Below are 69,954 nucleotides of genomic sequence, written 5' to 3' on the forward strand. Positions count from 1 at the left end.
AAGGAAAAAAGGTTAGTGAAAAAGGCAACATGGAAAACCATAAGATATCAATGCGTCATTGTTTTTGTTTTCATGTAGACTATTAAAAAATGTTAATAAGTTTAGAAATATTAATAGTTCCTTTTCGTTTTTTCTTAGGGTTATGCGTGTGGGCGCATATCGCTCTTATACAGCGTGGATACATGGATTCTTGGGGAAACACAATAGAATCCCCATACCAGCGTGTGTAATTAAATCAATACGGACAGCTTACCCAGATCCGCAAGGAAAATACACAGGTTTCCAATTCTACATGGACCTGACGGAAAGCAATTTGGATTTCCAGTTGAACTTGTAGGATGTTTTAATTTGTGCAATTTTGTTTTAAGGCTTTACAGATTTTTAAATGTTAATAAATTTTTTTGTGAAATATAGTGTGGTTTTTTTATTTGGAACGTCTCTACTATAATCACTAATCGTTCTATCATTATGTATATACATGACTACATATGCATATGTTAGTGTGTATAATATATACACACACAAACTGTGGGTTGTGTGTGTAGGCATTTTGACACACATATATATCTGTATGCCTGTGTATCTGTCTGCCTGTATCTATCTATCTATCTATCTATCTATCTGTCTGCCTATCTATCTATCTGTCTGCCTATCTATCTATCTATCTATCTATCTGTCTGCCTATCTATCTATCTGTCTGCCTATCTATCTATCTATCTGTCTGCCTATCACTCTATCTATCTGTCTGCCTATCTCTCTATCTATCTGTCTGCCTGTCTCTCTATCTATCTGTCTGCCTCTCTCTATCTATCTGTCTGCCTGTCTCTATCTCTCTTTATCTATCTATCTCTCTCTATCTATCTGTCTGCCTGTCTATCTATCTATCTGTCTGCCTGTCTATCTATCTATCTATCTATCTGCCTGTCTCTCTATCTATCTGTCTGCCTCTCTCTATCTATCTGTCTGCCTGTCTCTCTATCTATCTGTCTGCCTGTCTCTCTATCTATCTGTCTGCCTGTCTCTCTATCTATCTGTCTGCCTGTCTCTCTATCTATCTGTCTGCCTCTCTCTATCTATCTCTGCCTCTCTCTATCTATCTCTCTCTATCTATTTTTCTGTCTCTCTCTATCTGTCTGCCTGTCTCTCTATCTGTCTGCCTGTCTATCTATCTATCTGCCTGTCTCTCTATCTATCTGTCTGCCTGTCTATCTATCTATCTGCCTCTCTCTATCTATCTGCCTCTCTCTATCTATCTCTGCCTCTCTCTATCTCTCTCCATCTATCTATCTCTCTCTATCTATTTTTCTGTCTCTCTCTATCTGTCTGCCTGTCTATCTATCTGTCTGCCTGTCTATCTATCTATCTGCCTGTCTCTCTATCTATCTGTCTGCCTGTCTATCTATCTATCTGCCTCTCTCTATCTATCTGCCTCTCTCTATCTATCTGTCTGCCTCTCTCTATCTATCTGCCTGCCTCTCTCTATCTATCTGTCTGCCTCTCTCTATCTATCTGGCTGCCTCTCTCTATCTATCTGGCTGCCTCTCTCTATCTATCTATCTATCTCTATCTATTTTTCTGTCTCTCTCTATCTATCTGCCTGCCTCTCTCTATCTATCTGTCTGCCTCTCTCTATCTATCTGGCTGCCTCTCTCTATCTATCTCTCTCTATCTATCTGTCTGCCTCTCTCTATCTGTCTGCCTCTCTCTATCTATCTGTCTGCCTCTCTCTATCTCTCTGTCTGCCTCTCTCTATCTATCTGGCTGCCTCTCTCTATCTCTCTGTATATCTGTCTATCTGTTTTTCTGCCTGCCTGCCTGTGTATTCCTTTGCAGGTCTCTATAAGGGAGGAGGGAGCTGTCCAGTGCTGATCCTTTCCCCCTGCACAGCGAGGCAAGGCTTCGTTATAGCAGGGAGCTGTCCAGTGCTGAAGTCTCAGCAGAAAGTACTGTAATGGCTGCAATGCACTCCCAACATCGATGGTGTGATGGAACAAATAGTTTTTTTTCTCCAAAATATGTGTGTGTATATATGCGTGTACACACATATATATAGTATACGCGTGTGTGTCTGTGTGTATGTATGCATGTATGTAACATACCCACAGGTGTGTGTGTGTGTAATACACATACATATATGCATACGTCTGTGTGTGTGTGAGAGATTAAATATATAAATATATATATCTCCCAGACAGACGTATGCATGTACATACGTGTACGCTTGTATACGTGTACACGTGTACGCTTGTACACATCGTACACCCACACAGACGTATGTGTATATATACGTGTGTGTGCGTGTGCATTATATATGCGCGTATGCATACAGGTGCACGTGCGTATGTATTCGCAAACACAGGCACCTACTTTGTAAGTCATGTTAGTACAATAACTTACATCACAAAAAAAAATTTGCAATGAGGTATTGGTTAATAAAATGACCAAATTAAGAATTTTTGTGCAAAAACATTTTATAAATATTATTGCTATACTTTTAAATACGAGTGTCATTAATTTGGTCATTTTACCGTAAGCCCGCAATCCACGACAAGGATCCTCATTCTCTTGCGAGACTTATCTAAAAAAATTAAAAATTCCCTAACTAAAAATTCTACCGTAAAGGACCAAATTTTTTTTTTCCAAAATTTAAAAAAATTAAAAATGTAAAATTAGTTAGAAACACCCGTGGAAAAATGCATAGGATTTATGGGATAAGACCAGCAACATTTCACATTGTACCAGTTATACATTATCTACAAAAATTGGCATGTTACGCAGATGAATGCAAAGAGTAAAAAGGGATGTTAATGCGATTAACAAAAGGGACTAGAGCGCATAGGAAAAAAATAAAGGATAAGTGACCAAAAGGTTAAATAAATAAAACTATACACACATGGAAATAAGACTGCAACGCACATGTAAACTATACAAAAAACAACGTAAGTAATGAGAGACACAGATAAAAGAGACAGACGAACCGTTGAAAATAGTTTTCTTATTTACAATAGACAGACACATGAAACAATAGATGCACATGATGCAAAAATATTACTATATTTTTCTTTAAAGTTTGTTTGAATTTTTTTTTTTTAAACCCACCAAAAATTTTTCATGATTACTTTGGAAATCTACTTTGAAATTTGTGAACCAATTCCTCTTCACTGGGTTTCACAACAGATGCAATATTCGGAGGGAATTCTGAGGATTTTGAATGCCAGGAGATGGACATCTCCCCTTTAGCGAACATCACAATCTCACGAATGATGTCAAATACAAATTCAATGGACTTAGGCTCATAAAGAGCTTTCAAAATCCACTCCTTCCGTGCTTTTGAGTACTCCACTCGGTAACACTTCCGGTCCTCAATCCCGTCTTCTGATCGCGTTCTTCTGAGCTTTTGAATTCTACCTACATTGTAATTGTGGTCTAGAATAGCAAGTTGAGTTCTAGCCACCATTCCGTCATGAAAAAAATGAATTCGTTTTGGCCTGTATTTCAATACACTGGAGTGAAAAATCTCCAAATCGCCAGTGTGACAAAAATTGGAAAGATGGCGGATGTCTTTCAGTAAACTTGTTTTCAGAACCACGGTTTTGACTTTGGTGTGTGCTGTACTGTCAGGGGCTAACCAAGCGGTGGTTGGTTCAAGAAGGGCGTGACTGCAGCGGTGATATTGGGCATTGTTCTCCCACTCGTGAACGTTGATTATGTGATTTGTTGACGATTTCCATTTCTCTACCAGTAAATCGGGATTTTTTTTACTGGTATGCGAACACCACCACAGATGATTTTTGAGACTCGATATCCACGGGGAAATGGTTGCGCAGTGTGTGCTTTTGGATGCCACAAGCAACTGCTTGCCCACAGCTTTGGCCACATGCCAGACATCAAATTCGTGCATAATTTCTGGGAATTCCTGGCGCATTACCTTATGTATGGAGACATGCCGATCGGTTGCAACTATTTGAACGTCTAATCCATCGGCGATCAATTCAAGTAGTGTTTTGCAGTCGTTTCGAGCGAAACTGACGAAGCAGGTGGAACAAGTTGTTCCACCGTGAAGCCCACAATTTTTTTGCTCTGCAACTCCAAAAAAGTATAAACGGTGTACTTTGCAGAAAAACCTGGGCTATCGGATTGCCCATCGCCAGCTAAACACACGGGTGTTGATTTCATTTCTGCTATTAGATTTGCCCTCTGCTGCATCCAATGATTATCTATCACTGGGAATAATAATTGGTGTTGGTGGCGGTAGAAAGTGGTTTTTGAGATTCCTTGAAGTTTCAGAATCTGTAGCATATTACTAACTTTTGCAAAATGTGATCCGCTGAGAAGGACACTGGAAGCAAGTAAAATGTTCCCCGCCGGGCAATTGTGGATGAGGGGTTGGCTTCACCACAAGTTGCAGGTGTGGCCTCTTTGGCAGAAAGATTTCACAATTACCATTGATCCCTTTGGGAAAATCTTGACGTGAGTTAGTTTAAGAAAGCATTGATTTCGGTAAGGGCAAGGGATCATTAAAAATAAACCCATCAAGGAGCTTTTGAAAACTATGTACTTTTCTTCAGTGGATGGGTCCATCTCTGTTGGAGCTAAGGTTACAAATTCTGGTAAGGGGTAGTTCAAGGGGTTATCGGAATCAGAAGGGTTGGCAAAATCCTCACTACCGGAACTCTCCGATGCTTGCGATGCTCTGAATGTCGAGTCGTTTGGATCATCAGAAAAAACACTGGAAAGGCTTTCCTCAAAAGTAGAAGCAATATTGCAACTTGAGGGTTGCATATTGATTCTATCGGCCTCATTGGCTGTTTTGGATATTGGGCTCTCTTCTAGCATCTCTTGGAAGGCAGTATTACCCAAATTGGTTTTTAAAGGTGTAGAAGAGCACGGAGTGCCCTGTGGGATTTTAAATGAAATTGGATTCCGGTGTGGACTGGCTTCTACTTCATTGCATTGGATGCCAATGCTTCTTGACTGGAGTTGTGTCCAGTGTTGCGATTTATTTGCCGCTGCTTGACAGGCCTTGCATTTACCCCTCCCTACATTGCTTGCTTCGGTGTCGGTTTCTCTTTGCTCAAACTGTCTTTTGAAATTGACGATTACCTTTGCTTCTACTGTACAACCTTCACTGAATACTGTCATAGGAATTTCCAGCTGGGTTTCAATACCTTGTAAATACACGTCGACTGTCATTTCTTGAACCGCGCTAGGTGCAACCAGGGTAGATTCTTTGCGCGAAGTTTCTGTGGCTGAACTTTCAGGCTGCTGCGGCTCCCCAGTTCTTTGGCGTTTTCTTGAAGGTTCACCTTTCTTCGCTAACCGTTTCGCTCGTGTCTCAATTTCCGACGCAGTTGGGAATATACTTGGGACAGCATGGGGCTTCAATTTTTTACGGTCGCCGACTGTTATGTAGCAATCCTCCTTGAAATGTTTGCTGCACAACCGATAACTGTAAGAATCTTTTTTTTGTGAAATCTTAGTAAGCCACTCTTCAACGTCAACAAAAATGTGAGGAGCCTGCTGTAGCCAAAGTCTTGTTTTTTCGATATTCGTTGGAAAGACATGAAGACAAGCACTTTCAACTCCCTTCTTCCAGTATGTGGTGCAAGTTGGAACCACGCAGCTAGGCATTGTGATTTTGTGTTTTAAAGTGACTGTGATCTGCTGTGTGTGGGAAAGAAAATGTGGTGCAAATACTCACCCTCCTGCAGTGACTTCGGAAGAAGATCACGAGTGCAAACCCTGGAATCGCCAATGCCCACCGATGCGCTCCGACGTATACACTCTGCATTTTAACCCCTTAATGACACGGCCTATTTTGGCGTTGAGGACCAAGCGATTTTTTGGTATTTTTCCATCTCCATTTTTCAAAAGCCATAACTTTTTTATTTTTCCGTGGACGCGGCCGTATAAGGGCTTGTTTTTTGCGTGGCGATCTGTAGTTTTTATCGGTGCCACTTTTGGGTACATAGACAATATCGTAAAATTTTTTTTTTTTTTTTAATGATAACAGGGAGAGAAAACGCATCAATTCTGCAATAGATTTTTTTTTCTTTTTCTTACAGCGTTAATCATGCAGCATAAATGACACACTAAATTTTTTCTGCGGGTCGGTACGGCTACAACAATACCAAAATTGTTATTTTTTTTTAGGTTTTTACACTTTTTTGCAATAAAATTTTTTTTTTCTCTATAGCTGCATTCAAAGTCCTGTAACTTTTTTATTTTTCTATGTACGGAGCTCTTTAAGGGCTTTTTTTTTGCGAGACGAGCTGTAGTTTTTATTGGTACCATTTTGGGAAATGTACAGCTTTTTTGATCACTTTTATTGCATTTTTTGTGAGGCAAAATGCTAAAAATTAGCATTTTGCCTCTGTTTTTTAGCGGGTTTTTTTACGCTTTTTGTCGTACAAAATAAAAAGCGTGTTCAACTTTTTGTACACGTCGTTACGGACGCGTCAATATCCAATATGTGGGGTTTTAGTTTTTTTTCCCTTTTTTTATGCTAATATTAGAAAAAGCATAAAAAAGGGGTTTTTTACATTTTTTTTTTTTACATTTTTCTTTTTTTTACACTTTTCTTTTCTTTTTTTTATACTATTTGAGTCCCTCTGAGGGACTTACATCACTGTGCCTATGATCGCTGTCATAAGGCATGGCAGAGCTACTGCTCTGCCATGCCTTATCGCTTGTACAGCGATTATAGGCACAGGCAATACAGGACGCCAGTGTCTGGCGTCCTGTTGCCATGGTGACAGGCCGGGCTCTCGCGATAACATCGCGAGTTCCGGCCGGAGACACACAGGGATCGCGATCCCTCTGTGAACTCTTTCCCTGCCGCGATCTACTTAGATCGCGGCAGGGAAGGGGTTAACAGCGGGGGGCGCATCTCCGATGTCCCCCCGCTGTTGGAGCGGGACGCCGGCTGTGACTGACAGCCGGCTCCCGCTGCGGGATAGCGCGGGATCTTATGTGATCCCGTGCTATCTCCAGGACGTACCAGGTACGTCATGTTGCGGGAAGTACCAGGCTGCCATGACGTACCAGGTACGTCCAGGAGCGGGAAGGAGTTAAAGACAAGAAGGCGTAGATCAACAGAGATGCTAAGCTACAACAACCAACCTACGCACACAGACAGACCAACAGACACATCCATCCATCTGCACGCACGCACCCACCCACCCACGCACCCGCAACCACACAGACTTATACATGCATCATGACGTACAGACAAATCCGCCCTTGCGGCCTCATCCCTACGCCCATGCGGCCTACACACATCCGCCCATGCGGCCCCATCCATGCATCCACACAGACTTATACATGCATCATGACGTACAGACAAATCCGCCCTTGCGGCCTCATCCCTACGCCCATGCGGCCTACACACATCCGCCCATGCGGCCCCATCCATGCATCCACACAGACTTATACATGCATCATGACGTACAGACAAATCCGCCCTTGCGGCCTCATCCCTACGCCCATGCGGCCTACACACATCCGCCCATGCGGCCCCATCCATGCATCCACACAGACTTATACATGCATCATGACATACAGACAAATCCGCCCTTGTGGCCTCATCCCTACGCCCATGTGGCCTACACACATCCGCCCATGCGGCCCCATCCATGCATCCACACAGACTTATACATGCATCATGACGTACAGACAAATCCGCCCTTGCGGCCTCATCCCTACGCCCATGCGGCCTACACACATCCGCCCATGCGGCCCCATCCATGCATCCACACAGACTTATACATGCATCATGACGTACAGACAAATCCACCCTTGCGGCCTTATCCCTACGCCCATGCGGCCTACACACATCCGCCCATGCGGCCCCATCCATGCATCCACACAGACTTATACATGCATCATGACGTACAGACAAATCCGCCCTTGCGGCCTCATCCCTACGCCCATGCGGCCTACACACATCCGCCCATGCGGCCCCATCCATGCATCCACACAGACTTATACATGCATCATGACGTACAGACAAATCCACCCTTGCGGCCTCATCCCTATGCCCATGCGGCCTACACACATCCGCCCATGCGGCCCCATCCATGCATCCACACAGACTTATACATGCATCATGACGTACAGACAAATCCGCCCTTGCGGCCTCATCCCTACGCCCATGCGGCCTACACACATCCGCCCATGCGGCCCCATCCATGCATCCACACAGACTTATACATGCATCATGACGTACAGACAAATCCGCCCTTGCGGCCTCATCCCTACGCCCATGCGGCCTACACACATCCGCCCTTGCGGCCCCATCCATGCATCCACACAGACTTATACATGCATCATGACGTACAGACAAATCCGCCCTTGCGGCCTCATCCCTACGCCCATGCGGCCTACACACATCCGCCCATGCGGCCCCATCCATGCATCCACACAGACTTATACATGCATCATGACGTACAGACAAATCCGCCCTTGCGGCCTACACACATCCGCCCATGCGGCCTGCACACATCCATCCATTCATTCATTCCTGCAGCCTCATCCATCCATGCATCCGCACACACTTCTACACACATATCCAGCCATGCATTCATTCATGCAGCCTCATACATCTGTCCATCCATCAATCCATCCATCCAGCTGGCCGCAGAAAACTGGACCCTCGGCCCCACTGAACTGGCCCCAGGGACGCTGCGGAAGTGCACAGAAAACAAGGTGGTAGGCGAACCATAAATAGAGCAGGGGACCCAGATTCTGAGTCCCGGGCAAAGACAGTACCCCCCCCCTCCCCAGCGCCCACAGCACCCCAGAAACCTCACTTACCCACTTGCACGGCTTGGATTGTGTTCGTCACGGCTGGCGGCTGCTGGTCCCGTTAGGCTGGCGGCTGCTGGTCCCGTTAGGCTGGCGGCTGCTGGTGCCGTTAGGCTGGCGGCTGCTGGTGCCGTTAGGCTGGCGGCTGCTGGTCCCGGCTGCTGGTCCCGTATGGCTCCCGGAGGGCTGCTGGCTGATGGTCCCGGCTGGCTGCTGCTGTTTCGGGGTGAAAGCATTCACTGCTCCTTCACCTGTATTTAAAGGGAGGCAGGGAGCTGACTAGCCGCCCCTGCGTGCTCCCGTGCAGTGATAGCTCGTCCGCGCATGCGCAGACGAGCTGTATCGCGCGGGCACACTGGAGCCGCTCGTTCACAGCGGGAAGATTACAGACTGCGCAAGCGCGTCTAAAAAAGACTGCTGAGGAAGAAATTAGACGGCACCATGGCGACGGGGACGCAGAGACAGCGCGAGGACGGGGACAAGTGAGTGAATAACTTCTGTATGGCTCATATTTAATGCACGATGTACATTACAAAGTGCATTAATATGGCCATACGGAAGTGCTCAACCCCACTTGCTTTCGCGGGACAACCCCTTTAACCCCGAGCGCTCCTCACCCAAAATGGCTTCGGCCACGCTACACTCAGAGGGCAGGTCACCTACCAGCAGCCCTGAAAAGCAAAAGCAAAAGATGTCTGCAGACAGAGAGGGGGAGGAAGATATAAGCCACACAACTGATAATACATTGGAGGGAGGATTAAACAGTCTTGTAGCCACAAACAGACCAGTAACTGAACTGTATATTAAGGAGACAGTAATGGCTCTCAGAGAAACCATACAAGCTGATATCCTCACACTAACTTCCAAAGTTAACTCTTCAGTGCAAGACATAAACAACAAAATTGTAAAAAATGAAAAGAAAATGGAAGAGATAGTCACTTCGCATAATTCATTAATTGATGCGCACTATGAACTTGAGGAAAAAGTCGCCAAACTACAGCTTAAACTAACGGATCTGGAGGATAGGAATAGGCGCAATAATATTAAAATAAGGGGAATACCAGAAAAAATACCAAATGCTGAACTATCAAACTACATTATACGCTTCATGCAGACCCTCCTTCCTGATATACCAGACCAAGAGCTAAAAATAGACAGAGCGCACAGACTGCCGCGTCCAAAATTCCTTAAATTCATCTTGGCCCACAATTATTTTACATTCAACAAACAATTTTACATCCAAGAAAGGGGGACCGCCATGGGTACCAAATTCGCGCCGGCTTATGCCAATTTGTTTATGGGGGCCTTCGAGGAGCATATAGATAAACACAACATCATGTTTTATCATCGTTATATAGACGATATTATCCTGATATGGAAAGGGAAGGAACTGGAGCTAACACAATTTATTTCACAATTAAACAATAATGAAAGCGGTTTGCAGTTTACGGCCAACTTTAGTGAAATTTCCGCCACCTTCCTGGATATTGACATTTTCATTCACGATGATCAGATTGAGACTACCACACACTTCAAAAAAACTGACATGAATAGCTACCTGGACTATAAGAGCTGTCATGCCAAAACTTGGAAGAATAACATTCCCTTCGGTCAGTTCATAAGGGTGAAGAGAAATTGTACTAAAATAGAAGATTTTGAAAAGCAAGCAATAATTTTGAAGAACCGCTTCATAGAGAAAGGGTACCCAATGGGCCTGGTGAAAGCAGCGTACAAAAAAGCTAGTATATACAATGGAAAAGTAAAAAAGACCTTGGAAGGGAAAGGTGATGAGAAAGAGAGTAAAACGATTAGATTCATCACCAAATATAATAGTCAACATAGCTGTATACGGAAGATTCTATATAAACATTGGAATCTTCTGAAAGAAGATCCCTTTCTTCAGAAAATTCTTCCAACTAATCCCTGTATCACCTTCCGGAGAAACAGGACTGTAAAAAACATGGTAGCCCCGTCTTGTCCATTTAGAAAAAGGAAAACTAAGGTTGAAAAATCGAAATTTCTAAATATGAACATTCTGAAGGGCTCATATAAATGTGGCCATTCCAAATGTAAATGCTGTCATTCCATCACACATGCGAGAAGAGAAATTTCAATTGATTCAGATAAACCCTCATATAAGATCAATTCATTCTTGAATTGTAACAGTTCTTACATTATATATCTCCTCGAATGCCCTTGTGGTCTCAGGTACATAGGCCGTACTATTAATCCTCTACGTATCCGCTTGAATAAACATCGCAGTAACATCCTCAATGGCTTTTTGAAGCATAGCATCTCAAGACATTTCCTAGAAAAACATGACAAAGACCCCGCAGGGCTTAAAGTTACACCGCTAGAGAAGACTAAGAGAGGTTCAGCCATACACTTAAAAACCAGAGAAATGTATTGGATCTTCAAATTAAAAACATTAACACCAAACGGCCTTAATGAAGTTTTAGAGAAAATCTAACCAGTGGGTAGAGCCTCTCTTTTAGGGCACTCTTAATAGTTTTTATACATTTTTAGCTTTATTTGTATTTTTAGATTATGTGTTATTATGTTACATGTGATATATATTTATACATTAATTACTTATTCCCGGACAGAGTATTTATTTACCTACTACTGTATATACTGCCTGGCTAATTAACCGGTTTACTTTATTTATTAAAATTTTTTTTTTTTTTCCTGTATTATCATTATTTATATACATATATACCCATTCTTGTATAAATACATAGAAGTTGTCATTGTAATAGACTCTGCAACCATTTATGTGAGTGGCTATACAATAGCAGCCATTATGCCACATTGTCTCTTGACTTTGAATGTATGAGGGTAGCCTGAGGCAACCATAAGTTCCCCCACTAATTTAAAATACAGCATGGTATTATATGTTAGGGATGACGCAAAAATGACACATCATTATGTCAGGCCCCTGTACGCTGCAGCACCTAGCATCATTATGCATGATGCACCATTATGTCAAACACCTGTATTTTAAAACATCTAAAGTATTTAGCGCCCTCACTTTTTATTTTTAGAGAGAATTGATGACACACAATAGGTAGATTTATTTCTCATTTTTTACTTTACATTTTTCAGTTCTTATAATTTTCTTTTTTCATTTTTTTCATTTTGAGTGTAAGTAAATGTCCTAACATTATATCATTATTATTCATGGTATTATATCTGCCCCCCCTTTTCCTGGCTTTTTGGCACTGCCTTAATAACAGTACAGCTATGGTGGCTCCTCTTTTTGGGGTCACTTCCATTTTATGGCTGCTATGGCCCTTGTCGTAAAGCTCCCTCTCCCTCCCCTCTCTTCTTCCCCCCCCCCCCTCCTTTCCCCCTTCCACTGCCAGTAAGTTGTATTACATCACCGGCAGTCTAAGGGTTACACCATCCGACACCATGACGCGTTACGCGTCAGGAGACTTTCCCGTCACCACCCGGCATCCTCTCTATACCGGCGGCATCACATCATGTGACCCAATGACGCAGATTACGTCATCGGGCCCCTCCTCCACCGCCCGGCAACCGGACCATGCCAGCGGCAGTTTATTAATAACAGCGCACTGTTCAGGTTAGCAGGACGCGTCATTGGGCTTCTCCCCATCCTTCGGGATTTAAGCCGTGCCGGCGTGATTATATTAACAACAGCACGCAACTCTATGATGCAGAACGCATCATTAGGCTCCTCCCCCTCCGTCCGGCAACTAGATTATTGCACTTAAACATTACTAGAAACTTCACTTCACCCTCTGACATTAGCGTGATTTAGCTCAAATTAAGTCTCATCCTAGACACTTTATCACTACATATAAAGTACGGCCACCAAATCACATGGTGCCGCTGACGTCATCAGTGCACGCCCAGCCTGGGGAACGCTGGACACACAGCACAGATGAACATGGGAAGGGTATGTCTTTTCTTAATTGTGTATAAATATCTGCATTGTATATTGGTTTTATATGTTAATGGCTTGAGAAAGGTGCCTTATTCTGCACCGAAACGCGTTGCCGTATTAAAAGTTTTATTTGATTTCAACAACTGGAGAATCATCTTGCTACTTGGAGCTCAGCTCTATACCTTGTGGTGGACACTCTGAGGAGGGGGCATTTGTACATCATACCCCCCTCCTTCCAAGTAAGTGTTTCATTTCACCACTGTCTACACGTGAATTTGTCCTCAGTGCACTTTACCTGTGAGCGCGGATCTCTTTTTTCTGACGGTTTGTTTTTTCTCTCTTTCAAAATTCCTCAAGGAAGACAACCGTAGAGATACTATAGCTCGCATACATTTTTTCCATACAAAAGAAGCCCTTATGCAAGCGACAAGAAGAACACAACCATTTCCAAACCCATACTCTGACCTACGCCTCTTCACTGACTTATCTCAGGCTACCTTAGAGGCACGAAGAGGATATGCAGATACAACTATGGCTTTGAGAAAGGCAAACATACCCTACAAATGGGGTTTCCCAACAAAAATTATAGCTACTAAAGACGGCAAACATCACATCTTCTTAAACTCTGAAGCCGCTGCGGCAACCCTAAAAAATTGGGGAATAGCAAGTCAAGCATCATCACAACCGCAGCCAAACTCCAGTACAAAAAACCGCCAACAGATCGAAAAACAAGATTCCTGCTCCCTAAAATGAAGAAAGAAAAAAAAAGAGAATAAAAGAGATCCTTTGTGAATTACTAACAGCTACTAAAGTAGTGCCTGCCCACCGTAGCTGGACATTTCACCCCCATTGGCTATGCAAGCTCAGCCTTGCTCAAGTTTGTTTAAATGGTTCTTCATTTTGGTCCTCTACACACCATCTCTTGAGCGCAACTTATGGCTGCTCAGCAAAGTACCAAGAAGAGAGGACTTTGTTCGGTTTTCTTGTTTTGTTTTTACAGGCATCGTCTCGTATCAAGTTCTCCCATACCTAGGGCAACACCCACAAGAACCATCATCATGGCTGTGAAACTCCTATCAATCAACGCCAACGGACTGAATTCGCCCTTCAAACGAAGATCAGCATGGAAAGAAGCGCTACTCCAGAATGCGGACATAGTATGTATGCAAGAGACACACTTGATAGACTCAGACTGTAATATAATGTCTCACAAAAGATATCCACAAATTACATTTGCATGCGCAAAAAAGAAACATGCAGGTGTAATGATCGCATTTAAAGAGAACACACCGTTTACAATAGATCAACAAATTTGCGACCCCAGGGGTCGCTTCATAATTTTAACGGGATCCCTAAAGAACCAAAAAATTACTTTAGTCAACGCATATGTGCCTAATACTCGACAAATAAACTTCCTAAATAAATTGATGAAAAAAATAATTCGAGTAGCACAGGGACCAATATTATTATGTGGTGACTTCAACTTAGTTCCAGATAAAAATATTGATACTACCAACCACACAATTAAAAGGAATGCTACCCTGGGGGAGTGGTTACATAAAAGTGCATTATATGATGCCTTCCGATGTATCAACGCCTCTTCGAAGGAATATTCATACTATTCCCCAAGGCACAAGACATTCTCGCGCATAGATTTATGTTTAATGGAAAAATCGCTTCTGGCCACAGTCTCAAAGGCGGAAATCGGTACTGCCACGTGGTCAGACCATGCCCCAGTAATCACATCATTAAATATTGGAAGCCCTAGCGGACTCAATAAATCATGGAGAAACAATACATACTTAATGAGTCTTCCACAATACAAAGAAGAGATTCAGCAGGCTATGTCAGAATTTTTTTAATTCAATGATACCCCTCAGATAGACCCGGTAATTTTATGGAACTCACATAAAGCGTACATGAGAGGCATTCTCATAAAATTAGGATCAAGATACAAAAAGATAAAACAAAAAAAATAGAAGACATCCTCACCAATATACGCCTTAAAGAAAATGAACTACAACAAAACCCATCCCAAGAAACACATGATAATATGCATAAGTTAAGATTAGACCTATATAAGGTTCTCTTGGGTGACTTTGACAGAGAAGTAAACGCTCAGAGAGCAAACATCTACTCAGCAATTAATAGACCCTCAAAATGGATGGCCAATCTAATGAAAAAGAAATCTATAAAAGCCAACATTCCCTATGTGTGGGACCACAACAACAACAAAAAATAACAAAATAACGCACCCAAAACAAATAGCAAATGCTTTTTCTTCTTATTACAGTAACTTATATAACCTAAAAAACAATATGCAACAAGAACAACCAAACAGTGAGTCAATTCAAGATTTCCTCAAATTAGTTAATCTACCCTCCTTAGAACCATCACAAGCTGAGCTTATAGACGAACTGATCTCTACTTCCGAAATTATTAACACTATAATCTCATTAAAAAATCATAAAGCCCCTGGCCCTGATGGCTACTCCGCTGAATATTATAAAAAATTCTCAACAACACTATTAACTTACATGACGAATATGTACAACGTTACTATGCAAAGAGGTAGCTTTCCCAAAGAAATGTTACAAGCAACAATTATAGTAATACCTAAACCTGGTAAAGAACCAAATACCCCGGCAAATTTTAGACCTATATCGCTGCTTAACACCGATATTAAAATTTATGCCAAAACACTAGCCCAAAGAATTCTAAAATATCTTCCAAATATAATACATTCACATCAAATGGGTTTTGTGAAGGGGAGGCAAGCCTCGGACAGCACGCGAAAAATTTTGAACTTACTACATTTTGTAGAAAAATCCCGGTTACCAACAATAATGCTAACTTTAGATGCTGAAAAAGCATTTGATAGGGTCCACTGGGGCTATGTTTTTAAAACATTAGAAAAATTCGGATTTGGGGAGGGATTGACCCGTGCTGTGCAGGCCTTGTACTCCTCACCGACTGCCAGTGTGTTGGTGGACGGAACATTGTCTGAACCACTAACAATTACGAATGGTACAAGACAAGGGTGTCCACTGTCGCCAATATTATATGTCTTGGCTATAGAACCACTGGCGGAGCTTATTCGTTCTGTTCCTGATGTGAGGGGTGTTCCGGTGAACCACAGGCAGTATAAAATAGGATTATTTGCAGACGATGTGATTCTTACGTTGGCACATCCATTGGAGTCCTTGAGGTCTGCCTGTGCGATACTGGAGCACTTCAGTAAAGTTTCCATGTACAAATTGAATGTAGATAAATCGCTCATTCTTGGTATAAATATCTCAAAAAGTTTGGAAAACGCAATCCGATTGGAATTCCCATTTGAATGGAGAGTAAAAAGTGTACCATATCTGGGAATAGCTCTAACCCCGTTAATAAAAAACATAGAAAACGAAAATTACGCAAAACTACTAAACACAACACAAAGAGAGATAGACCACCTATCCAAATTAAACTTAACATGGTTTGGAAGAATAATGCCTTTTAAAATGAAAGTATTACCAATAATTCTCTACTACTTCAGAGTCCTACCACTATCAATCTCTAACTCCACCCTTAACAAACTACAAAAACAAATGAATTCCTACATATGGGGAGGGAAAAAAACGCGACTGGCACTGTCGATTCTTGCATTGCATCGCAGGACTGGAGGAGCTGATGTACCCAACCTGAGGGCATATCATAAAGCCATAATGTTAAACCAAACCAAGCAATTATTACCGAATGAGAATGCCCTGGGTTGGCCTACCATGGAAAAAAATTGCTTGAAAGACATCTCTGGTCAGGCACTGCTATACGCAATATCTATTGAGAGCCTACTATATCCAAAAATGATAACACCGCATTTACCAGACATGACCCCCACATTACGCGCTTCAGTAGATTCATGGAGCGAGTACTCAAAGAAAATAGGTTTATCAGGGGTAAAGAAAAAACCCTCATTGCCTATTGAATTACTAAACCTGATCCTACCGGATCTAGACCTTAGAATATGGAAAAATAAAGGGGTAAAATGGGTAAGCGATCTTATTGAATCAGAAGAAATCAAAAGATTTGAGGAACTACAACTAATTTACAACCTACCACCAAATGAAAAATTTAAATACTTAAGAATTAGCTCTCTACTAAAAGACATACCCTTACACAAAATAGAGCTCCCCTTGGTACTAATATATAAGATAGACCCCCCACCTCCCGGAAACAAATCTGAAACCAGATCCTTCTATGATACACTGACCAATAACACAAGTTTGACTAAAAAGGCATACATGTTAAGCTGGGAAAAAGAACTACAAGAAGAAATAACAGAAATCTCATGGTCCAGAGCATTTAGCATAGCATCAAAATCTACCAAAGGCCTGGGCATATTAGAGACCCAAACAAAACTAAATTTAAGATGGTACTACACCCCCACCTTAATGTTTCATAGATCAAACAAAGGAGATGGTCTGTGTTGGAGGGACTGTGGTCATAGAGGAACTCTATCTCACATTTTTTGGTCATGCCCTAAATTAGAGATGTATTGGGAGAACGTTTTAAATCTCTTACAAGCTACATTAAAATTCTACATACCCAGAGAAGCAAAAATGGTCTTGTTGCTGATAGGTATTGAAAAAATGCCGAAACAAATAAGACCCCTTTTGGCTCACTCCCTTATGACGGCAAAGACCATTATAGCAAAATATTGGAGAAAACTAGACCCCCCAGAGATAAATGAATTCAGAAATCGTATGGCGGATCAATATGCTTTCGAAAAGTGGTTAGCATTTCGCAGCAATTCTATTGAACAATTTGATGCGACCTGGGAATTGTGGAGAAAACTGACTAAATAACGTTATTCATCAGATACCTTATTGATGCCTTGTTATACCGTTAGAAGTTTATTCAATTTATGTTTGTAAAATAACAACGAAACTAATACAAGATATGCAGAAACAGAACAATTCAATGTGAAAATCGACTTTATAATGTTTATTATACCATAGACATAAGTCTGGGAAAATTGTTGTTAAGTCAACAAATGTGTAGCAAATTTAATCATATAGAACATATTAACTAATTGCACCACCAAATGATCTAAGGGAAAAGCATTGTACAATGATCGTTTGTGGTGTACTGTTGAATAATATGTAAATCTGCTATTTTGAATCAATAAAAATTTAATAAAGGAAAAAAAAACAAAACAGCCACGTAGCTACAAATATAAGAACCATGAAAACGGATGAATAAAACTGGACAAAAACAAGAGAAAAAAAAAAGAAAGTAGTTAGGTATCGAACAGGTAGACAGTCTGTACACTAAAACACACAGGGGAGTTAGAACAGCAATATATATATATGTACAAATACTCAAAGAAATGCACAGTATGATACATAAAACAATAGTTTACAATAGGCCTAGACAAAGCCACTGAGCCAGAGACAGGACTCCTAGAGAGTGGAAAGGGAAGAGATGACAGCACAAGGCTTAGAAGTAATCATTTTCGATTACTTTTTATTCTTTCCAGTCTCTTTTTCAAGTCGTCAATATTGGCTGTTGTGGACGAGGAAGAGGTGGATGTGGTGCTGGCATGAGTCTGGTTGGAGTCTAGGTCCAAGTGCTGGAACTGCTCACGTGATTCCCGGAGCTTAGAGAGCTTGCTGTGTAGCAGAGGATGGAGGAGCAGAGGTCTCCGAGAGCAGAGAGCTGAGCGGAGGCCTCTCTTCCTGCTAGAATAGGGCACAAAATAATGAATAAAGGCTTCCACCATTTATGACCTGGTCGTGAGGGCAAACCATAAACACAATGGGTGTGATCTAATAAAAGACATTCTGTACGCTGGTCTTAAAGGGGAGGTCTCGCGAAAGCAAGTGGGGGTATACACTTCTGTATGGCCATATTAATGCACTTTGTAATATACATCGTGCATTAAATATGAGCCATGCAGAAGTTATTCCACTTACCTGTTCCGTTGCTGGCGTCCTCGTCTCCATGGTTCCGTCTAAATTCGCTGGCAGCTTGCTTTTTTAGACGCGCTTGCGCAGTCCGGTCTTCTCCTTTCAGCATGAGCCGCTTCAGTGTGCTCCCCGCTACAGCTCTTCTGCACATGCGCAGACGAGCTGTCACTGCTCGGGAGTGCGCTGGAGCGGCCATTCTGTACCATCCTCTGTTAGAGGAAGGTGCAGAAACTGGAGCTGCCCAGCGGAGAAGCCCAGCCCAGCAGCCCAGCTGTCCCGAGAAGCCGCCCAGGTAAGTGATGGGTCGGGGGGTGATCTTCACTAACAGGTGAAGGTCCCGGGCCACAGCGGTAGGCCCCGGAGCCCAGCGCTAGGTTCCGGAGCCCAGCGCTGGGCTCCGGGGCCTAGCGCTGGGCTCCGGGGCCTAGCGCTGGGCTCCGGGGGGGCCTTCGTCTGTCAGGGTCTAGCGCTGGGGAGCCGGGGTGGTAGCGCTGGGGAGCCGGGGGGTAGCGCGGGGGAGCCGGGTCTAGCGTGGGGGGGCCGGGGGCTGCGCCAGTTACCTGCTGCCTGGCGGTGGGTGACTGGTCGGCCGTGTTCACTCCAGGGGTCCGGTCGGTGGCTGCGGGGCGTCGTGTTGTCATGGAGACACAGCTGGCAGCGTCTCGGGAGCGCGCACGTCGGGCTACAGCAAGCGACGGGAAAAAAGCCGGCGGCCATCTTGGGGAAACTTTTATAAGTTGCTGAAACGCTGGAACGGTAAGTACAAACCAGCTAGAAAAGTCATTTACAGGGGGGCTTAGTAATGTATGCTTAATAAGGGGGACTGGGCAAAAAAAAAAATTCACTGCTTCCTCGAGACATCTCCTTTAATGTACAGTTCAGATGACAGAAGTACAACCTAATCTATCAATAGGCACATGCTTAGCACTTTAGGCAAGACTGAAGAGCTGGCAGAACCTGTGCACACTACCAGCTGGGGCGTCTCGATGTCTTTTTTTATTTTTTAAAGACGACTGAAGGAAAAACTTTTGATAGGCCCTCCAGTGTCAGGACAGAACTGTACAAAATCTTACTAGTATTTGATCATCTCTTCGTGGCCCCTCTGTTTCACTGGTTTGGTGCTTCATTCTGAGATGGCAACTGATATTTTCTACTTATCCAAGAGACACTAAATTGCTCTTTAATTGGCCAGTGATGATCACATGGGCAGTGCTGTCAAGTGTAGAGCAGCCATAGTGTTAGGCCTACCAATGCACCATGTATGCTTTAGTCTAAACATGGCCACATCCATCTTGGCCACCTAAACACAGACTGAACAGGCAGATCGAAGGGCCAGGGAAGAAGATGAAGTACAGGTAGGTTCCCCTCCCATCCCAGAACAGAGCTTTAAAGCAACCCTTCAGTTTCAGACAATTTGGCCATCTATCCACCTGGATGGAAGATGGGATTATCCCTCTTCCCACCCTGATCTACAGCGGAGTGGATCGGATATCCCCACTAGCAGATAGTTCTATCTGATAAGTCTTAAGTAATGCAGATTGTTTCATGTTGCAGAATCTCCATACAGACTTACAGAATTTCCTCTATCCCCGTTAGTACAATAGGACCTAAACATGGTTAATATTTTGTGTTGCTCCAGTGTGATTTTACAGGTGTCACATGCTTACAATGGCACGTATATATGCCAGGGAGATGGGTGGAGTGAGGCGCTGGTGTGACTTAAAAGGGAACATGTCACCAGGTTCATATCCTGCCCAAACCACAGGCAGCATAAATCCTGGTCAAATATGTATACGGCGCCTATGTGTGATTCTGAAACACTGCAAGTTTCAGAGCCACTATCCTCTGGACTCAGAAAGGTGCCACCATGCCAGCCTCTCCCTGCTGAGTGACAGCTCTCCCACCTTTTCCTATAGAAAGAGTGGTCACTCCACATGATTGATGTGGGCGGTCGGCATAGGGCCCGCTCCCGTGACTCAGGAGTGCTCTTACAAGTCCAACTTCAAAGCAGGTTTGTTCTGAAACACCAATGCGGTGAACATACCTGTAGCGGGTTCATGCAGTGCAAAACCTGGTGACAAATTCCCTTTAAGATTAATTAAAAAAAAAAAAAAAGTGGGACCACAAAATATGCCAACTACAGTCTCAATATCCTAAATTGCAGTATGTATGTACACAACCATGTGTTTTCACACGTTTTAAGATCCCAACCACAGGCTGTAAAACCAACGACTGGGTAGGCCCAAAACTGCAATTTGTAGAGAGGTCATTAAAAGGTCTATTGATGGAAGAGTAAAAAATACCTTCGGCCAGAGTCACACTGGGTAGTTGCTACCTAGAAATCTGCACTATACTTATATGAAATTCATCCATTAAAATGTCAGAGGTAAAATTGATCAATTTTCTGCATTACACTGTAGTTTTCTACAGATCTTCATTACAGAAAGCGCACCTCATGTGAACAAGACCCAACTGCTTTGCTTAAAGACACCCTCACAATCTTTTCACAACCCTCTCAAGAGGAGCTCAAAGCAGCGAGTCAGTGTGTATAGTGATTATGTCTGCAGTAGTTTAAGAGAAACCTGCATTAGTAGCAGCCAGATGACTACAGAAACTAGTTCTCTATATTCATGAGCTGCAGGCTAGCCATGCCCACCCAACTCTTCCTATTGCTGTGCATTGACTGGAGGGTGGGGAAGGTGTTAGCAGCAGCTCATGAACAACAAGAGCAACTTTTTATAGTCCTCTGTCTGGCTGCTACTAATAAAACGCAAGATTCTCCTAAACTACTGCACAGATCTATACAGCAGACATACCCCTGTAATCAGTGTACCTGTCGCTACCTCATGCGGTTCTCAGAGGACTGCAAAAAAAAAAAAAAAAAAAAGATGACCGGTTCTTTTAACCCCTTTAGTGGCACACCCGGAAAAATCCCCAGGGCTTGCTGCACTGACCATTTCCCCGACTGTGCACTCACCTCCTTTGTGTTCTCTTTAGACCCAATCTTCTTGAAAATCTCAGCAAGGAAATCACTAACATTTGCTTTTGATACCTTTTCCTGCTCGACAAAACACAAAGCGCAACACTAAGTCCACAAGTCATTCGTCTACCTACATAGAGCACTTTAAAAAGTAGTAGAAGGCAAGGGAGCAAAACTAAAGCATACATTTGATCTTCTCCACAATAGTTAGTGAAAGTTTAACTTGTATTCCTCTCAGTGGCCGATACTTCTATTGAGCGCCCTCCTTTGCTGCCCATTGAGCCACTCCACAGCTCTGCCAGCTGCAGCATCCAACCAGGCAACCACTGCAGCAGCTCAATGGAGGGTGAGAGCACTTCAGAGTGAAGTCCTGCCCAGAGAGCACTTCCCAAAGCATGCAGGGGATTAACTGCTCATTTGCATCACAATGGTCATAGTAAAGACTGAACAGTTTCCCTTTATGAGACCTACAGGTGCATCATATAAAAGGTGACAATTGTGGGGGGCGTGGCCAGCGACCAAGATGGACAGTCGCATCTGAGTGAAGCTCCCAGGGGATCTCATAATCCTGCAAATATCCTGGCCGCTCTCCCTTAATTTATCTACCGGACCTGACACGAATGCTGCCCTAACCCAGCTGCGGTTGCTGGCTTGTGCTGAGGAGTCCACCTCCCTCCTGAACTCCCCTGCACGAGGCCGGGCGCTGGCGGGAACGGCCGGCGCGCCAACACCCTTTACCGCCGCCACTATCCTCAAACCCGCACCTGGCACCTGACAGGCACCTGCAACCCCCCTACCTCCGCTGACAGCAGGCAAGCACCTTGCTCCTCGACCGGGAGAAGGGCGCTGGAGCGACACCGGGGGAGACCGCGCGCCGACACCTCTTCACCGCCGGACCCGGACATACCCGACGTGGCGCTCCACTGCGGGACTCTGCTACCACCGGGTGAGTGCATTATCCTCCGCCCAACCCCTGGAGCGCCCTGCGCCGGACGAGCGCGGCGCCGGAGCGGCCCGGCGCTAACACTCGCAGCAGCGCCGCCGCTGCCCACGGCCCCGCGGCAGGCGCCGGAGAACCCCGCCGGACCTCCACAGCTCGCCTCCCTCCACCTCCGCTGACGAGCGGAGAACGGCCCGAGCCCCCGCTGGAAGACCTGCGCATAAGGGGAGCTGGGGAGGCAGAACTGCAGAACTGCATATCGGCACCCCTTCACTGCCAACTTCGAGCACGTTGGGTACAACGGGCTGCCCTCGGCCTCTACAGAAGCTAGTGTGCAAACAGCGCTAATCAGACCCTGCGGGTCGGTTACCACCTATGCCCCCCCCCCCTGGGGTTTTGCCCGCCGACCAGAAGATCTCCCGCTTCCCGCCATAACAGCCGCATCGCGGAGGAAGACCACACCACGCGCCACCACCCCTTTGGTACCGGCCCTGGGTGCATCATACGCGCCGCGTCGCACTTTGCCCCTGTCGGCACGGAAGGAAAGTCCTATCCCTCACTCAAATCCTGAACCGACAGATCAGAAAAACCGGAGGGGGACTGCAGCACCCGCACCGCATATTCGGCCGAGTGGAGCTCTCGGGCGCAGAAACCCACGGCCCAGAAACCACCAGGTGCACCATCTGGGAAACCTCCCCGCACTCACGGGACGAGGAGGACCGAGGCTGGATCCCAGCTCCGGGAGGAGCCATCAAAAAAAGTAAGCAGACGACGGGGGAAAGGGGAATAGCCTGGAAGATCTTGCCAACCACATAGTGTCATAGAGAACCCCCCCCCCCAGTAGACACCGCCAATCGGTAACTACAACCGAAAACACGGAGGACTATTATAGGCCGTTCATTAAAAAGTCAACGCAGTCTGCGATATCTCCAAATTAATTTGTTCAGTACCAGAAAAACAATATAGTTATACTCCTTACTTACCAGATACTAAACGGATAGACAAGCCCGACGTCACTAAAACTAAACGACCACCTGGGACTTTATTCCGAACGGGAGAGTAACCCCCTAAGACCCATAAAGGAGAAACGCGAACAGCCCCATTAAATTAAACAAGACAACGACACGGGGCTAACGAGTGTTTCACCGATTATACAGATTACATAACTACCCACCATGAGCACCCGCGTCAAAGGCGGCACCGCCGCAGAACGACTTAAAGAGTTCTCCCGCACTGAGGGAACTGAACAGACACCACGCTCGTCCCGGACCGTACAAACTAGAGATAATGAAACCGACTCGGGACAAAATTCAGAACCTACACTGCGTCAACTACTAGAAGCCATAAATACTTGCAAGTCCTCCCTTACTGGGAAGATAGACGAAGTTAAAACAGACGTTACCTTGTTGCGACAAGATCTACAAAACATGCGGGGCAGGATGCACGAAATGGGAAGACCGAATCTCGAAAGTAGAAGATACCCTACATCCGCTCCCAAAAGCAGTCCAAACAGCAGTGAGGCAAGCAGAATTCTGCCAATCCAAAGCGGACGATCTTGAAAACCGGCTTCGTCATAACAACGTACGTATAATAGGCCTCCCAGAGAGAGCCGAAGGTTCCCAACCAGAATCCTTTGCAGAAAACTGGCTCAAGACTATGCTGGGCGAGGACACCTTTTCAGCCTCCTTTACGGTAGAAAGAGCCCACCGAGTCCCGACCAAACCGCCAATACCGGGCGCCCCACCACGGCCATTTTTGGCAAGAATCCTGAACTGTAGAGACCGGGACACAATACTACGCCAGGCCAGACTGAAAGGTCCCCTTAAATATAACAACGCGGCAATCTCTATCTTCCCGGACTTTTCAGCGGACTTGCAGAAACAAAGAGCCTCTTTCATGGACATTAAAAAGAAACTCCGAGACAGAGGCATTCAATACTCTATGGCATACCCAGCCCGCCTACGGATTGTGGCGAACGACAAAGTGATCTTTCTGCAATCCCCAGCTGAAGCCACGGAGTGGCTCCATATGCATCCGGTGTCATCCGAGACGGAATAACCCGTGCAGCAATCTAAAGATAACGTAAATTTCTTTTCTTTAAAGTATACCCAGATTTATGATTCACTGGCTTACAGGTGATAGCATAAAGAAAAAGAACAAGTTAAGGAGCTGCGGACCTCCTCTAATTACAGATGGGCTCTGAGGTACCGGCCGACAGCCCAGCTACCGCCATAGCGGTAATAACCTATGTTCTGTAGTCCGGAATTAATCCCTTATAGGCCAGAAGAATATCCCCCACTCACAACAACAGCTACTCTCAACCAGATTGTAGCTTATTTTTTTTTTTCCCTAAATCTAGATATCCGCGACATATCCATGTCCAGCGGAATGTTAATTGTTAATTGTTCAAACTGTTATAAATGTGTACTAGTTGAGGTACAAGCAAGTCTGTGCTGGTATAATATTCCTTCCTTAATGCAAAAAGCAATATATCCTCACTACCCAAAATACCCGATTAAGCCATATATTACAACATTTTCTTATGTCACTGATATGTCTTAGCTGGAATGTGAGAGGCCTGGGCGCTGCTAGCAAACGTAAGGCGGTCTTTTCACACATCAAACAATTTAATCCCCACATCGTGGGCCTGCAGGAAACTCATCCTACTGCAGATAAAGCAGACTCCCTTAAAAAGCCCTGGGTACAGTGGACGAGCCACTCCTTCCACACCTCTCTCTCCAGAGGGGTTTCTATACTTATACATAAATCACTAAGATGGAACCCCATAAATATAAAAAGAGACCCTGACGGTAGATTTGTGTTTGTGTATGCCGAAATTGACTCCAAACCATACGTCATTATGTGCATTTACAACCCACCCCACGACAACCTCCACCTTTTACAAGCGGCAATAAGGTTCGCCCATCAGTTCCCCTCGGCGTATATTATCTGCATGGGAGACTTCAACCGGGTAATGAACCTAAATAAAGACAGACTCCACTTGTCTTGTAGACCACACACCCCAAATAACTCCCCAATGCAACAACTCGTTGAAAGTGTAGGATGGATAGACCTCTGGCGCTTAAAACACCCAGACACCCTTGAATTTACATGCCACTCCACAGGCCAAAACACACTGTCAAGAATAGACTACATACTATCTTCCCCGACACTGGCACTCTACGCAACAGATATAACACACTGCCCACGAGGCATATCGGACCACAGCCCAATACTATTAACCCTTAAATTCCCCAGCAGCAGACGCGCCCCCACCTGGAAAATACATCCTTTTTGGCTCAAACTCCTAAAAACTAACGACCAAACTCCAATACACATTTCAATGTTTCTAGAGGCCCATGAGAGTAACACCCACTACGCCCTGAAGTGGGACACCTTTAAGGCATACCTTAGGGGAAGCCTTAAATCAGCCATCTCCTATATTAAAAAACTAACATCTCAAACCGACAAAGAACTCGAGACCCAAACATTAGAAGCCGAAAAAACCTATGTCGCCAACCCCACAGACTTTAACAGAACAAATTGGCTCGGCCTAGCCCGCCTATACAAAATCCAAATACACGAAAAAAACAAACGTAAACTATTCTTCACAAAACAGCACTACTTTGAATTGGGCAACCAATCAAGCCATTTACTGGCGAATCTCATAAAACAAGAAAACCAAGCAAATACGATCCTAAAAATCCAAAACACGCAGGGCACAGAACTAACAGGTGCACAATCCATAACAGCCCGTTTCCAAGAATACTACGCAGACCTCTATAAGTCATTCTCAGACAAATCGCTCTCAGACACCCTTAATTATCTACAAGATCTAAAATTTCCAACACTCTCAACCGAACAAATAGAACAGCTGGAAGCCCCAATAACTATAGAGGAAATCCAACAAACAATTAAAGATATGGCACCCAATAAATCCCCCGGACCCGACGGCCTCCCAATAGAGATATATCGGAAATATAGTGACCAAATAATCCCACTCCTACATGAAACCCTTCATCAGGCCCAACTGGGAAAGTCTCTCCCCCCATCTCTATATGAAGCATCTATTATAGTCCTTCTAAAACCTGACAAGGACCCAACGGACTGCAACTCATACCGGCCCATCTCATTAGTAAATGTAGACTATAAAATCCTCACCAAAATCCTTGCTACCAGGCTGAACCAAGTAATATTATCCATTATACATCCTGACCAAACGGGTTTCATGCCAGGTAAATCCACTACAATTAATATCCGTAAAGTACAAACGGTGATCCAGTTGGGCAGGAAATACAACATGCCCTGGGCCCTGGTCTCACTAGACATGAAAAAAGCATTTGATTCCCTGGAGTGGAATTTTCTGGAAGCCTTCCTAACTCGCTTCGGGTTCGGCCCCAAGTTCAGACAATGGATCAATATCATATACAAATCCCCAAAGGCTAATGTAATAGTGAATGGGGTCCCCTCGGCAGAATTCCCACTCACAAAAGGCACCCGTCAGGGATGCCCATTATCCCTAGCTCTGTTCGCCATAGCCATAGAAGCCTTGGCAATCCGGTTGAGATTATCCGATAACGTGACGGGTATCAGATGGGGGGGAGTGGAGAGTAAGGTGAGCTTATACGCGGACGTTACCATTCTTTTTCTATCAAACCCGGAGACCTCCTTCTCCCAAGCCATGACCTACATAGACCAATTCTCCCAATTCTCCGGATTATTTGTGAACTGGACCAAATCCACAATTCTGTATACTGACCCTAACCCAAAAACTGACCCCCATGTCATCAAATATAACCTTGCAACAGTCTCTAGGTTTAGATACCTAGGGATAATCATGTCGCGCGAATACCAAAATGCCATAGATGATAACATTATTCCCTTACAAGAAACTTTAAGACACAAATTTAAGAAATGGACCAAATTACCATTATCAGTAGCAGGCCGCATAAATCTAATCAAAATGGCGATTCAACCTAAATGTTTATATATATTTCAACACATGCCACTACAGGTCCCCAAACGGCTCTTTCAATCCTTTAACTCCCTCATCACGTCATTTGTGTGGAACTCCACCCGCCCTAAACTAAGCCTCACGACTCTACAAAGGCCAAAAGACCAAGCGGGGATGCCCCTCCCAGATCTCCAATTATATTATCTAGCAGGACAGCTGAGGAACATCCAACCATGGTTCCGTTCCAAAAAGATGCCCACGGCAGACAGATACTTGGCGGAACAAGTAAAAGGCAATAACCTATTAAACTACTTAGAATTTCCAGAATGCTCAAACTCAGCCGAAATATTACCTCTACACAGGCTGGCACTCAGTGTTTGGAGAGAAGTTAAAAAATTACAAAAGTTCCACGACGTGATGTCAGATCTCCCTCTTTGGGACAACCCCGGGCTGACTGCCTTGCTATCCATCCCAGACACCCACTACTGGACCAACCTGGGAATTACCACGATAGGCGACATATATAAGGAGGGAGTGATCCCCACATTTACACAGCTACGCGAGCAGCTCCAGGCCCCGCAACTGCAATTATTCAGGTTTTTTCAGCTGAGACATGCGCTGAACACTCAATTCCCGCCGACCTCCACCCAAATATCAAAATTCCCCACGATCGGCATACTAAAATCACAGGGCCCTAAGGGTCTGATCTCAACCCTATACACACACCTACTCTCAGCAAAGCTAAATTCTAATCCAACCCCCGCCTTCGGCAAATGGAAAATCAGTATTCCTTCCCTGACACCGGAAGAATGGACAGAAATAGAGGAATCCCACCTAACAGTATCCCCTGCTATAAACAACAAATTGATTCAGCTATATATTATCCATCAATCATATATAACCCCCAGCCGTTTATATAAAATGGGAAACACTCAGTCAAACTCCTGCCATAGGTGTAACCAACCGAACGCAGACTTTTGGCATCTAATTTGGAACTGCCCAGCTATAAAAGGGGTTGTCCCGCGCCGAAACAGGGTTTTTTTTTGTTTCAACAGCCCCCCCGTTCGGCGCGAGACAACCCCGATGCAGGGGTTAAACAAGAACACCGGACAGCGCTTACCTGAATCCCCGCGCTCCGGTGACTTCTTACTTACCTGCTGAAGATGGCCACCGGGATCTTCTCCCTCGGTGGACCGCAGGGCTTCTGTGCGGTCCATTGCCGATTCCAGCCTCCTGATTGGCTGGAATCGGCACGTGACGGGGCGGAGCTACAAGGAGTCGCTCTCCGGCACGAGCGGCCCCATTCAGAAAAGAAGAAGACCCGGACTGCGCAAGCGCGTCTAATCTAGCGATTAGACGCTGAAAATTAGACGGCTCCATGGAAACAAGGACGCTAGCAACGGAACAGGTAAGTGAAAAATTTCTGATAACTTCTGTATGGCTCATAATTAATGCACAATGTACATTACAAAGTGCATTAATATGGCCATACAGAAGTGTATAGACCCTTTTTGTTTCACGGGACAACCCCTTTAAGGCTTATTGGTCCAACGTAATAATCCGAATAAACCAACTACTAGCACCTCCCCATACCATAAACACAGACCCTAAGATAATTCTGTATGGAATACTGGAGGAGGAGCACTGGCCAAAATACACTTCCATATTTCTTAAAGAAGTACTTTTCCTAGCACGTAAAGAGATAGCCATGCACTGGATGGCTACAGACCCACCCTCAACCACACAATGGACCCAACTAGTAAACTCGATAATCCCATATGAAAAAATTATATACCAAAAGAGAGGGTGCCCAAACAAATACCATAAGATCTGGGGCTCATGGCTGGAGTCCTACTCCACACTATCCTCAGACTAAAACAGCATATCAATAAATAAAAACACGACCAGCACAGATTGCTTAAGGTTAATATGTTAATGTTTATTTAGTTATTCCAAACTTTTGATATGAACAACACCAAGATCGATACTGTTAAATAAAAAAATAATAAATATGTGAATAAAACATGAAGATACAGCTAAGGTAAATTCCAGACGAAAATACTAAAGGCAGTACAATGGCGCATTGTTTTCTGTTTTTCTTCCTTTTTAGTTCAGTAAAGCTCACAAATGCATAAACAAGTATATGTATGACATGTGACTGAACTTTAACATTCTACATTTTCTTTTCCTGTATCGTATAATCTATGTGATAAATAAAGAGAAGTTAAAAGGTGACAATTGTAAATATTCTGTTCAACGGGTCAGTTAGATCATAAGTGATCAGCAACTTTCCGTGCGGGATGCTCCTTTCTCCGTCTCCTTGTCAGATTTTGAACTAGCGCCATCCATGGAGTGCTTCATTACCCTTAAGAGGTGAGACTCGAGCTCAGACTCATGTTTGTTTTCGATCATGCTCAGGTGATCCATGATCTGAAAACCAAGAAAATTTTAGTTACCACCTACGTCACGTGAACGACATACAAGTCTCAGCTAGAGGAGTCACCCCTTACGGTCACTTATATAAGGATACCCGATCTCCTTACCATTGGGCCTTTAAGCTTGCACAGAGTGTGCAGAAGAGTCTTCAAAGTCCGCATTGGCAGCTCACTCTTGTGTTGCTTTAGCTTTTCTTTGGGCAGGACCCTCATGAAATTATGGATATCCAGCAGAATTCTGTCCAAATTTATATTGTTGATTGCTTCTGGGAGGAGTGGAATCATCCTCCACAGACACTGCAAGTAGAACTGAGAAAGTACAGGCTCATAAAATGGAAGAATCTGTCTCAAAATGGCCGCTAGATACAAAATAGAGCATTATAAGATGTAAATAAGCTTGTGTGTAGTGAAACAATTATTCAAGCAGAAATAGCTTTACAGCAGGAGATTCGGTGCAATGCGTAATGATGTGTCTCTCTCTGTTCTTTTTCATGAGAACCAAGTCTGGACAACAGTTCTTATCAGGAAAAGTCTTCCCACACTTTCAGAAAAACTTGGACAAGGGAACTGACTGTACTACAGCGAGTTGAATAACAAAGGGAGGACCAGGGAGGACGAGATAACGCTGAAGCTTGAGAACATAAATATATTCTAACTAAACAGTGCATGATTCTAATGTTTTTTCTAACCCAATGAGATTAACCCCCGTGACTAATGACGTATTCATTTTCTGTATTAGAACTATAGTCAGTCAATAAACTTTTCAGTGTACGCGCCTTAAGCAGAGTGGGCTGTATATACTTGCCGCGGCCCATCTCTACATATCTGTGAGAGGTAATTACTATAAATCATAGTTTTTGGCCTCTCTGATGCATCCAGGTATGAACTGATTTGGAACCCAAGGCTTGAAAGGTTAATGTGACCGGTCATGTGTAACGGTCCTTAACAGTTGGCGTAGTCGGCAGGATTTACTGATTGACTCTTGTGTCACTCATCGGACGACGACATCGGACTGGGAGGACATATATCCGCTGTGCCAAACCAGAGGACTGATCAACCTCACACACAGCCCGGTAAGTGTCATATTTATCATATGATGTCTGCCGTTGGTCTGTTTTGGCTCAGTTGATTGACAGACTCCTAGGTCAGTCGGATGTTTGATGTTTGACATCATAGTTGTCATCGGTAAAGAAGTTTACCTCAGGTCTTGGGTGGTCTATGACACCAGGGGACAGAATCTTTTAGGACGTTATAAATTGGATTATCGAGCATACTTCTCAGGGACTTCAGATCCTGGTTGAGAGACGGCTTCGAGGGTTTAGTTTATCGAGCATACTTCTCAGGGACATCAGATCCCGGTTGAGAGACGGCTTCGAGGTTTAGTTTATTGAGCATACTTCTCAGGGAGTGATTGAGCAGACGGCATCGGACGTGACAAGTACGATCACGTGATTGAGCATACGGCTTCGGACTCCCGGTTGAGAGACGGCTCAGAGTTTAGTTTCGGAACATGTTTAAATTAAGGTACCTGACAGTGGTCTGTTTGATCCTGTCCACTTGGTGTCATGTAGAGGAGGGAAGGAGTATGTGAAGAAAGTCAAGGAGTATGTGAAACTGTTGGTATAGTCACTGAGCAAAAGGCTCAGGCACTTAGAGATATACTTCCCAATGTGTCATTGAGCATAGGGCTAGGCATACCCAGTTGGTAGTATGTAGATTCAATAAGTAATGTAAAGTTAAAGTAAGATAATTGCAGTCTCAAGATGGCGATTATTCATATGCTTTGAGTTGAAGACAAAGGAAGGCCAGTCCTTCTTTACCATCTGAGGGCACCGCCCCGGCTGTGTCATGGATGATGTTTTTCTCCCTTTGCCCTGCCCCTAGATGACCGTGTTGTTATTGGGGCCAATACCAGTCGATATATCTTGATACGTGTCTAGTATGTAGTATTCCTGGACCCTCCCGTCACCATCGCCCAGTCAGGCCACGCCTTCGGTGGCCATTTCAGTGCCAGCCATAGCCCAGCGGCCATTTTAGCATCTGTTGTAACAATACCTTCAGCTGCCGCTCAGACGTCATCTTAGCTCCGCAGCAGAAATGAGCTGGCCTCTGACCTCCCATCTATGTATGTTTTTACCTGGCATATCAATTCTTTGAACTGCAATGACGAGTGCCTTTTCTGAATTTTGCATAGAAACATTCAAGTCCCCTCATCGCGCCGGCAAACAGCCTCCTCCCGATTATCTGTTCTGCAGTCTGTGTTTAGCACCCCCATCCCAAGTAGGTCTGTGCTTAAAATTGCCCACAAATGTAGTTGTCGCAAGGAGAAACCTGGGGGCGAGTTCAGGCAGAATCTGTGATCTATGTGACAATTTGTATGTCTTAAGGTCCCAACATTGTGTCATTGCTGTACGTGTTGTCCATTCCTCATAAGTCAGATACTGCTGAGAAGAAAGGTCACTATAGGTGCTAGGATCGCAGACGGCAGTAGGAAAGCTTACAGAACGAAGGAGAGGGTCAATATGTGATAATATATATAGATATATAAATATAAAGGAGTACATAGAGGGTTAATGCTTGATCTATTAGAAGCCGCAGCTAGTCCGGATCCCCCCTTCCCTTTGGTTTTCTTCATCTAACTCTCAAGGCCAAAGATTAGAGCGGAGAACACTGGACAATTAATTAAGTTTGCTTGACTAGAATAGAACCCAAAATTAATCCAGTAAATCTTACTGTTTTTGCTGTTCTTTGTGTAAATGTCAGTTCTGTGACTGGTCGGACGTGTGCATAATTGCTAAATGTGTGTTCCTTTTATGGGAAATATTAGTGTGGTATACTTCTCTGGTATTACAGACAGTGGGGTGGGAGTGATTGAATGCATTTGTTTGCAAGATGAGGACAGTTGCATCATACGCGTTACGTCCTGTGTGAACGCTTACTAACATTTGAATGAGAGAGACAGACTTGACCGCATGGATGGATGAGAGTTAATGACCCGTGTTCAGACTATGATAAATGTAAGATGTGTGATGCAGATATTGACTGGGGATACAAGTTTTTCTCCCCCCCTTCTGCATATGCAGACTGTAAAATTTTCAATGTGGATAGATGTTTGTAGAATATTCATGTCTCTATTATTGGCACTGATATCTTACAGGCCTTATCTGCATCCACCAAATTCCCACCGGATGGATCAGTACGGGTTGAGACCTCAGGTGCCGGTTCAGAAGAGTTTTGTAAACTGCTCCAACAAACACCTCTCTTTTTCCAGTCCAGAAAAGATGCTGAAGGGTCAGCCAGGCACCTACCGCATGTAGGTGCTGTGTGCTGTCGGCGCTGTGTGATGTAGGCACTGTGTGCTGATGAGGTGTCAGTCAGACACCTACGGCATGTCGGTTCTGTATGCTGATGATCTGGAAGCCTGCCAACAGGCCACAATTTCACTGTTAATTTTTCTTGCAGAAAATGTCTGTAAAGCCTCTAAGGACAAACTCCAGTTCTGCAAAACTAAGGTTGTTCTCCTGGGTCACTGTTTAGGCCAAGGAACTGGACATCTGACAGAGGAACAAAAGGCTGTTCTCCAGGCCATACCTGTACCTATATGTGTTGCCAAACTCCGCACCTTTCTGGGCCTTGTTTCATACTGCTGCCCATGAATCCACTCGGTTTCCTCCCTTATGCAACCACTCGATGACTGTCTTTCAATTATTCTTTTCTCTCTCACCTCTGAAGCAGCTCCCTCGTGTGTTTGTGCGGTGGCAGCAGTACAGGCAATGGTTAACAAATCTTCGGAGTTGGTATTGAACTACCCCTAGTGGTCCCCCCCCCCCCATGACATCCGGAGCATATACACGCAAGTGCAACCCAAGCACTTATTTCTGGCCTGTCAAATCCAGCTACAATGTGCTCTTGTCATTCTTCTCACTGTTGCTACTACTTTGAACTCGGTTACTCTCCCAATTAAGTACCCTAGTTCAAAGGGGGGGGGAGAGAAGATATAGGTGATCTAGGTATTGCAGGTCAGCTATTTTTAAATTTTTAATTTTTTTCTTTTTCCTTTTTACAATAAGGTTATGATCTATTTGAAATAGAATACCAGCCTGATTGTCTAGCGGTAATCGGTGCAAGGGGTTTCAGAAGTGCCAATTCAGCTGGCGGAAACTGAACCGCTTGAGGTAATGTTTAAAGGGCCACGATGCCTCACGCGCTTCCTTATGCTGGAAGGTCCTGAAAGCATATTGAGAATTGCGTGATGGGACCCTTGGGATGTTGTATCAAACTTCACCCGTCTGGTGAGGCTCGTATACACCCCGGGTCTGAAAAGTCACCCGACCTTATGTCGGATGGCAGCAGACCAAGCGACACCTCTACCCGTCCTCACTTTTACGTACGCAGAGGACCAAGCTCTTAGCCCCCTTGGTCCGTCAGTACTCCCTGGCACATGTCCAGGAGGATGCAATTGCAGACATTGTCTCTTCTTTGTGTTAACTTAAAGCCCTTAAGAAATGTGTCTTCCCAGTCAAATACCCCTTTTGTTCCCCGTTAAAGAGAAAGAGTTTAAAGGGCCAGCCAGACTGTCAGTATTTGTTTGCATTCATTTTCAGAGGAAAGCAGTACTGTTGGACAGTGCTGCCATAAGGGGCACAGAATAGCCCAAAACCAGTTTACCAGATGCATGAAGCTGATATTAGACGCCTGGCCAATTCCCGAGGGCACCACCCTCTTGTAATATGTTGATGATTTACCTTTTTTTTATGTACTCCTGACCCAAATAGTTACCTCAATGTGTCACTAAGCCTTTTGTGTTTCCTCCATCAAGAATAGAAAAGCTGTAAGTTTACTAATGGAAGCCATCATGTTGCCAGAACAGGTGGCCATAATAAATGTTAATTGAAAGCCCTTGTTAATAATGCATATTCTGAGTTGTTTTTGTAGATGGTACCAGGGTGATTGACGACTCCACGCTGGATATGCAGTGGTCACGCAACAAGATGTCCTAAAAGCAGAATGCCTCCGCATGTCCCAGGACAGGAAGCGGAGTTACAGGCCCTCACTGAGGCGTGTGGAGTGGTAGAAGGTAAGACGGCAAACATTTACACTGACTCCCAGTATGCATTTGGCATGGCTCATGACTACGGCCTAACATGGAAGGCCAGACAGCTTGTTAAGAATGGTGCAGCGGTGACAAAGTGGAAAGCTCACACCAATTCCTACACCGGAGAAGCAAGAGGCAACACCATCACAGATCACACAGCAAAGGCAGCGGCCCTTAAGCCGTGGAAGAAAAGAAGAAAAGAAGAATTTAACAATAATTTTGGACTTTGATATAAACCTTGGACTTTGATTACTTTGATATGAACTTGGACTTTGATATGCTAAAGACTTTACAGTTACAAGCCAGCAATGAAGAAAAAGACAAATGGACTAAATAGGGGAGCAGCAGAAATGGGACGGTGAATGGCGAACAGTCAACAGAACTTGCCCACCAAGGTCCCTGTGCCCCATGATGGCCCAGCTGATGCACGGAAAGACACACCTACCGGGGGTCTAGATGTCCGCCTTGAGGTCGTGTCCTCTGGCCTGCTCCGTCGCCTCCGGTGCCGTCCGACATGGCGTGCCCACAAGGGTCTTTCTTACTTTATTCCTGACAATGTTGCCTCCTGTGGCTAGAAACGCACTGACGCCGAAATCTGCGATCTGCACTGAGCCGTCTTCACCCAGGGGGATGTTTCCAGCCTTAACATCCCTGTGGATCTGGCCGTTCTTATGCAGGTACTCCAGGCCTTCTAGCACCTCCTTCAGCATGGTGGCGATGCTTGCCTCATCCAACACCCCATTCAAAGCAGTAATGATGTCGATGCTTGAACAAGGACGGGTGGCTCCTTGGTTTTCTGTAGCTGCTGTATTATTTGTCCAATTTTGCATGATCTTTGCCGTAAGCAACAGGGCAGAAGTAAATTTGCCACATAACGCTTGCCTAGACCACTCTACCCATTTCAGAGATTGCAAATTGGCTACACTCAGCTCCCACTTGTTGGGAAGCATGAATATGTGCTTGTTGTTGATTTCTTTTCAGGTTGGAGACCTACCCTGTTACCAAAGTAAATAAGCAGGTAACCGTACAGAAGCTCATGAATGAGGTAATCCGCAGATATGGAGTACCGTAAGTGATTGAGTCTAACAAAGGTACAAATGTCACAGGTGAAATAATGCAATACATCATGTCTGCTTTGGGTATATTCCAGGCTTTTCACACACCCTACCGTCCACGGAGTAGTGGGAAACGGGCAAATCTTGAATTGAGTGTCTTCCATTAGTTTTTCTTTTTCTCCGGAGGATACATGTCACAGTAGCCAAGTTTGGGAAATGATTCTCTTGTTAATTTTGTCATAGGTCTCTCCAAGAAATTGTCAATAACGCATTCTGTGGTCTCTGCTTCTCTCTCAGGTCCTACAGACGAGCGTCACAATCTGAAACCAGGTGGCAGGTTTGATCCACATGTGTATATATATATATATATAGATGCAATCAGAGTGCCAAGGGGGGGTGCCAGATGAGTTTAAAGCCAGGGATCAAGTTAAGGCCGGATTTGAGTCCCTGTTTGGAATAGTAACCATCAATAAGAATGTTTGTATATATATTACAACCAGCAGGGGTTTGTGAGCTATACAAGAGATGCACTTTAGGGGCTTGCTGATCAGTTGGGCCCCACGGCCACCATGGCTTTCCGGAACCGAGTGGCTCTGGATATGATGCTAGCCGAGAAAGGTGGTGTTTGTAAAATGATTGGTGAAAACTTGCTGTACATATATTCCAGATAACACAGGTCCCATAGGTAAAGTGACTATCGCAATAAAGAAATTGGCCACATTGTCAGAAGAGCTGAAGCGTAATTCTGGGATAACTAACCCCTGGGATGAGTGGTTTGCATGGACCGGACAATGGAAACAATTCTTAATGCAGATGGGAATAGGGATTCTGGTTACTCTTATCATACTCCTGCTACTTTCTGTCTGTATTGTGCCCTACATAAGACGCTCCTGTGCTAAGCTTACAGATCAGATGGTGCCTGTTGCTCTCGTGTATGTTGATGCGGAAACCCCAGGCAATGGCTATATGCCTATAATACAACAGAGCGATTTGTCCCCTTATGGATCTGTCTCAGCAGAAACAGGGGTGACCACTCTAGTCTCCCAGCCATTAGAATAGAATAGCATGTATGTTGTAGATCCCTTCTGTGTCCATCAGGTCTTCGCGTTTAGTTAGTTAGGATTAGTTGTCGGGGAAGGGATTAGCCCTTGGACAGCTGACCAACAATGATAGGTAGGGCATAGATCATAAGCTAGAGATAGGGAAAGCAAACCTTACCCCGCCCAGTAGAAGTTATAAAGTATCGTTTATTTTGAGACAGTTTCTAGGGGGAATTGAGAAAGTACAGGCTCATAAAATGGAAGAATCTGTCTCAAAATGGCCGCTAGATACAAAATAGAGCATTATAAGATGTAAATAAGCTTGTGTGTAGTGAAACAATTATTCAAGCAGAAATAGCTTTACAGCAGGAGATTCGGTGCAATGCGTAATGATGTGTCTCTCTCTGTTCTTTTTCATGAGAACCAAGTCTGGACAACAGTTCTTATCAGGAAAAGTCTTCCCACACTTTCAGAAAAACTTGGACAAGGGAACTGACTGTACTACAGCGAGTTGAATAACAAAGGGAGGACCAGGGAGGACGAGATAACGCTGAAGCTTGAGAACATAAATATATTCTCACTAAACAGTGCATGATTCTAATGTTTTTTCTAACCCAATGAGATTAACCCCCGTGACTAATGACGTATTCATTTTCTGCATTAGAACTATAGTCAGTCAATAAACTTTTCAGTGTACGCGCCTTAAGCAGAGTGGGCTGTATATACTTGCCGCGGCCCATCTCTACATATCTGTGAGAGCTAATTACTATAAATCATAGTTTTTGGCCTCTCTGATGCATCCAGGTATGAACTGATTTGGAACCCAAGGCTTGAAAGGTTAATGTGACCGGTCATGTGTAACGGTCCTTAACAGAACCATGATAGTAAGTAAACAAAGCACAAGGGCACGATACAGACAAAATGAGCAAAATCAGTAAAATTCAGGTTTTAAAAAGGTTGTCCAAGTTCTTTTGTTTACCTTAGTTCTCCCCATGGCCAAATATAAGTAATCCTACACTCCCTTCTCCCAGGCCCTCACAGCTTTGTCACCGGATGTTTACAGGACATCTAAATGCTGAGGATTGTGATTAACTGCAGCAGCCCGAGTTCAAAAGCTGCTGCAGCCAATCACAGGCTGACTCTACGACCTGTAAACATAGGATTCTCTCGTTTAAAGAGATTGTTCAGTTGTAAACCATTGAGGGCCTATGCTTAGGGTAGGCCATCAATATTAAACAAGTCAGTGAGGGTCTGCTGCACAGGACCTCCACCGATCAGCTGTTCAAGTCGATTTCTACAGGAAGCAGACAACTACATTCACACTGCTGATTTTAAATATGCCATCTATTTTCCCCTATCAGCTCTAGTTTCTGTGATATAGGCACCTACTGAATTTTATTACCCTATTCCATATTACACATATGATTGATATAATTAAACAAATACCGTACAAATTAGTGTTACTTTCTACAATATTGTGATGCAAGGAACAAAACAAAGTAGACTATGTAACAATTTACAACAAGGGGTGGGCCCAAGCTGAACTTTTGCACCCAGGCCCCTGAGCCTTTAGGTACACTCCTGAACACGATTGTATAGCTATAAAACCCCACAACACCTTGGGCGACAAATGTACACAACCGTTCCTCACTACTGGTTGTGACAAATTAAATGTACTAATAAGATTGATGATGTGACACGGCGTGGCTGGCCATGTGCATTCGCCGAAACTATAGCTGATGGAGAGAAACTGTTTGCATATTCGTAAATAATAGGCCAAATATACACTTAATCAGTTGTAACATTTCTGGCACCAAAAATTTTTTACAATTTTGTTGGCCAGTGTAATATGCTGAGCTGCTAGTGTATTATTAAAAGCAATTTTCCCATTTCACAGTGATGGCAAATCCTTGCAATAAGCCATCACTTTATACAAGATGGTGATCCCCTCTTATGCTATTTCCAAATCCCAGGTACCATCTATCCAAACTAAAGAAGCTTACCTTCATGACTAGCTCTGAGAACTTGGGTGAACTGGCTGTAGCAAGCAGACTGTCCTGAAGAAGCAGCAGAAGAGCACTACAAGGACAGACACATTGGATATAGTAAACAGCAAACCTCCCCCCAACAGAAATCACAGCCAGCTATTATCAGAAACTATGAAGACCTACCTCAATATATTAGTCTGGTCTGACTTTTCCAGTACTTTAATAACAAGGAGGTTGACTGAACGCACCACTTGTTGCCCCTCTTCTAGATCTTCCACCCTGCAGTCAAGCATTAGGGTGATGAGACCATGCATCAAATCCTTCAGAACTCCTGTGGAAGCTTCCCGGGCCAGACTTTCCATTTGAAAAAGCTAGGGAGACATGTTAGAGTGTCAAAATGCATCTAAAACATATTTAAAATATATAACCAGTTAAAAATAAATAAAAAATTATATAAAAATTTCCACAAGCTGCTTTTTTTACCGATATCATGTTGCCAATGATGCAACTGTAGAGACGAACAATGTCATCTTTGTCCAGCCGCTCGTCTGCCATATGAGTGTTGTACACCAGACATAGCTGCCTAAAGGTAGCAATCAAGAATTGGTCTATGTGACCTGACATTGCTTCTGCTTTGTCCTCCTGACGCAAAACTTCATCAATCTGAAGAGAATTAAAGCCATATTAGTTCTTCAAAACCGGATGTTACATTAACTTTTCCCATGTTCTCACTGAGTATAGAAGTGCTATTTACCTGACCTAAAGCTTGTATACTAGTATAAATATCACCACTGGCTACTTGTGAAATTACAAAGTTGATAGTAGAAGCCGTGGTACTATGCATGTCGTCAAAGTGCGGGGATACAGCCCGAATCCTGCGGTAAAGAGACAAGATCAGAATGCAGCGATGGATACAAGATGTTAAGGGAGTCCCAGTCTTTAAAATCCTTTGGTGCTATAGCCATTATTGATAAGGGCATCCAGGGCTTAAATGGTTAACTGTTGCCATGAAAAAAAAGCTGTTGCTTAAATGGTTTCTTGAAAAAGAAAAGAAAAATCAAGCACTTAGGAGTTTGTAACACAGAAGGGGCTACCAACTTTTCCAATAAAAGTGCATGGGTACATAAGCAGCTTACTTTGGTTCTGGGATCAGGACTGGTTCAAAGATCTCATCCAGTTTGTGCTGAACCAATGCAGGCATCTCACACCTCACTGTGCCATTGTCATTCTCAATCTCATCCAAATCCAACTGGAATTCTCTGGGAATCGTGTGAGATGGTTCCTGGTGTCCTCCCATGTTTGATAAAAACTTGGACTTTGATAAAAACTTGGGACTTTGATAAAAATTTGGACTTTGATATGCTAAAGACTTTACAGTTACAAGCCAGCAAGGAAGAAAAAGACAAATGGACTAAAAAGGGACGGCATATGGTGAACAGTCAACAGCACTTGCCCACCACAGTCCCTGTGCCCCATGATGGCCCAGCTGATGCACGGAAAGACGCACCTCTCAAAGCAGTAATGATGTCGACGCTTGAACGAGGACGGGTGGCTCCTTGGTTTTCTGTAGCTGCTGCATCATTTGTCCAATTTTGCATGATCTTTGCCGTAAGCAACAGGGCAGAAGTAAATTTGCCACATCACACTTGCCTAGATCACTCTACCCATTTCAGGGATTGCAAATTGGCTACACTCAGCTCCCACTTGTTGGGAAGCATGAATATGTGCTTGTTGTTGTTGATGTTTTTCAGGTTGGAGACCTACTCTGTTACCAAAGTAAATAAGCAGGTAACCGCACAGAAGCTCATGAATGAGGTAATCTGCAGATATGGGGCACCGGAAGTGATTGAGTCAAACAAAGGTACACACTTCACAGGTGAAATAATGCAACACATCATGTCTGTTTTGGGTATATTCTAGGCTTTTCACACACCCTACCATCCGCGGAGTAGTGGGAAAGTAGATACAAAAGGCAATGAAGAAAATGGGTAAATTTTGAATTGAGTGTCTTCCATTAGTTTTTCTTTTTCTCCGGAGGGTACATGCCACAGTAGCTGAGCTTGGGGAATGATTTTCTTGTTAATTTTGTCATAGGCCTCTCCAAGGAATTGTCAATAATGCATTCTGTAGTCTCTGCTTTTCTCCCAGGTCCTACAGATGAGTGTCACTATCTGAAACCAGGTGACAGGGTCTATGTGAAAAAGTTTGAGCGAGAAACCCGGTTTAAAGGTCCTTACCAGATGTTATTCACCACCCCAACTGCAGTCAAGCTTGAAAGAAAGTCCACTTGGATCCACACTTCGCACTGAAAAAACTCATGATCCTGTATATCCTTTACATGCTATAATGTGGTACAATTCCTCTAACACACACCTTTGACTACTGTACACTAGCCCCCTGTTTCAGAACAAATTAATACAATCAAATGTGCAATATGAAGCCTACACTGAGGGTGAGAATCCAACACCGCATCATGCTAAGAGAGAAGTTGACGCTCCAGGTGACAGGTTTGATCCACATGTACACATAGATGTAATAGGAGTGCCAAGGGGGGTGCAAGATGAATTTAATTCTAGAAATCAGGTTAAAGCAGGTTTTGATTTCTTATTTGCTATTGTCACTGTTAATAATAATGTAGATTGGATGAATTATATCTATTCCAATTAGCAGAGGTTTGTAAACTACACCAGAGATGCTTTGAAAGGGTTAGCTGACCAGTTAGGGCCCACTGCATCCATGGCGTTCCAAAACAGAGTGGCCCTGGATATGATTTTAGCAGAAAGAGGTGGGGTATGTAATTTCCTGTACGTGTATTTTCCCTTTGATCAAAAAGAGTATGAGTAAGGGACTGGACAATGTGACACCAACATTTCCCTTGTTTGAAAAAGATGAAGAGCCAATTCCAATAATGCCAACCACGTACGTTACCAGAAGAATGGAGAAATGTACTAGTACTGCGCCGCTCCGATCTCCTAAGATGGACTGTCAGTGGAATTCCCATTTGCCTAGGGTTAGTGCAGAAGACCTTAGGTTCCGGCGAGGGCACACCCTGTGGGGTGTTAACTCGTACAGATAGAGGGTATGGATGCCCGGAAATAAGCCCAGGGAATCCATGGCCTCCTTCTGAGGTGAGGTAGGGATCCCTCCCTTTTAGGAGTAGGGACTTACGGGCAAGTGGAGAAACCCTGACGCAAGGGAGAGACGACCGAGGAAGAGTGCGAGGCCTGGTGCTTGATCTTCATATTAAGTTTTTTAGGGGGGTTTGTGAGGGTATATATATATATATTGCCAAATGTTTTTTATGCTTTATACCTATATGCAAGTTCTATTCAATTCCAAATGAGAAAAAACTTAATCTGTCGCCTTACATCAGATATTCCAAAGGCCTTGCAAGGCGAAGACAAAATGTATCTTGAACAAAATGTATCTTAAAACCCAGCAAAGGAAGAACCAGACACAAGGACGCGTACTTGGCTGTTTTTCCAGAGGCGCCGTAGCAAGATAACGACTGTTTTCACTGTCTCAGGCCGGAAATCCGGACTTCCCATATATGGTTATGAACCCATCACCCATTCCCGGTGATGAGACAAAGGGTATAAGATCTCATGTAATCTGTAATAAAGCGCGAAGCGCAGTCATGTCCCCGTGTGAGGAACGATACCAGACCTCCGTGTGGTGTTTCTTTCTTTACGGCCGGCAGCGGGGCAAGTGGGGTGGGCTTGATTGGTGCTGTACTTAGAATTTTACCCTGACAGGTTGTCCCGCGAAACAAAGTGGGGTTATACACTTCTGTATGGCCATAATAATGCACTTTGTAATGTACATTGTGCATTAATTATGAGCCATACAGAAGTTATTCACTTACCTGTTCCGTTGCTAGCGTCCTCGTCTCCATGGTGCCGTCTAATCTTCAGCGTTTAGTCGCCCGATTAGACGCGCTTGCGCAGTCCGGTCTTCTCCGTTTTGAATGGGGCTGCTCGTGCTGGAGAGCTGCCCTCGTAGCTCCGCCCCGTCACGTGTGCCGATTCCAGCCAATCAGGAGGCTGGAATCGGCAATGGAGCGCACAGAAGACCTGCGGTCCACCGAGGGTGAAGATCCCGGCGGCCATCTTCACAAGGTAAGTCAGAAGTCGCCGGAGAGCGGGGATTCGGGTAAGTACTGGACGGTTTGTTTTTTTTATGCCTGCATCGGGTTTGTCTCGTGCCGAACGGGGGGGCTATTGAAAAAAAAACAAAAACGTTTTGGCGCGGGACAACCCCTTTAAGGTGCAAACAGGCTTGGTCACTAAGGGGTTAATACATTGATCTGGACTACGGTTTTCTCCAGCAGGTTTTGGGGTATTTTGTAGCTTCCGAATTGTATCGTGTGCACACATCATCGACCAGAATCAGACACAAATGCTGGTCTAAAACCGGGAGAGTCTCTACAATGTGTAAAGGCTCAGGCTTTTTATTATAAAACATGATAACCGCCCTTTAATGGGCGTGCAACAGATTACATCAGTAACATATAGGATTCTCATTTGTCGGATCATATAGAATCCCCCACCTCTCTGCCCACCCTCTACTAGCCAGGATGTAGCTTGAACTTTGTCCTCTATGCAGGCAACCTTAAGCAGTTTCTGTGTATGTGGCAACCCATTGTTTAAATAGCTTCAGGATGGGAGGGGTGGAGAAGTGCTAGAAAGACACTCAGTATATACATATAATCCTATAACCTTTAACTCTTAGAGGCTGGTTGTGCAATTCCTATGTAAGCTAACATTATATCATACATCCTTTGTCTAGCAAATAGCATGATTAGAGTGTGTGTGTGCGTCCTTTAAACTCCACAGAGCTGAAAGTCATTACAACAGCATAATACATTTGGTTTATACAAATCAATAGACATTTTATACTAATTAATTATCATGTCTACTACAATCCCCCCTTAAAATGTCTATCCTTTAACTCTCTATCTAATTTTCACAGTTCTCTGCGCGTGAGCCTATAACTGGAGCGCGTTGAAGGTTCGTTTTAGAGTCTTCAAGGGGGTGTAGGACTTGTCCACTCCTTCTGGGGATGCATCCAGCAAACTCATGGTGGGAGCGGCTTTTCCAGCATCAGTTTCACAGGTCTCTCTGACACAGGGGATAACACAGCAGACTAGAACAGAAAAGGTAACCATCAGTTCACATACAACAGCAACGCCCATCTGTGCCAGGATCCTTTACCACCCGCTCATCCATGGCGAGTACTGGTCCCAAAAGTTAGCTCTTTTTAGTTAGCGCGGTCAGCTTCTTAATGGCAACTGCGTCTTTACCCACGGGTCACGTGTCGTCTGGGATGTAGGTACAACAAGTCTCCCCTACCATCTTACAGACACTCCCATTTTTAGCTAAAGTCATATCTAAGGCCATTCTATTTTAAAAAGTCATAGTCGAGGTAGGTCCTATTGGTCGACTAGTCCCTATAAGGCGTCTCTAGTATATTTTATAAACCGCTGCTAATTATAATAAACATAATTAATCCAATCAACGTTTATTTACCATAATGACCAGGAAAATGGACTCGAATCTAGTTTTAACTTGGTCTCTATTTTTTAAAACTCGTCAGGTACCCCCCTTGGCTATCCTATGACGTCAATGTATACGTGTAGATCAAAACTACCACCAGGGGTCTCTCTTCTCGCTCTAGTATAATGTTACAATACTAGTAGCGTGCACAGGTACGCACGGCGTGGGACTCCCTAATCTTCACCCACACCAGTGTCCCTCCTGGAGATAGTCCTAATGGTGAACACGTCCAGGTCGCCTCACCCTGACCCTACACTACCTAGTGACAAGACTGGAAGGAACCGCCGTACCTATGCAGAAAACAAGGATAGACCAACATGACAGGATAACCACAAAACACAGACTGAGTTGGATCGAGATAAATTAACTATTGGGGGTAACCTCATTATCCTCAATGCTGTCTGACAGGATGTGGAGGAGCATAAGGGCTTTACTAAGGCACACTCCCCTGTCCAATTACCCTCCAGGCGGGTCCTCTACCTCATGTCTCCACAAAGCCAGTAAACGTCTCCTAAGGACTGGACCTGATTCTGTGTCCATTCCCCTCCTATCGTACCGTAGGAGGAGCAATACCCGTTAGTGAGTTCCCCAAAAATCTCCCTCCACCCTGCCTATTTGCCCGGCAGGTGTAGTTTCCAGGGTAGTCAGTAATACTCTCTCCGGTGCAAAACACTTAAGTAGTTATAGAGTATTACTTCTTCCATTTCTCACGGACAGTGTAATTAGCGGAAATGTTCGTGAAGAGACTAATAAACCACTCTTCAGCATCTACAGGGAGATTTAGGGGGACCATCCCCGAGTGTGGTCGGGCACTACCGCACACGCAACAGTTAGACTTGTTGCTCCTGTTAGCATTGTACCTCATCAACTCCAACCAGAGATTCTGGTCAGAGTAGCCAGTCGCTACTGTCAAGGTATCCTCAAAGGTAGGGTCGGCTATGATCATCATGTTCGTCAAGGTCTTTATCTTACGGCGGAGGGGGTTAATTATGGGCACGGGACTAAGTGAAGGCTTCCATTCGGGTGCATCTACCATATCCCTTATTTTAAACTTCCCTAAGGGATCTGTCCTCCCGTACCGGTATGTCCCCAGACTATAAGTCCCCCCCGTCCCCCGGGCTTGGATCTCCCATGGTTAATGTAGAAACCGCATTAAAACCAAGCAACATACTAAGTTCAGCCTTCCAATACCTGCTGTCCTTATTATTCTCAAGGAGGGTTATACGACTAATTAGGGATTTCCCGCTCTTGTCTTTTTTATTTAAGGCACTTCGCGGTTTATAGGACCAGTCTATTCCTGTGTTACATCCCACTAATCCCCAATAACGGCAGTTTTCTCCCCAGACGTTATCAGTGGCGCAAACATACTGTATTCCCCGGGTATATAAGTCATATAACTAGCTGGACTGAGCTAAATCTGGTCCGCGGTGGGATCTTGCGCCTAGACACGGGGCCACAGTACAATAGTTGAAGGAATATGTGGCTACTTGAGCATTGAACGAGTTATACTAGAAGGTAACCATACCCTCATATTCTTCCGACTAAGGATTCCAGTTGCCACCCTCCTCTCTCACTAGCCCTAACTAGAGTAATGTCTTTGGCACAACTAAGACTGGTCTCCCGGATCTGAAGCTTTCTTACAGTATGAAGCATGGATCCATGTAAGTCTTTCGGCTAGTTTCACAGCTGTGGCAGTAGTCAGAAGCACCTGGTAGGGGCCATCAAATTGGGGCTCAGGAGGGTGCTTCCTGGGGAACTTCTTGATGCGCACCCAATCCCCAGGCTGCAAGATATGTGTCCCAGTGTCTGCCTCTGAGTCTGGAAGAGAACACCTGTGCATAGGCTTTGGTTAGTTCTTTAACAACGGAAATCACATACTCAGTCAACACATAAGATTGTTATTGTGACTACTGAGGATAGTAACGACCTAGCCTTGGGGCTAGCCCAAACAATCTCGTAGGGAGATAATGCATGATCCCCCCTGGGTTCGTATCTAACACTGTATAAGGATATTGGATGACAGTCTTTCCAAAGTGGCGTCATTTTTAAGTATCTTACTTTTTAGCGTGCCACTACGTCTCTCCACCTTTCCACTACACTAAAGGTGGTACAGTATGTAAAAGGCCTGGGATACACCCAGAGCAGACATGATATGTTACATTCACCTGCGAAGTTTATACCTCTGTCTGACTCTGAATCACTTCTGGTACCCCATATTCACAGTTTACCTCGTTCATGAGCTTCTTTGCGGTTACCTACTTGTTTGCCTTGGTAACAGGGTCGGCCTCCAACCTGCAAAGACATCAACAACAACAAGCACGTATTCATACTTCCCAACAAGTGGGAGCTGAACGTAGTCAATTTGCAATCCCTGAAATGGGTAGAGTGGTCCCGGCAAGTGTGATGTGGCAAATTTACTTCTGCCCTGACTCACCTATGGCATAGATCATGCTAAACTGGACAAATGATGCAGCAGCTACAGAGAACCCAGAAGTCGCCCATCGTCTTTCAAGCGTCGTCGTCATTGCTGGTTTACTAGGTGGGTCTTTCCGTCCATCAGCTGGGCCATCATGGGATACAGGAACTGTGGTGGGCAAGTGCTGTTGACTGTTCACCACACGCTGTCCTGTTTCTGCTGCTCCCATATTAGTCCATTTATCCTTTCCTTCCTTGCTGGCTTGTAACTGTAAAAGTCTTTAGCATATCAAAGTCCAAATTTTTGTCAATGTCCAAAGTTTTTTACCACTGACTCATGCTGTCAGTATCTCTCTTCTTTCTTCCACGGCTTGAGGGCCGCTGCCTTTGCTATGCTGTCAGCAAGGGTGTCGTCTCTCGCCTCTCCAGTGTAGGAATCGGTGCGAACTCTCAACTTTGTCAGGTAGAAGTAGGGCCTCCATGCGACTCTGTACCGCTGCACCATTCTCAATTGGTTGTCCTGCTAAGGTAAAAAACTGTCTGGCCTTCCATATTGGGCCGTAATCATGAGCTATGCCAAATGCATACCAGGAGTCAGTGTAAATGGTCGCCGTCTTACCTCTCGCCACTCTACTCGCCTCAGTGAGGGCCTTCAATTCCGCTTCTTGTACTGTGACATGCGGAGGCAGAGCTTCTGCTTCTAGGACATCTTGTTGTGTGACCACTGCATATCCGATGTGGAGTCATCAATCCTCACCCTGGTACCATCTGCAAAAAGCTCAACATATGCATTATCAACAGAGGTTCTGGTAACTGTTTGCATACCTGCAGTTTCTTACTGAATTATTACTAAATAATCATGCTGATGTTCTATTTCACATGGCTCGGAATCTTGTTATCTTATTCCATTTATTTATTAACTTTTTTAAATTTTTTTAAACCCAATAGCTGATCTACAACACCTAGATCATCTATGACCCAGATCACCTATGCCTCCCCCTTTTTGAACCGGAATACTCAATGGAAAAAGAGTAATTGCGTTCAAACTAGTAAACCAAGAGGCACAAAAACAAGCATTTTGTAGGTCAAGGTGACATTGTATGCAGCGAAGTCTGAGCGAAAATATCCTTTAGATTTTTTTTCTCAGGTTGCAGTTAGCATTTTTTTAACACAAGGGGGCGCAACACAAGTAAAATTTTACGTCACCCAGTGTAATAGTATTTCAGGGAAAATCCAGCGTTTAACTTTTACTCTCCTGTCGGAATATAATTATAGCTTCAGTGTAGACTGACACTAGAATATACAAAAGACTTAAAGAAAAACTAAAGAATACGGATGAATTAACATCCTACTCTGGGCAATTCAGTCCCTCTTTCTTCACATAAAAAGTAAAATTACTTCACCAAATTGCGTGAAAAAGTTTGCTGGGTGACTATGGGGAAATTATTCCATCTGCAGGAGCCTTCCATAACATCATCTGTCTGAGCATCCATTGGAGAAGCGGTCAGTGGAAAACAGAGCCCCTGGGAACATGAGAGAGCTTCCCCTGTCATGTATTCCCGGCCTCTGTCCCCCATGCATCAACTCCAATCTTCCATGCACTATAAACCAGCTTAGTCATCTACTATGTCCCAAGCTGCATCTTCACAAACGTTTGTTTCCCTGAACTTATCACACATCCAAAGTGGCCACATCTTGGAGTGTAACAGAGTCCGGTCAAACAAAACCTTACTTCAGACAATCATGATGTTAGCACTGGATACAGTGGCATTGGGGAATATAGGCCTCCCAAGTGCAGCAAAATGGCCACCAGAGGCAGAAAGGGGCGGGGCTACAAATCTCCCAGGTGAGGCAAAATGGCTGCCGGAGGGAGGGGCGGGGCCAGCAGCACTCCCAGGTGAGGCAAAATGGCCGCTGGAGGAGGAAGGGGCGGGGCCAGGTCCTGTCCCTAATGGGGAGGGACCGGAAGTAACATCACACACCCTGAAAGTGAGCACATGGCGGGGGGAAGTGCTGCAGAGTCACACTATGTGGAGTTGTAAACATTGCCAGCGCGGCCGCCATTACAGGGAGGGGCTGTAGTCAACACAAAGGCATTACATTGTTCATTAGCAATACACATACCCCACTACATGCTTTCTCCTCTTAAATCTCTTAACTACGTTATACCAAAAAACTAGCTAAAAACGCCTTTCTTTCTGCTAGGCTTCCTGCTCATCTTCTGAAAACTTTCTACAGTCTATCTTATCTATCCATATTCATTTCTGCTTATCTGTCCATAACCTGACATTTCTTTCTGCAACTTTTCCTGGTCCTTCTCTTTGTATAACATTTCTACATGTTTTGCATATTCCAAAACATCCTGTACTGATCCCTCATTCTATCCTACCTGCTTATTCTATCCTATTCGAAGTTTCTGGACACAATAGTGTTCCTCTTGTAAAAACTGCTTGCTTCAAATCCTTCCAATATAACCTCTCTTTCCCACTCAGATTACAATGCACATTAATTCTACAAAACACAAGACAAAGGGAACAGAAAGGGTTAATTGGAAAAAGCTTTCAGTCCACTCTCTTATCAGCAGCCCTCCCCCAATAATAAACACTGCACATTCTTTCTATAATACCAAACAGACGGATTACTGGAGAATACCCACAACGGCTCAAGGTATATATCTCATCTACCTTTATAACAGCCCACCGTCTACTAGTAATCCCCAAGAGCACTCCTTGTACACGATCTAGACAGGACATTGAGCTATACACAGAGACTGACGATTATTTTCAATGACCAAAACTTCAACAATATTCTGGAGACATCAGCTGTCACACCACGGCTATATTCCCGTGTATATACCTTTTCACATATGAGAACATAACACGCTCAATCATAAAACGTAAATATGCGTATCATAAATCTTAACCTCACACTAGTTACCTAGGAGTAAGTGTCTCTCTCTCTCTGGCGTGCTCCCTCAGACTTAAACAGCCGAGTCCGCCCTTCTGACACATTAACCCTCACAGAATTTGTCTCTTGGTCTTGCATACACAATTTTTTAACCGTCTCAGACACAACAGCCACAGCATACAAAATACCCCTAGACAGGTAACATGGTGGTTTTTCGGGTGGACAGAACTAGAGTTATTACCTGTCTTTCAGTGAAGGTCCAGTCTGGATCAGATACAGGCAGATTTAGCAGTTAGAAATCAGTTTGACACAGGTAGATAAAGCAATCTTACCGTGTTCTGTAGATTTTGGGCCCCTGAGTTCCGCGTGCTATCTGCCGGTCTCTATACGTTCCAGGCTGTGACTTCACAGATCCACCCGCGCACCCAGGGATGACACTGATCTGGACTACGGTTTTCTCCAGCAGGTTTTGGGGTATTTTGTAGCTTCCGAATTGTATCGTGTGCACACATCATCGACCAGAATCAGACACAAATGCTGGTCTAAAACCGGGAGAGCCTCTACAATGTGTAAAGGCTCAGGCTTTTTATTATAAAACATGATAACCGCCCTTTAATGGGCGTGCAACAGATTACATCAGTAACATATAGGATTCTCATTTGTCGGATCATATAGAATCCCCCACCTCTCTGCCCACCCTCTACTAGCCAGGATGTAGCTTGAACTTTGTCCTCTATGCAGGCAACCTTAAGCAGTTTCTGTGTATGTGGCAACCCATTGTTTAAATAGCTTCAGGATGGGAGGGGTGGAGAAGTGCTAGAAAGACACTCAGTATATACATATAATCCTATAACCTTTAACTCTTAGAGGCTGGTTGTGCAATTCCTATGTACTTAGCTAACATTATATCATACATCCTTTGTCTAGCAAATACCATGATTAGAGTGTGTGTGTGCGTCCTTTAAACTCCACAGAGCTGAAAGTCATTACAACAGCATAATACATTTGGTTTATACAAATCAATAGACATTTTATACTAATTAATTATCATGTCTACTACAACATCACAATTAAAACAGGAAAAAAGCAGAAAATTGAGTTGTCAACTTATTGAAAAGGTTTTTAAATCAGGGGGTGGGAGGGGGGATAAAAGAAAGAATCAATACTCCCCTCCTCCCACGATCCAGCACAGCGGCTGCAGTGAAGAACCCGCTGCAGTCTAAGGCCAGCATTTGCGCCTCCACAGTGGATTTCCGGCCAGTGATGCTGCAGGCTCTGATTGGCTGCAGCAGTCACCTGCCTTCCGGTCTGCGCTGGGAGGGGGATCTTCATTCGAGCTGCTGGGAGGAGAGGTAAGTGCTCCATGTTCTCTTTAAGGCTGTGCCATTTACACATTCATACTCTGACACCTCGTTTACCAGGATCTGCTTATTAGTCATCCATCTCCATCCACAGGAGAAGGGAACGTTGGAGTGCCTGAGGACCCCCAGCAATCCTGTGAAGAGCGCCCCCTAGGAATGAAGTGACCACTCCATTCACTTCTATGGGACAATCTCGCTCCATCCGCCACTTCACTCACATGGGGCATTTGGGGGCGCTGTTCTTGGGAGTGTTCAGGGGTCAGACCCCAGTGACATTTATCCTCCATCATATGGACAGACGTAGAATGAGAAAACCCTCCAATGAGCCGGTAAAGGCAGCAACATGATAGACACCGATACAGGAACTGTCCCGCGGTCACAAAAACAAAACGCAGAACAGTCCACAGACGCTCTAAAGAACAAATCGCATGAGTCACAATAGAAGCCGAGAGCCCCATCTATATCACCCGCTACACACGGCGGCCCCCCGCGGCGAGGGGCTTGTCTGCCTACAGATACTGCATGCGCCATTCTCAGCCACGGACATGCAGCAATTCTTTTCATATAGCTCGTCGGTCCGTTTGAAGAATCATTGGATTAGTCTCAGGTGGTAACAAGGCTGTGCGGTTGAGCCCCGAGATGCGGCCGGGTCCCGTGACAGTTCATGCTGCGCTACTAGTAATCGCTGTCTAGATCTACAATAAATCGGTTCCTACAGCTGGAGATTCCCATCAGTCACAACACGCGTTTTCTTGGTTCTAGCGATCCGCGATTAGTTACCGCCGAGTACAAGCAGGGGAGCGCAGATCTGACCGCACGCGGCGCAAATCACTCACATACTGGGAAAATCGTTATTGTCAGTCCTTAGAACTATATCTAGGTGGCGGATAAGACTGACGAGACACTTCGGCTGTTACACGAGCGCTGCCAACGCGGGCCACTAACAGTCACGCTTTTCTGTCAATGGCGCGGCTAAAAGTGTAAACAGCGGTGCTGCCGGGTAGTTGGCGCGATTACACAAGCATGAATGGCGATCACATAATTGCAGGTTTCCACCTCCAGCCAGCTTTAACCCATTCACACCCCAGTATATTTGTGTCATGGGGTTTGTATAGAGCTGGATCAGGGGGCCAATCCCACCCCTCCATACACGCCAGCTGACCCCACCTGCACCAGCTGCAAACACCGATCCCCACAATAAGATTGCAAGTTTAGTTGCCATGGCAGCCGGGGGCCTTCGGAAGCCTTTCAGCAACATTGAGGCTAAGAGGAACAGTAAGACTCCAGCAGGTAAAAGAGCGCAAAACTCGCATCACTGAGCAGCGGAGAAACATCTCCTGGTCGAATGGAGCCAAATTTATGTGGTGATGGGCGGTCAGAATTTGGTGCAGCAGCATGAATCGCTGACCCCTTCCTGTCAGCCAGTCAGAACATGTCAGCACCACCATCTAATTTGCAGGGACTACAAGAAGCTTCCTGTCTGCAGGGGCCGATATTCCTGCAGAAACATTTCATCACCGAGTGGGATCTACACCGCGACAAACTGCTGCAGATCTGAAGAACGAAGGAGCCCAACGCTACTAGATGGGAGTAATAAAGGGGTCGTACGTAAAATCCAGCCCTTGGTCGGACAGGGGAGTGGCGGGCGGCTTCGTACCCCGACTCCCCTGTAAACGGCTTTGGACGGTGACTGGTTTACTTAATAGAATGGAAATAAAGGGTCAGCGGGGCAGTCTCAGCGCTCGGACCCTCGTTCTTCTACTGGGGTCTCAGACATTCCCATTACACTGATTATTAGGGGTTATTTCCATATACGGTTCTATGGCTGCTCGCTCCCCCGATGGACGGACAGCCTATAGTAATGGACTCACGTTACGGCCCACATTTATGGGATTTCCTTCTCACCTGACAAAGTACTATCTAATTACAATGTAAACCTAACCCCCCCACCCCACCCCCTCCAGGACTCTTCTAGTGATCAGACAGCCGAAGACCCCAAGGAGAAGACCGGTTGTAACCCCTTCTGAGCCCTGTTGTACAGGCTACATAGTGCTCAATGAGGGCAGGAAGTAGCTTTCCTGCATGGGACCCGGTGACCCCAACACATCACAGCTACATGGTCCTAGCGGACCCCGATCTGCTTTGTCAGTGACTACTATCACCATAGGGGAATGTTTTCCCCTGTACAAAGAGCTTCCATACCCACCTATAATAAATCTTTTATCCAAGCTAGAGGTGGTACAACAGGGTACTAGAGCCTCCATGCCTGTCTGTATCACATTATGTATCCAAGCTAGAGGTGGTACAACAGGATACTAGAGCGTCCATGCCCCCTGTATCACATCTTGTATCCAAGCTAGAGTCGGTACAATAGGGTACTAGAGCCTCCATGACCCCCCACCCCACCCCGTATCACATCTTGTATCCAAGCTAGAGGCCGTACAATAGGGTACTAGAGCCTCCATGACCCCCCACCCCGTATCACATCTTGTATCCAAGCTAGAGGCGGTACAACAGGGTACTAAAGCCTCAATGCATGCCTTTATCACATCTTGTAGCCAAGCAAGAGGCCGTACAATAGGGTACTAGAGCCTCCATGCCCACCAGTATCACATCTTGTATCCAAGCTAGAGGTGGTACAAGAGCGTACTAGTGATACGGGCAGGCATGGAGGCTCATCTTGTACCCAAGCTAGAGGTGGTACAGCAGGGTACTAGAGCCTCCCTACAGGGGGTTAGTGCTTTACAATAAATGCTCCTTTTGCTCTGATAATATCAGCATTACAGTCACACTGAGAATGTTTGGCACAGTGCGTTAGTATAATATATATATTTGTGACAAAACAAAAGGCCATAAATCCACACATGCGTAAAATCAAGAAAAACTTCTCTGCTTACGGATTGAAACATTCTGGTTATTAAGAGGTTAAAAGGAAAACTGAGGGGGAAGAGCTGCGCCCAGAGGCGCCACTAGGGGGGGGGAGCTGCACCCAGAGGTGCCACTAAGGAAGGAAGGGGGAGCTGCGCCCAGAGGCACCACTAAGGGGGGGGGGGGGAGACAGGAGCTGCAGCCAGAGGAGCCACTGGGGGGGGGGGGGGGAGCTGCACCCAGGGGCGCCACTAAAGGGGTAGGGACAGGAGCTGCACCCAGAGGCGCCACTAGGGGGGGGAGCTGCACCCAGAGGTGCCACTAAGGAAGGGAGGGGGAGCTGCGCGCAGAGGCACCACTAAGGGGGGGGGGGGGGGGGGGGGAGACAGGAGCTGCACCCAGAGGAGCCACTGGGGGGGGGGGGGAGCTGCACCCAGGGGCGCCACTAAAGGGGTAGGGACAGGAGCTGCACCCAGAGGCGCCACTAGGAGGGGGGGGGATACACACTCCCCCCCCCCCTTGCAGCTCTTCCCCCCTCCTAATGGCGCTTCTGGGCGCAGCTTCCCCCCCCCCCCTTCTAGTGGCGCCACTAGGGGGGGGGGAGCTGCACCCAGAGGTGCCACTAGGGGGGGGGGGGGGGGAGCTGCGCCCAGAGGCGCCACTAGGAGTGGGGAAGAGCTGCAAGGGGGGGGGAAGCTGCGCCCAGAGGCCTCGCTTCTTACAGTTTCTGGAAGGACTTTAGTTTTTTTTTTTTTTTTTTAATTAAGATTACAAAGAAATAAATTGTTGAAAAACTTCCAAGTTCAAAATAGCAAAACCATCCCGAGAAGCCGATGCCGTTCTCTGCGGTTCCATTCTAGACGGGCAGCAGTGGATGCCGCTGTTCATTGTATTCCTCGGTCAGATGGTGAAGGACATACGGGACTCGGCTCTACAGCGGGCAACAGCAGGATGGAGATGGGAAGCACTGAAGGGGGTGCCCAGGTTAATACTAGTGATCTATCACCAGCAGCGCATCGGCTGAGGTCCGTAGCTCAGGACACAGGCTGATCCCTGCAATCAGTGCTGCTATATACCGGGGCTACAAATGGAAGCTGCTACCACCCAGGTTGTGGCCGGCGCTCGTCATTGCAGGTTGGGGATCTCACAAATCAATGAGAGTTGCACCTGCAGTTACAAGCACCTGCCACGACACAGGTGGGAGCAGCATCTTACACTCTGACCTCCGCCTCCCACCACTGACCTCGGGCGAGGGATCAGCCGCCATCAACAGGATTTCTGCCTGGAAACCCCTTTAAGACAAAGTGCTGCCACCTACGGAGCAATTTATGTCCGCCATTCTGTTTTCCTGTCGTCTTCGTTAGGCGCTCAGGTAATTACCTGGACAAACCAGCGCGGCACGCTGAGGGGTACTTCAGGCTTCGGTTACAGCATGCACAGACTTGGCAAAGCCTTGGCGTGGCCCGCTGTAATATTTCCAAGTTATTAACCAGACCTTGCAGCGCAGTGTGAAGGCGCCCTTACAGCGAGCGGGCCAGCGCCGTTATCAGCGGCCAGGAGTCACCTTCTGTACAATCTTCAAATGCAAACACATCAGCGAGAATACAAATATGCGCTACAGCAGCTGCCGCTATCCACTTGTGAGGCGACCACAAGCGCACACTGCGAGACAGTAAAGGTGGTGTACGTGGCGGCAGCGCTAGATGTGATGTAGCAGAATGCGGCCGCCAGGAACAATCCAAGTCTGTAGGATTTGCCGCAGATTGTGACTTTTCCAGCAGAGTTCATTGTGCGTTACAAGATAGAAGTTTAATTGAAAGTCCAAATTGTTTTCTGTCAGGTCCATGTAAAATTTGAAACCTGTGTAATTTCCTTGCGGATCAGGGTAAGCTGTCCAGATTGCTTTTATGACACACGATGGTATGGGGATTCTATAGTGTTTCCCCAGGAATCCATGAATCCAAGCTGTATATGACCGATATGCACCCACGTGCATAACCCCAAGAAAAAAGGAAAATGAACTATATTAATTTTTTAAAACTTATTACATTTTTTAATAAAGTCTAAATGACAGTAAAAATAAAAAAAAAGATGACGCATTGATCATATCTTTTGTTTTTCCATGTTGCCTTTCTCACTAAGATAATTTTTTTTTTTAAATAAACATTATCCTTTGTAAAAATTATACTTGCATTGTCTTGTGTGTTTATCAATAAAATTGTAATAAATACCTATTGTTTGTTGCGTCATAATGTCTCCTGGTAAACAGTGCAGAAAGCCTGATCGCGTGTTCTAGGTTTTCGCGCACAAGCGCATATTGTGCAAAAAGTGGATGCTTAGTTACACATTGGCAGTCTTCAGCTAAAATTTGGTGGACAACATCATGCTCTCGGCAGCATACACATTCTGCCGCTGTGGGCATGCTAATGCACTGCCCGCAGTGACACCAAGCTGTATTAGCAAGCCTGCCTTCTGGATCTTGAGTTGATCCCGACGCACCCTCTTCTGGTGCTCCCTGCGGATCACTTTGAAAGCACATGACACTGCTTATGTCCGCCTGAGCATATAGGGAGTCTGCCAGTTGTTGTTGAACCTAAGAAGGGAGTACATATGAAGAATAACGTATAAACACAAACACACGTGCGTACGTGTGTGTGTTTGCATAAACACGTACACAAGTGCGTCTGTATATATGCACACACACACACACACACACACACACACACGTAAGTACGTGTGACTGTATATACACATACACGGGCTCCCCCCTGTTCCCCGCTGCTACACCCCGCTCTGTCAAACGACCCTGCACCCCCCGAATCTTTTCACCCGAGAACGGAAGTACTCAATAATTGTGGTGCTCGATTGAGTAATTACTCGAAACGAGTAGGTTCGCTCATCTTTATTACAAACCCATCAGAATTTTTAAAATGTTAACACCTAACTCGGAATACTGCCGCCTTTCTGGAACATCCTCATTTCATCGGAATCAGAAATGTATTCCTGCGAAAACAAGATCAACATTAGTTTCATTATGTTTTTTGGCATGGATTGCTGCAAGGCCTTATTACTAAACAAATGCTATATTCAGCAAAGTCTTACCTCAGGTATTGTATTTTTGGCTTTTTCAGTGAATATGTGTTTTTTTTTCTTTTTCCTCACCTCTGTGATTTTATGTAATTGTGAGTTAGCGTAGGTACTGACGGAAGCGGTGTGACCTCGACGCGGTCCGTCAGCCTATGCGTTTTGGCCAAAATGCAGTACCAACACCCGCATTTTATTAGTATGCATTAGTATCTTTGTATGTAGTTTGCTAGTTGGTGGGGGAGCCCAAGATGTCAGCCAGTGTGGCCCACCTTGGAGATACAGGGCAACCCGCTGTTATATCAGCCAGGGTTGATATCCTGTATGGTGGGTCACCACTCATCTATGGCTGACATCTTTTGGTATCGTTCACATGTGCAGGCTATTAGTATATGCAGTCACTCCTCCCCAATTTGGGCTGGGTTGAGTGGGTGACTGCATATTAGCCTGCCAGGAACAAGCTGCTCCTCCACACATTATTGTCTGGCTGACTACATATCTTCAGGGCTTAAAGGAGATGTCCCGAGGCAGCAAGTGGGGTTATACACTTCTGTATGGCCATAATAATGCACTTTGTAATATACATTGCGCATTAATTATGAGCCATACAGAAGTTATAAAAAGTTTTTTACTTACCTGCTCCGTTGCTAGCGTCCTCGTCTCCATGGTGCCGACTAATTTTTGGCCTCCGATGGCCAAATTAGCCGCGCTTGCGCAGTCCGGGTCTTCTGCTGTTCTCTATGGGGCTCCGTGTAGCTCCGTGTAGCTCCGCCCCGTCACGTGCCGATTCCAGCCAATCAGGAGGCTGGAATCGGCAGTGGACCGCACAGAAGAGCTGCGGTCCACGAAGATAGAGGATCCCGGCGGCCATCTTCAGCGGTAAGTATTGAAGTCACCGGACCGCCGGGATTCAGGTAAGCGCTGTGCGGGTGGTTTTTTTAACCCCTGCATCGGGGTTGTCTCGCGCCGAACGGGGGGGGGGTTTAAAAAAAAAAAAACCCGTTTCGGCGCGGGACATCTCCTTTAAGGCCATTGCGCCTGCCCTACGGCGATTGTGCCTGCCTTATGGCGATCGTGCCTATGGCGACCGTGTCTGCTTTGCAGACCCTCAGGTATTGTATTTTTGGCTTTTTCAGTGAATACAGATTGTAGGATGCATTACAGACAGATTACAAGCAGTAAGTAGGCAGATTGTAGACATATTACAAGCAGTAAGTAGGCAGATTGCAGGCAGATTACAAGCAGTAAGTAGGCAGATTGCAGGCAGATTGTAGGCATATTGTTGGATGGATTGCAGGCAGATTGCATGCAGATTGTAGGATGGATTACAGACAGATTACAGGCAGATTGTATGCAGATTACAAGCAGTAAGTAGGCAGATTGTATGAAGATTGTATGCAGATTACAAGCAGTAAGTAGGCAGATTGTATGCAGATTACAAGCAGTAAGTAGGCAGATTGTAGACATATTACAAGCAGTAAGTAGGCAGATTGTAGACATATTACAAGCAGTAAGTAGGCAGATTGTAGACATATTACAAGCAGTAAGTAGGCAGATTGTAGACATACTACAAGCAGTAAGTAGGCAGATTGTAGACATAGTACAAGCAGTAAGTAGGCAGATTGTAGACATAGTACAAGCAGTAAATAGGCAGATTGTAGACATAGTACAAGCAGTAAGTAGGCAGATTGTAGACATATTACAAGCAGTAAGTAGGCATACTGCAGGCAGTTTGTATGCATATTATAGGCATATTGTTGGATGGATTGCAGGCAGATTGTAGGATGGATTACAGACAGATTACGAGCAGATTGTAGGCAGATTCTTGGATGGATTGCAGGCAGATTGTAGGATGGATTGCAGGCAGATTGTAGGATGGATTACAGACAGATTACAAGCAGATTGTATGCAGATTGTATGCAGATTGCAAGCAGTAAGTAGGCAGATTGTATGCAGATTACAAGCAGTAAGTAGGCAGATTGCAGGCAGATTGTATGCAGATTACAAGCAGTAAGTAGGCAGATTGTAGACATATTACAAGCAGTAAGTAGGCAGATTGCAGGCAGATTGTAGGCAGATTATTGGATGGATTGCAGGCAGATTGTAGAATGGATTGCAGACAGATTACAAGCAGATTGTATACAGATTGTATGCAGATTACAAGCAGTAAGTAGGCAGATTGTATGCAGATTGTAGGCATATTGTAGGATGGATTGCAGGCAGATTGCATGCTGATTGTAGAATGGATTGTATGCAGATTACAAGCAGATTGTATACAGATTGTATGCAGATTACAAGCAGTAAGTAGGCAGATTGTATGCAGATTGTAGGCAGATTGTTGGATGGATTGCAGGCAGATTACAAGCAGTAAGTAGGCAGATTGTAGGATGGATTACAGACAGATTACAAGCAGTAAGTAGGCAGATTGTAGGATGGATTACAGACAGATTACAAGCAGTAAGTAGGCAGATTGTATGCAGATTACAAGAAGTAGGCAGATTGTATGCAGATTGTAGACAGATTACAAGCAGTAAGTAGGCAGATTGTAGGCATATTGTAGGATGGATTGCAGGCAGATTACAAGCAGTAAATAGGCAGATTGCAGACAGATTGCAGACAGATTACAGATAGATTGTAGACAGATTGCAGGCAGATTACAGGCACATTGCAGACAGATTACAGGCACATTGCAGCCAGATTGTATGCAGATTGTTGGATGGATTATAGACAGATTACAAGCAGTAAATAGGCAGGTTGCAGGCAGATTATTGTCAGTATATAAGCAGTATATAGGTGGTGCTGAGACAGTGCATCAACGGGGACTACATAGAGGGTTGGATGGAGGGGGTTATTTGCTGCGGGGAGCGGGTTGGGTGCTCTTACCTAGGCTTCTTTATGGAAAATGGCAGTGAGAAACAGGCGGTGGCTGAATTCTCCCTTGCACTGCCTCTCAAATCACTCCACCTCCCTACTGCCCGTCGTGCCGTCCAACCAATGAGGTTGCTGGAATAGGCATTACAAGCATTTAAATTCCCCGCCTCCAGCGATGACGTCATCGACTGAATCACATGACCGGCGCCTCGGGAGAGCGCACGTTGGGCTCCATCAAGCGTGCGGTGCACCATGGCAAAGGACTGGCGGCCATCTTTGGAAGAAGTTTTAAAAGTTGCTGGAACGGTGAGTACAAACCATCGTTAATAGCCATTTAAACTGGTGCATTGTAATGTTTGCTTGAGAAGGGGGACTGTGCCAAAAAAAAAAAAAATCACTTTTGCCTCGGGACAACCCCTTTAAGGACACGGCCTATTTTGAGCTTAAGGACGCAACAATTTTTAGCGGATTTTCATTTAAATTTTTTTTTTTTAAAAGCCATAACTTTTTTATTTTCCTGTCGACGCAGATGTATAAGGGCTTGTTTTTTGCGTGGCGAACTGTAGTTTTTACTGCTGCCATTTTTGGGTAATAGAAAAAAGGTATCTCACCTTCTGAAGAGCTTGCGGTGCTTGTGGTCTGTACACGCATAGAAAATCAACCTCCGGTCCGTTTAGCCATCCGGTCCTGTGGCTTGTTCAATAGCAGAGAGATATGTAGGAATCCGGACACATGAGTTGAATTTTCTTTGCTTTATTTTCGTTTAAGCTTGCATGATCGGGTACATGGTATCACAAGAACGCGTTTTGGCGTAATGCTTTGTTCACCTCAATGTATGATCCATAGCTTACTGATTTATAGGTTAAAAACAATTACTACTGATTCCAAATATCTGATGTATTAACTCCTTCATTACATTTTGTTCACTGCTGGTTCTCTTCCCACAGAACCCGCTGCTTGAATCTTACTTGGTAATTAACCCTTGCAGATCATTATATACTGTGTACTCATTTCTTATCCCTTATGGCACTAATAAACATTAATGCGATCGTGTTATGCACTTAAACAAATCCTTTGTACATTATACTGAGATATATATCCATTATTGATTATCACTTTAAACACGTTAGGGAATTTATATTGTTTAAGAAAAATAGTTAAAGCATGATTAACAAACTTATAATATGCATTGTTGGACTAATAAAATATATGACACCTAGATGTAAGTGTTAAGTAACATGCTGTCATAACATGATCACATCATAATTACATTGAGAGTCCATCAAAAACAAAATATTTCTTTTCCTTTTTTTTTCTTTATGTTAACTGTCCTATGATAACTGTCTTAAAGTTCTGACTTATAAGTGTACATTCCATAATGGTAAATTGTATGTGAATTATATGACAACTGCAGTAAAAACGTATGAAAAACGCATATGAAAAAAAAAATTCCCTGAATTAAAAAAAAATATATTTTTTTTTCTTTTTCTTCTCTCCTTTCTTCCTTTTTCTCTTTCCTTTTGCTTTCCTTTTTTCATCTTTTTTTCTACTTTTGTACCAGTTTATCATATTACACTTATGATGTTATAGTGCTGTGATTGCATAAGAATCTATTATACATAGAAAAAAATTATCCTAGGATCTCTTTTAACTGGGTCTTTATCTTATTTATTTATTTGGTATTAAACCTAGTATAGCCTTATTTATGATAATGTTTGAATTACATGTAGACTGCATGTGATGGGACCCACTTGACCTTTAACATGTTGTATATAGTATATATTGTACTATTGATTGTTACAATCATACATTCACTTCAATACAGATATAATAGATCTGTTTTGATGTTCAACCCCTCTGGTTGTCTGGTATTCAGGGTAAGTATCCAGAAACCTTCTCGTTTAAGTACTTCCGAACGATCTACTTTTTGTTTTCTTTGTTTGGTCAGTTTTTCTATTCCAAAATATATCAAATTCTTTATGCTTCCCCCATGAACTTCTATGAAATGTTTCGCTACTCCTGAATGCTGTTTATTACCTTTTTCTACATTTCTAATATGTTCTGTCATACGCGTCCGCAGTTTGCGTATAGTGCAACCTACGTACATGAGTTTACATTCTGTACATATTATTATGTAGATTATGTTGAAGGAATTGCAATTTATATATTCTTTTATCTGGAAATGTTTTTCCCTAGAACTATCACTGAAACTGTTGCATTTATGTGCGTATCTGCATGTACTGCATTTAGCACTGCCACATTTTACAAATCCATTATGTGTCAACCAGTTTTTGTTGGTACCACTTTTTTTTAGAGGAGAAAGGAGAAAGAATCTAGATCTGATCATATGAGTGATTTCCAGTTCATATTAGAACAAGAACTCCTTGATTTGAAAAAGAAAGAAGAAAAAATTGCTAAGAATAAAGATAAACTGACATCTAAAGAAAGGAAGGAATTAAAGGCACTAACTGATAATGAAAATATAACCATAAAAAAATCAGATAAGGGAGGTAACATCATAATAATGGACTCCACTTTTTATGCCGCGCAAATGAATAAAATCTTAACCAATGAGACCGTTTACAAAAAAATGGAAGTTGATCCAACGGAGGAATGTTTGAAAGAATTAAAAAATCTTGTATCAAAAGGTTTAAATATGGGCGTATTGGAAGATAATGAAGCCAACTTTCTGGTCCCGGAAAATCCAACGATGGCTGTGATATATGGACTACCTAAAGTACACAAACAAATTTTTCCTCCGCCCTTCCGACCAATAGTAGCAGGGATCGGCTCACCCTGTGAATGCCTCAGTTCGTGGGTGGACCGATCCCTGCAGGCTTTGGTCGGAAGGGTACCTGGTTATTTGCGTGATAGTAAAATGGTTATACAGCAATTGGAAAAATTTAATTGGAATTCCGACTCATGTTGGATTGTGTGTGACGTAGTCAATTTATATTCAAGTATACCACACCATGCGGCCCTGCTGGCTGTCAAGCATCATTTAGATTTTCATAGTAATTATACAATGGCATTAAAAGAATTTATTCTATTATCTATTGAATTTCTTCTCACATAATTTTTTTATGTTTGACAGTAAATATTATTTACAGATATCGGGAGCACCTATGGGCTCCCGTTTCTCACCAACTATCGCAAATCTAACAATGAGTTTCTGGGAAACCAAATTCATTTTTTGTTATGATAATCCATTCAGGGACCGCATGGTGTGGTATGCGCGCTATATCGACGATATTATTATTATCTGGACAAAGAAAGCACAAGAGGACATGAACATCACTTTGAAAGAATTTGGGGCTTATATCAATAAAAACAGTTATAATTTGAAGTTTACCAGTGAATGGAAGGAAAACACTGCATCCTTTTTGGATCTAACTATATAATAGGATCCAATGCAGATGGAAAAATTATTTTCAAACCCTTTAGAAAAGAAACTGCAGGCAATACAATACTACATGCACGTAGTGCACATCCACAGCACGTAATTAATGCTATACCAATAGGAGAAATGATTAGAGCTAAACGATCTTGCTCTTTAAATGAAGATTATAAAAGAACCGAAGTTGAAATAACTAATAGATTAAAAGAAAGAGGATATAAAAAAAGTCTCCTTGAAAAAACATCTCGTAAAATGAAAAATAAACACAGAAATCAATTGTTAGAAGATTCACACAACAAAAAGAAAAGTGGAGACAATCCATTAGTGTTCTCCACAAGGTTCAGTGAACAATTTCATAGCATTAAAAAAATATTTGTAAAATATCTACCTATACTAGACCAAGATAAAATAACTAGAGATATCTTAGGTAGGGGGGTAAGGGTAGTAGCAAAAAGAAGCAGAAATCTATATGACACTTTATTCCCCAGTTCTTTCTCCTCTAAAAAAAGTGGTACCAACAAAAACTGGTTGACACATAATGGATTTGTAAAATGTGGCAGTGCTAAATGCAGTACATGCAGATACGCACATAAATGCAACAGTTTCAGTGATAGTTCTAGGGAAAAACATTTCCAGATAAAAGAATATATAAATTGCAATTCCTTCAACATAATCTACATAATAATATGTACAGAATGTAAACTCATGTACGTAGGTTGCACTATACGCAAACTGCGGACGCGTATGACAGAACATATTAGAAATGTAGAAAAAGGTAATAAACAGCATTCAGGAGTAGCGAAACATTTCATAGAAGTTCATGGGGGAAGCATAAAGAATTTGATATATTTTGGAATAGAAAAACTGACCAAACAAAGAAAACAAAAAGTAGATCATTTTTGGATACATAGACTATACTGCAAAACTTTTGTTTATTTTTTACGATAGCAAGGACAGAAAACGCATCAGTTCTACCATAGATTTTTTTTTAACAGCGTTAATTATGCAGCATAAATGACAGAATACATTTTTTCTGCGGGTCGGCACGATTACAACGATACCAAAATTCTTAGATTTTTTTTTAGGTTTTTCCACTTTTCTGCAATCAAAACCCTTTTTTGGAAATAAATTTTTTTCTAAATTACTGAATTCAAAGTCCTAATTTCCATAGATAGAGCTCAGTGAGGGATTATTTTTAGTGAGACGAGCTGTAGTTTTCATTGGTACCATTTTGGGGTATATACGTTTTTTAAAAATCACTTTTATTGCGTCATTTTGGAAGCCAAAATGAAAAAATAAGCATTTTGCCTCCGTTTTTTAAGGGTTTTTGAAAATACTTTTTGCCATGTAGGATAAAAAGCGTGGTCAATTTATTGTACGAATACGACGATACCAAATATGTGGGATTTTAATTTTTTTATGCTAATATGGGAAAGGTGTTTTTACATTTTTCTTACATTATTTTTCTCTTTTTTTTCTCCCTGTAGGGAACTTGTACAATAGCACCTGTGATCACTATCTGTCCTGCAATGCCTTATCGCTTGCATCTCCAAAGGTAGATAGAGCAGGCAGCATCAGATGTTTCTTAAATATTCAGCTTTTTATTTCTCCATAAAAGACTGGCGATGTTTCGACCCCAGTTAGGGTCCTTATCAAGAGCTTGATAAAGACCCCAACTGGGGTCGAAACGTCGCCAGTCTTTTATGGAGAAATAAAAAGCTGAATATTTAAGAAACATCTGATGCTGCCTGGTCTATCTACCTTTGGATCTGTATGGTGGGTCTAGATCCGGACCCTACTGGGCTTTGCATTTGACTCCTCGCTAGATACAGCTTCTTGAAAACCCCCCAGGGGATCTGTGGATATCCCTGAAGTGCTGCAGTTGTTTCTCGCTTGCATCTGGCGCACTGTTGCCATGGCAACCTGTCGGGCCCTCCGTGATCTCATCGCGAGAGTCCGATGACGTCACAGAGGGAGCACGCTCCCTTTGTGAACCCTTTACATGCCACGATCTACATATATCGCGGCAAGGAAGGGGTAAACCGCGGGAGTCGCTGTCCCGACGCACCCCCGCTGTTGAAGGGAGGCAGGCTATCATCAACAGCCGGCTCCCACTGCCGGATAGTGCGAGATCTCTTCTGATGTTGCGCTATCCACAAGACGTAGGTGTACCTCCTGTTGCGTTAAGTACCCCCCTGCCAGGACATACATTTTACTGTTATGTGTCTAGTTTCACTTACAATACATTTTGGATATTCTCTCTACAGTGCAGCTTATCCTCATCCTCTTGATCTTCCTCAGATGCTGTGGTACATCCTTGACTGGCGCCATCATTCCTGCCTTCAAGCACTTCTTCAGCAGCTTCCAATCTCTGTGCCAGATGAAGTCCTTTGTCAGTAAGGGAATACCTGCACAGAACATATTCAGTAGGTTAGAAGCTAGGATACTGATGCCCACCAGCAAATACAGTAGTTCCACACAAGATATTCATAAAATGCCTATTACTTTAGCTTTCTACAGGAAAAAATAATAATAATCTTTATTTGTATAGCTCCAACTTATTCCACAACGCTTAAAAAAAAATCAATCATGTAACGACCGTACAAGATAAAGTCACAATGCTGCTGGGCTCAGGTCTCATGCCAATGGCTCTACTAGGACTCTATTCTGCACAGAACTATAATGGGGCTGTCATTCTAGTCCATGTCTCCTAAAGGCTATCACCCCATGTAACGTAAACTGGAGGCAAAAACATTTGTCTTAGATTTTACAAATGGGGGAAATTCGTGGTGATAATTTGTAGAAAGAATTAATAGCACTGCAGGTTAATTCCCGTAGAGATTTTCCTCCACAGGGTGTGGTTGGGATTTGTCAAATCTCATCCACTTTGCTGCTACTGTAATATGCTGTTGATTTTCTGCCTACAAAGCCAGTTGAAAATTTTGCAATGTATTCGAGATGCTATGCCTTCGATTTCATGCACTGACATATACAGTTTTGTTTTCTGTCAGATGCCGTATTGCTGCAGGGGAAATAGCTACAGTTAGGGCCAGAAATATTTGGACAGTAACACAATTTTCGCGAGTTGGGCTCTGCATGCCACCGCATTGGATTTGAAATGAAGCCTCTACAACAGAATTCAAGTGCAGATTGTAACGTTTAATTTAAAGGGTTGAACAAAAATATCTGATAGAAAATGTAGGAATTGTACACATTTCTTTACAAACACTCCACATTTTAGGAGCTCAAAAGTAATTGGACAAATAAACATAACCCAAACAAAATATTTTTTTTTCAATATTTTGTTGCGAATCCTTTGGAGGCAATCACTGCCTTAAGTCTGGAACCCATGGACATCACCAAACGCTGGGTTTCCTCCTTCTTAATGCTTTGCCAGGCCTATACAGCCACAGCCTTCAGGTCTTGCTTGTTTGTGGGTCTTTCCGTCTGAAGTCTGGATTTGAGCAAGTGAAATGCATGCTCAATTGGGTTAAGATCTGGTGATTGACTTGGCCATTGCAGAATGTTCCACTTTTTTGCACTCATGAACTCCTGGGTAGCTTTGGCTGTATGCTTGGGGTCATTGTCCATCTGTACTGTGAAGCGCCGTCCGATCAACTTTGCAGCATTTGGCTGAATCTGGGCTGAAAGTATATCCCGGTACACTTCAGAATTCATCCGGCTACTCTTGTCTGCTGTTATGTCATCAATAAACACAAGTGACCCAGTGCCATTGAAAGCCATGCATGCCCATGTCATCACGTTGCCTCCACCATGTTTTACAGAGGATGTGGTGTGCCTTGGATCATGTGCTGTTCCCTTTCTTCTCCAAACTTTTTTCTTCCCATCATTCTGGTACAGGTTGATCTTTGTCTCATCTGTCCATAGAATACTTTTCCAGAACTGGGCTGGCTTCTTGAGGTGTTTTTTGGCAAATTTAACTCTGGCCTGTCTATTTTTGGAATTTATGAATGGTTTGCATCTAGATGTGAACCCTTTGTATTTACTTTCATGGAGTCTTCTCTTTACTGTTGACTTAGAGACAGATACACCTACTTCCCTGAGAGTGTTCTGGACTTCAGTTGATGTTGTGAACGGGTTCTTCTTCACCAAAGAAAGTATGCGGCGATCATCCACCACCGTTGTCTTCCGTGGACGCCCAGGCCTTTTTGAGTTCCCAAGCTCACCAGTGAATTCCTTTTTTCTCAGAATGTACCCGACTGTTGATTTTGCTACTCCAAGCATGTCTGCTATCTCTCTGATGGATTTTTTCTTTTTTTTCAGCCTCAGGATGTTCTGCTTCACCTCAATTGAGAGTTCCTTTGACCGCATGTTGTCTGGTCACAGCAACAGCTTCCAAATCCAAAACCACAGACCTGGAATCAACCCCAGACCTTTTAACTACTTAATTGATTACAGGTTAACGAGGGAGATGCCTTCTGAGTTAATTGCAGCCCTTAGAGTCCATTGTCCAATTATTTTTGTTCCCTTGAAAAAGAGGAGGCTATGCATTACAGAGCTATGATTCCTAAACCCTTTCTCCGATTTGGATGTGGAAACTCTCATATTGCAGCTGGGAGTGTGCACTTTCAGCCCATATTATATATATAATTGTATTTCTGAACATGTTTTTGTAAACAGCTAAAATAACAAAACTTGTGTCACTGTCCAAATATTTCTGGCCCTAACTGTATATACATACTGCACCTGAAGAAAATGCCACATACTGCAACTCAGAACTAGCTGTTTGCCGCAGTGCAATGGATTTCTAGGTTTAGGTCATTTCATAACGCACCGCAGTAGAAGTAGCAAGCATTGCTTGTGCATGACTTCAGTGGGGATCATAAGGCTAACAAGGACTCAGAGTCATAACAGTAATGTTTGGTTATACAGGTAGGAGAGACTGACGTCAGAACAAATAAAAGATGCCCTACATACACACTGGATTCTAGATAGTTCTGTTGCTGTCTGTGGTAGCAAGTAGCAATGGGTGGAAAGTCCTCATAACAAGTGTTTTCTTAAAGGGGTTGTCCCGCCGCCCAAAGTCATTTTTTCCCCCCATGAATGCCCTGTAGAGTAGAAGCATCACACACTACAGCTTTACCCATAAAAAAACGATATTTTCCTCACCTTTTTATTGATATTAACAAACACCCAAAGAAAAGAAAGTTGCGTCTTTCAGGGTGTTTTACGATAAGTCACAATCGGGTAAAAAATATTTTGTGGTTCATGGTTTCCAGTTAGACAACCAATATTTCGTGGTTCTACGCGTTTCGCTGCTGATATGACAGCTCTTCAGGAACCATAAATGAAAAAAAGTTTTTCATGGAGTAGGTAGGAGTATCCTTTATTCTATCCTAACTTAAACAGCCGCTCCTTTACATCCCCGTCACTCCATCAATGGGGGGTCGCTGTTATTTACCTAAAAGCAATTTCTTTTCCATTGAGATGGTAATGTGATGTGTATATTGTTTGTGTGTCCTGAGCCCTATGATTTTACTTTGTATAAATAAAATATACGTTTTAGCTTCGTCTACTCTGCCAAGGGTTCCGATTTAGTAATTTTAGAATCATGATACCCAATATGAATTCATATGTAAATAATATATATCATGAAAAACAGGCCAATAATCAATTAATGACATCATCATTTATTAGGTTATTAATAGACAATAAGTAGCACGTCCTAAGAACAGTCTGAGTCATAGCGACGCAGATCATAATGTATTAACATACAGGAGCACACCAAATACATTATACGGAGAAAGTAAAGAGGTTTAGCGCTGTTCACAACTGCATTGAGGAGTCTAAGCTGCAGATTCCAGCAAAACAGCTTTAAAAAAATAGCAGAAAAATATGGCCAAAAACCGAAAATTCCCATAATTTCAGCCTGTCGATGGGGTCAGCCAGGTTGCATTTTATTTTTCCATTACTGTGACGGAATTGAAAAACAAATTTACATCGATGGGAAACGCCATTTAACAACGGAAGTCTTCCTCCCTTGATCAATCCCTGGTCGCCCCAACACCAGCGCTCTGATTGGACTGTGGGCTTTGCTTACATGGCTGTAGTGCTGACATGACCTTTGGAGCGGCTGTGGATTTATCAGGTGGCCAAAGGTTCTCTTGTTAACCCTTTCCAATCCAATTTGTATCCTGGTTTTCCTAGACGGGCTTACTCTTTCTGCCGTTATACAACGGCACTATATGGTGGCTAAAGCCAGTACTACATGAGACGACACGTTGGATAGGCTCCGACAGCAGAGAGGCTGGCAATATACAGTAAGAGAACCCCGACGGATGTCTTCCAACATCGGAGCTGTACAGCTTTAAATCATAATGTC

General features: G+C 44.0%; 1 protein-coding gene across 1 annotated transcript; it reads right to left on the reverse strand.

The window, feature by feature from the left end:
- Positions 1-29,585: 29,585 nt before the first annotated feature.
- LOC136582038 (cytoskeleton-associated protein 5-A-like) lies at positions 29,586-40,450 on the reverse strand. The gene is made up of 7 exons (XM_066582791.1): positions 40,290-40,450; positions 39,908-40,028; positions 39,637-39,816; positions 39,337-39,524; positions 39,169-39,244; positions 30,084-30,284; positions 29,586-29,970 (listed from the first exon to the last, which is right to left on the reverse strand). The coding sequence occupies exons 1-7, from the start codon at positions 40,448-40,450 to the stop codon at positions 29,821-29,823; spliced, it is 1,077 nt and encodes a 358-aa protein (XP_066438888.1). The 3' UTR covers positions 29,586-29,820.
- Positions 40,451-69,954: the final 29,504 nt, after the last annotated feature.

Source organism: Eleutherodactylus coqui, chromosome 11 (genome assembly GCF_035609145.1).
Source record: "Eleutherodactylus coqui strain aEleCoq1 chromosome 11, aEleCoq1.hap1, whole genome shotgun sequence".
Lineage (NCBI taxonomy): Eukaryota > Metazoa > Chordata > Amphibia > Anura > Eleutherodactylidae > Eleutherodactylus > Eleutherodactylus coqui.

Coding starts and splice junctions, on each gene's coding strand:
- LOC136582038 (XM_066582791.1), bottom strand. CDS start 40,450: ATGGGAGGACACCAGGAACCATCTCACACGATTCCCAGAGAATTCCAG. Junction 39,817..39,907: donor GTATACAAGCTTTAGGTCAG/GTAAATAGCACT, acceptor AATTCTCTTCAG/ATTGATGAAGTTTTGCGTCA. Junction 30,285..39,168: donor TCTCAGAGCTAGTCATGAAG/GTAAGCTTCTTT, acceptor GTACTTTCTCAG/TTCTACTTGCAGTGTCTGTG.